General features: G+C 39.9%; 2 protein-coding genes across 2 annotated transcripts in view; both read left to right on the forward strand.

Annotated features, from left to right (window-relative positions):
* Window positions 1-1,605, forward strand: part of LOC133422275 (guanine nucleotide-binding protein G(o) subunit alpha-like) — a 10,674-nt gene extending 9,069 nt beyond the window's left edge. Inside the window, exons 9-10 of the mRNA XM_061712226.1 lie at window positions 1,127-1,214; window positions 1,412-1,605. Of these exons, the coding sequence (XP_061568210.1) occupies window positions 1,127-1,214; window positions 1,412-1,605 (282 nt within the window). The remainder of the gene's footprint in view (window positions 1-1,126; window positions 1,215-1,411) is intronic.
* Window positions 1,606-15,815: 14,210 nt separating this feature from the next.
* rnf213a (ring finger protein 213a) lies at window positions 15,816-55,141 on the forward strand. Its single transcript, XM_061711194.1, has 67 exons — window positions 15,816-16,019; window positions 16,700-16,845; window positions 17,327-18,023; window positions 18,222-18,289; window positions 18,397-18,542; window positions 18,642-18,809; window positions 20,471-20,676; window positions 20,805-21,097; window positions 21,186-21,442; window positions 21,540-21,752; window positions 21,874-22,066; window positions 22,271-22,326; window positions 22,937-23,108; window positions 23,196-23,354; window positions 23,476-23,574; window positions 23,652-23,774; window positions 23,910-24,093; window positions 24,399-24,572; window positions 24,675-24,827; window positions 24,910-25,526; window positions 25,637-25,796; window positions 25,875-26,092; window positions 27,166-27,303; window positions 27,421-27,585; window positions 28,544-29,828; window positions 32,445-32,626; window positions 32,730-32,885; window positions 32,989-36,597; window positions 36,675-36,799; window positions 37,405-37,521; window positions 37,603-37,727; window positions 37,818-37,940; window positions 38,028-38,083; window positions 38,242-38,398; window positions 38,485-38,617; window positions 39,608-39,799; window positions 39,889-40,019; window positions 40,114-40,271; window positions 40,369-40,575; window positions 41,208-41,395; window positions 41,488-41,608; window positions 41,729-41,829; window positions 42,420-42,602; window positions 43,902-44,068; window positions 44,171-44,273; window positions 44,382-44,496; window positions 44,577-44,784; window positions 45,406-45,599; window positions 45,689-45,811; window positions 45,903-46,013; window positions 49,197-49,439; window positions 49,523-49,598; window positions 49,707-49,741; window positions 49,830-49,930; window positions 50,018-50,174; window positions 50,340-50,514; window positions 50,680-50,774; window positions 50,877-51,128; window positions 52,059-52,191; window positions 52,505-52,588; window positions 52,673-52,853; window positions 53,038-53,239; window positions 53,319-53,396; window positions 53,490-53,687; window positions 53,916-54,005; window positions 54,123-54,301; window positions 54,985-55,141. Exons 1-67 carry the CDS (start codon window positions 15,920-15,922, stop codon window positions 55,139-55,141), a joined length of 15,711 nt encoding a protein of 5,236 aa, XP_061567178.1. The 5' UTR covers window positions 15,816-15,919.
* The last annotated feature ends 16,948 nt before the right edge of the window (window positions 55,142-72,089 follow it).

Raw genomic sequence — 72,089 nt, forward strand, 5'->3', positions numbered from 1 at the left:
CTTCTGTAAACGCCACGCACTACGTGACATTGTTTTCCTCTGCGCATCTGTGTCACTTCAGGGCTGCATATCGTTCAGTTAAGTGTGAAGGTCGCATTAAAATGATGTGAACAACAAAAATCAGATTTCGGTTAAAAAAAATCGGATTTGAGCGTTAAAGCCTGCAATTTGAACGTAGCCAGACCTAATTTGTGTACAGTGTAGATGGCTGCAACTGAGGATTAACAGCTGTTGAATCAATTTTGGCATCAACTCTTACTATTTTGCTGTTGGACTACAGCACAAGTTTAATTTACTTTTCTACACAACACTCGCTCCTGTTGACTTGTTTCCATCACTCAGAATACATCACCTTGTCTGTTGCTCTGATTGTGTGTAGCGCTAAATAAACTTTATACAAAGACTGTTAAATAAGCAACTGTTGGATGGGGAGGCCAGATTGGGATTGTTTTCACACCCTACATCTTTCTAGACGCCGATCTGAGCTATTGAGTGATAATTTTACCTGGTGTGGTACAAGGGAAAAAAAATCACCACTCGTACAGGTAGCATGAATGAGAACAAAATTGTTTTATTTAATTTTACCAGGATGTAATAATGTCTGTTTTCTTCAAAAAAGCTGGACAATTTATGACCAGTTAAAATTGAACTTCACGCCCCCTCCCAACCTCTCTGCTGAACTCCAGTGCCCCCTGGTGTCGGAGTGTGCTGTGCTCACCACCAGAGTGCGTGCATCTGAGCTGTAGTGTGTGTGATCATGAATAGGTTACAATACTATGGAAACTCAAGGCGTCAGATAAACGGCTACCTGAGAGTAGATCAATAATGTAACAAATGGAGGTAGATGTATATTTTTTCCTAAATAATAAACTTTGCACAGCCATTTCCATCCAGTCTTCAAGTAGTGGTTTGCAAATGTTTACTTGAAGCATGGTGCTGGAAAGAAATATCCTAATGATTTGTAGTCCAAGTAAATGCGAACTTCATATTGAGTTTTCATTTCTGCAGAAGTGCTTACATTTAAGACCCATAAGTCATTGTTTACAACCTGTACAGACTACTGATTGGGCAGCAGAAGGTTCTTGGCTTTTTAAGTCACTGTTTGTTCTTAATTGATCTCTTTCAGGTTCTGTTCATGAACAAAACAGACCTTTTCCGTCAGAAAATCCTGCACTCTGGGAGACACTTGAGGTTTTATCTTTCGTGCTACAAAGGTACAATAGAAAAACGATACTAGAACTGTCAGTCGTTCATGAATTGGAGAGTGGTGTACTTGTACTGCACTTGTTTTATTGGGGAATATACATTAAGAGTGATACTGTCTGAAATATTATATACGGTCTCATATGTAGTGTTCCGACTCCTAATATGAGAAACTGTTAATAGTGTCCTTCCTTTATCCTCCATCTAGGAGCGGATTGTGACGTGGATGCAGGAGCTCGCCACATCACTGCCATGTTTTCAGCATGTAACAGCAATCATGACAAGGCTGTGTATCACCACTTCACCACTGCCACAGACACCACATGCATACAGGTGGTCTTCCACATGGTCATTGACCAAATAATCCTAGCAGGAAACCTAGCAGCTGTCCAGCTGTTGTAGGTCTCTTCAGGGCTCGATTTGTTGTTTTAGTAATTAATGGTTTTTTATTTTATCAAATGTATTTTTATTAAACATTTTATTTTAACTTTCATAAGTGGTCCAAGATGTGCTCTTTATTTTATTTATTTCAAGTTATCACATAAAATACTTGCCGGTGCCTTTTATTCCTAAAGGGTTTCCATTTACTCTTAATGTTAAAGAATAGGTGAGATTTTAATTTGTTTCACTGCCAAAAAAATATTCATGAACATTTGTATTTTTAACTACAATTTCTGACAGTAATGTGGGTTTTTAACTTTATTATTTAATGCCTAAAGAGTTGACTTATTCAGGCTTCTCAGAAAAGAGGCAACAAGTGATGTAGATGTGAAGAATCAAACATTGCAATCATTTTGAACAGGGATGCAATATAATCCATTTAATGAAAATTCAGAACTTTTGTACAGTAATACATTTACAATTTTAAAAGTTTGACAGGTTTTTAACAGCGCTTTCTAGGAATTGGAGAATATCCACGTGCCAATCACTACTATATTTAAGCGAAGATTTACTTGTTTTTTTTTTTACTGGACATAGTATTTCATTTTTACCTAAGTTGGTAGTTTGTATGATAAATTAATTGTTATAATTGGGTATAACAGTCTATTTTACTCAAATCTAACTTAAATCTGCTCGCACTGATTATAGGGACGAGTCCTATAAATTGCAAACCTTTACGGGCGTGTAAAGGTTTCACGCGCGCACGTAAAACTCATCAAAAAATCTGTGTCCCTTTTGGGGCTACGTAGAGAGGCCCGGTGTCGTGCCAAAAAGTGATTGCCTGCCAGAATCTGATTTCTGGCCACGGGAGCGCGCACAGCAGCCCGTTGAGCGATAGCGCTGAAACGTCAGATTTTCAGATTATGAAGCTCAAGAATGAGATCAAGTCATATTTAGGCAGAAAACAACTTTTCATTAACTGTATTTGGCCTTCAATCAATTTTTGGCAGGTGAAAAAGCCCATTTTGTGTTGTAATGGTCCTTTAAAAGAGTTAAAAGCAATCCTGTGAGTTCTAGTTTTTATATTATGAAGCTCAAGAATGAGATCAAATCATATTTAGGTAGAAACAACCTTTTATTAACTTTATTTGGCCTTCAATCAATTGGCAGGTAAAAAAAGACCAATTTTCAGGGGAGAAACCAGATTCTGGCAGGCAATCACTTTTTGGCACGACACCGGCACGGCGTGTCCTGCACCGCGGCTGCAGCACCAGGGCGATCCAAGCGCATGGCGCAGCTGGAAGTGGCCGAGTCCTGACTGACGCTGTGCTTCAAACACAGAGGGACACGATCAGTGCTATTATATTAAAAGTCTGATATTTGATGACAGAAATATTTTTCCTCCAAATGTAACATTGGTCATTGTTATGTATGTTTTTGCAGTGTACTGTATGTAAACTTCTCGTTTCAAATGTAAATGTACCACAAAAGTTAGCTGCTGGCTTATTTAAACCAAAATATTTCAGAACACTAGACTTTATTAATCAATTTAAGACTAAAGGTCCATTCAAGTAGTCTTTGTGAGTTTGTGCTAGAAACTCCAATGACTGTTTTATCTCCTTCAACATGTAACACTAGAGCATCATATCTGACAGAAAAATAGCCCTGGCTGTATCAATCATGAACAAGAAGTTGGGTATACGCTGCTGGCGTCCCTTAACCCATGACTGCACAGACAGGGATGTGATCAGATGTGGGTGAAACTTGGTAGATGTTATGCAAAGTCAAATAAAATGGTTGTTGAATAACAGTGAGAACTACAAATCAAAAACTAAAATACACTTTTCAACACAAGGAATTATTTAAGATTTAGTTGTCATCGCCATTCAAAGGTGTCAAGATGGTGTGGTTGACTCTCACAATGATAAGGTAACAAGTATTGATACTGAGTGCACCTTCTTTATTCTTGATAGTCAAAAGGGTAAATGCAAATATACTGATGATTGATATTCACGATATTGAGAGAAAATCGCAACACTGATTGTAACACCTGGTTGGCACAGTGTCTGATTCTGTGAAACAAAACCTGTCGTGTGCCCGTGTTAACTGCTGTGGCTCTGCTTCGACCACAACAAAGCAGTTTCAGACTGCAGTGTGCATCTGCACAGGGCAAAGGCTTCTGCATTCAGTGTTTTAGAGGCTACGTCTCACATGCAAATGGAAACAGCTGAACATAGAGACTATGAACTTGAGCGTTGGTGTGGCAAGAGATTTTTTTTTTAATGACAGGAAATTTTGCAAACAATATTCAGATTACAAAGCAGGGAAAACAGGGCTTGTTGACGGATTCTTTTGAGCAGAAACTAATTAAGCATCAGTAATTTCATTTGATTTAAATTGAAACCTGAAAGCTTTCAGGGCTGTACAGCTTTTGTATCTTGTTTAATGTTTTAACAGAACTGTGGTATTTTACAGGCTTTGAATGGATCATCTTTTTCAGGTGTTTTTCAATAAAAGCACAGTGGGGTATTGGCATCAATATATCTGATCTTCTAATGACTCATCTGACAATAGACAGGAACTGAGGAAACATTTTCTTTTCTACACTGAAGAGAAACATTCATTGAAAATACACTATGCTGAGTTTAAGGATACTGGAGAATTCACTTTCAAGTGTACTGCAAGTTAGTACTAATCACATGCACTTGATTAACTGGTCAGCAGAAGTTGTCAGAACTCTATAAAAGCAGATGTTTTGGCCGTCTGGTTGTTTTTTAGGTATGTGCTACACAATGCCAAGAAGGAAAGACATTAACCATGGTCTCAGAGAGGCAACTATTGATGCACATCAGTCTGGAAGGGGTCATAAAACAATTACCAAAGAAACTTTGGTTCTATGTTCTATGGTGAGAAGAATGATTCACAAATAGAATGTATACAAGACGCTTCTCTTACAAGGATTGAACATTCAGGCAAGTATGGAGCAGTAATTTGCTAAATCATAGGATCTTACTTCATACACTACTGTAAATGTGGACACACTTGGTCAGACCTGCGATGAAGGGTTTCCATGAAAAAGCCCCGTCTCTCTTAAAAGAACATGATGGCACAGCTTAAACATGCAAATTTATGATCAACTTGGCAGCTGCTGACGTAGGTAAGATTCACTTAATACCCTTTTCTTTATTGTTTCTTCTCCAGTAGGGCGAAGAAACAAAATCATCAATCAAGTAATGCTTTACTTTCCTGTGTTCATGATTCTGAATATTAGCTTTGTGTGGATGTATTTATCATCAGTCAAAATGATGCAGATTAGATATCTGGTAGTGGAAAAGGTAATCTCTGGTGTGTTTGGAAGAGTATCATATCAACAATGGAGAGTTCTTTGGAGTTTAGTAAGAGTTGTTGATGCTCAATGAGATAGAAATAACTAAGTGTTCCTGAAGAGTCTGGACCCCATCAGTCAACGATACTAAAGACAGATATGAAAGATAACGTAGTCAAACCAAAAAACCGCTGAGAATAAAATTGACGTATAAGACAGGAAGATGAGAAACATTTTCACATTTAAATGACAAATATCTATGGATAAAGCTAATGTTCTAGTATACAAAGCTCACTTTATCTGTAAAAGATGGTGGTGGTAGTGTCATGGTGCCGCTTATTTATTTTTTATCTAGGTTAAGACTTTCTGCCATTATTTTTGGAAGACTGGATTCTGAATTCTATTAGTGAACTCAGCAGAGAATAATGCCAGGACCTCTGTCTGTGAACTGAGGCTCAACATAAATGGGTCATGCGATGAGTCACCACCGTAACACCGCACTCGACTTTGCTGCTATTCAGAGAACAACAGCATCTTCTCTGAAGGGCTTGGTTTCACATGCATGCTTTTCACGTTTGACTTTAGCCCTGCCATCCCAGTCTGTGATATGTGCCACCTGATTTCAGAACAATAACAGATGAAAAGAAAAAATAGAGAAGCAGAGGAAATAGTTCACTGAAGCTATTGTTTCAGCGACAAGCCTGCAAGGCTGAGCGTAAAAACTTTTATTGACTAGAAACTTTTAAAATACTTTGTAGAAAGCAGTTTCAACATGTCCACTGAACATAGAAATCGGAAATGGATACTGATGCTCCAATTTCTGGGTGGTAAGTGCAGGATTTATATCTAATATATACGGCAAAATTATGACGTTCAAAAAAGGCTTACAAAAATACATGTTTCAGGTGTCCTTTGCAGTGCCTGGAATGTGGAGTATCAACAGCAACGCATTTGTGCAGTGAGAGGCTCACCTGTTATCATTTTTTGTACGTTTAGCTATCCTGACGCAAATACCGTACAAAGTGTGAAGTGGGGTCATGAAAGAAGTCATTTATACGATGGGCCTTTCATTTATGATAGTGACTCAAAAAATGAATCATCAAGATTTCGCTACATTGGTGACAAAAGAAACAACTGTTCATTTAAAATACTCAACGTGGAGTCTAACGATACTGGGAAATACGCCTTCAGATTTGTAACATCTGGCACAGAAGAGGAAAAGTTTACTGGTGCAAATGGCCCAATACTACACATTCTTGGTGAGTTTTCTTTTTATTTCCATTGAACAAAAGACACTCTGTAAAATAGTCTGTATGATAGCAAAATAGTCTATTCATTTATAAAGTTTTTAACATGATGTACACTTTGCTCTTTTAGCTTTGAAGATTGATGTAACAAAACAAAGAAGTGACATTGTGAAGGAAGGTGATTCATTGAACCTCACCTGCATCAACAGCTGTGATGGTGCGATTTCATCAGCATTCACCTGGTTTAAAGATGGAGAACCCTTTAATGAAGAACCAGCCATTTATTTCAAAAACATTTCCTTCATAAATTCTGGAAACTACAGCTGCTCTCTGAAAGGACACAATGGGACAAATTCAGAACTTGTACATTTAGACGTTGAGCGTAAGTATTGGGCTTAAATGCCATCGTCAGCACCTGCAACAGATCGTGTGGAGAATCATCTCTCAAAAGATTTTGTTAAGAGTTGTCTGAGAAGCTAATGTTTAGTTTTCTTTCAGATGGCCCTAAGAGCACATCAGCATCTGCTACATCAGAAGAGGTAGATGCTGGAAGCAATGTCACTCTGATCTGCAGCAGCCACGCAAACCCACCAGTGGAGAATTTCACCTGGTTTAAAATGCACAATAAGACGGCGGTTGGACATCATCCTGAATATCATATTAAGGAACTTTTTAAGATTGATGAAGGCCAGTATTTCTGCACTGCCACTAACAAACATGGGAGCCAGAACTCACCTCTTGTGACGTTAAAGCTTAAAGGTACATTTTTTCCCATTTGCACAAAGATAAATGGCTTCATGGTTTAAAATTTAAAAATATATTGCATCTTTTTTGTGCATAAATTCAAATGTAATCGAGAGTTCTAGATTACATTACAATTCCTGTAATTCCCATAATGTCAGACAATATTTTGATTTACATGGGAATTACATTGCATTGTACAGATTACTTGCATTTTAAGGTTACAGTTCCTGCAGAGATCACACTTGAAGGTGCTTGCAATGTTCCTGTTAGGAATATTATGGTTGAAAAAGGCATTACATTTTGGTGCAGATCCACTTCATGTTTTTTACATTAGTTAAAATAAGGCATTTTCGGGAAGTGGAGTTAGTACAATTTTCACTTAAAGTGGTGTCATAATGGCTTACGTTGTATTCTGTTGACATACCTATAAATGAGAAGGATTAGATAGATAAAGATAGATAGATGGATACTTTATTGATCCTGAAGGAAGTTTAGGGCATCCAGCTGAAAAAAAAACACTATAAAAAACACTTAACACTAGACAACTGACTCACCACTCAGACATTCAGACACGCATACACAAATGACATACATTTATGAAGACATGTTCAGGGGGAGTGGAGACAGTGTAGCTCGGGTGAATAGTGCAAAGTACAAGAGATAAATAAATGAATAAATTACAAATAAATTACAAAAATGAGTCTGTGGGTGGGTGATGGGGTAGGCAGAGGTAAACCTATGCGGAGACGTCCAGCTCCGTCCTCCCCTTCAGTGAGATGATGTAGAGCTGAATGGCCCTGGGAACATTAGAGTTCCTCAGCCTGTTTGATGAGCATGACAGTGACAGGAGTCTGTCACTGAATATGCTTCTCTGTTTATTGAGAGCACTGTGTAGAGTGTTGGCTGACCAGTCCAGTTTATTGTCCAGGACTACACCCAGGTACTTGTAGGTGTTGACCACCTGCACAACGACCCTCTCAATGGTGACTGGTGGCAATGCAGGCTGAAGCCTACGATATACTTCTGAATATAAGACTGTTTTGACCATCATTAACTATAAATACAGTGCTAAGCACAAAACATTTTTAATTAACAGTTTAATGCCAACGGAAAAATTAACATTACAGTAGACAATATAGTGACACAAAGACTGTAATTGATAAAAATATAAAAGGTCACTTACAATCATAACATTGTCTTTAAACAAGTAGATACATTAATATATTGCTCTATGTTCATTTTCATTTAATTTTATTCTTTATTTCATTCAAAAAACAAAACAATTAAATACAAATAAATAAAAATGTTCCTAACTTGTGAATGAAAATGGAGCAGAAAGAAGAAGAATCTTATCTGATCTGCCCCTTTCACAAATAACATAAATTAAAAATAATAATACAAAAACAACAACTAAGTGTGTTTGGGGTTAGTGAAGATGTTTTTTTTCATATTGCATATTGCAATAGTTTTTGGACCCAAGGAAGAAAGATTGAAAGTTGGTTCATTACGAGTCAGCCAGAGCCCTTGGGTCGTTAGGTGCAGGTCTACTTTCTGTTCCCAGAGTCAAAACTAAACATCAAGAGGCAGCTTACAGTTTTTATGCTTCTCGTGTGTGGAATGAACCCATAAAACTGCAGCTCTGCTGAAACTCTCACCTTTCAAATCAAGTAGGTTGAGCGGGTGCCCCTGCAGGCAGCGCAGGTTTGTGTCCCTGCCTATCGCTCTTTGCTGTGCGTCTTCCCCCTCTCTCTACTAACTTCCTGTCCACGTACTTTCCCCATAAAGACCTCAAGTGCCACAAAAATCTTAAAAAAAGTTTTTTCCATTTGCCACTGATTTTCATCAAAATAATTTAAACATTTTAGTGGTTTTAGTCCTATTTTAAACCTATATTTAAATGTTTCTTTTACATCTTGCTGTTTTGTTCTGTGTAAAGCATTTGGAATTGCCTTGTACATAAAAATACTGTATGAATAAACTGCCTTGCCTTGTATTAAATGAATGATCCATTCTAATGAATGCCTCTCCTCTCAGAGAACTGGACCACAAAATACAGAAATATACTCATCGTCGCTGCTTCATTTGTGATGCTCCTCATTGTGATGCTCCTCTTTGTGACCACTGTTGTAACCATCAGAAGGTAAACAATATTTATGCAAGACCATTACTGTCAAACATTGAGTGATGATCTTAAAATGTTTGTTAATCTGTTTCAGAGGCTGCAATAAAAGAACGACGTGCTCAGAATCAAATGGTGATGTAAATCTACAGGTGACCAAAATTACTGCTTAATGCTAATTCCAATTACAGCCAACTGAAACATGTATACGAACATAAAATAAAACAAAAGTTGACTTTTCTCCCCTATTCATGATCATATCTAGAATGCATTGTACGTCAACTGGCCGACGCCTGACATGAGCCAAGCACAAAAGAGAAGTCGCTGTGAACCTGAAATAATTTATGCAGTTGTCGTCCCCAGAAGAAAGTCAGACATGTGAGATGGTTTCACATTTGTAACACGTTTTTTTTAAGACTAATTCATTGCTTCAGCGTCAGTCATCATCTGTCACCTGCAGGGCGCAGCAGACAGACACCCATGACGACGGGGAATGTGTGACTTACAGCACAGTGTGCAGGTAAAGGTCAACAAGCACACGTTTCATTAATAATTGTGAGCTTAAGGCAGCCTGACAGCAAATATGTCTCTCTCGTTTGTTTGTTCTGTTTTTCAGGGCCCAGACATTAAATCACTTATATACTGAGCCTTAAAGACATCAAACATCTTTTGGAGTAATAGGTGTATCTATCTTGAGGTGGGTTTTTTTTTAAGTCTAACACGTTTGTGAAATAGTGTTTGCACAAAGGCAGTATGCAAATTATATATATATGTATAGTTAAATGCTGAGATTGTCACACTTGCAACAACACAACTTTAAATATTCAAGCAAGTCATTGAGGAGAATCTGTTTTTGTAAATGGGTTATTAAGGTCTGTTGAAGTGCTTGTGAATGTTCCCCCATTTGTTGTATGAGAATATGAACATTTACTTGCTATTTGTAAGTTTCATTCTGAGATGCTTCGAATTTTCAGAAAAATTCATCTGACTGTAAATGTTGAAGTGATTTGAAACACAGAGCAGCAATAAAAGGTCTCAACTGTGAATTCTTCAGGTTAAAGCTGCATTTGACTGAATGTGAAATGTTTTTACTGTTGATACTGAGGTTCTGTCTGGCTTTGTTTTAATTGATGTCTTCACAATATTAGCTTTTTTGTGAAACGCATTCATCATTAAAAATGCCTCATTCTTGACTGAGGAGCTTATTTGCAGTCTAATTGGCAAAAGGTCTTTGACAGGCTTCCTTATTTCTGTTCGTGACTCAATAGAGAACTCTGGAAAGCCCCTCTGAGTAAACGCTCCTCTCGCTGTTTTCTTCTTCTGTGTGTGCTTTTAAACTTCCCTCAGACATTCACATCTTTATTCCTACAGTGTAACACATTTTCCTCAAGGAAATGTATTTTTGATATTACCATTGCAGAACATTTCATTACTACTTTATTCAACATGGTAAAAGATAGTGAAATCTATCTGAAATCTGACAGCCTGAATGTGGCAAGATTCTCAGTATAACTCCAAGTTACCATGGCAATAAACCAAGATGAAATGAAACAGAATCCAAATTGAGCTACCTTGCTGAAACACCTCAGATTGGTGTTTCAGCAAGTCAAAGCTAGTGACTCGTGTAGATGAGTACAGCAGTCCTGTGAAATCTTTTGGTTGAAATGACTCATTGTTGCAAATGCAGTCAACTTCTGGCCCAGTCTGCCCTCTGCTGACTCTCTGAGAATACACGTGTATATCCCAGGTTTTAAAATAGAGTTGACTGTTCTCAATATAAACGACAAACTCCTCAGATGTTGAGTCAGCATCATGTGAGAGCTACAGAGGCTCAGCTCATAACAAAATAAAGGTCACCTCGCAGGCATCACTATATAAAAAAACCAGCAGGGTGAATGTTTTATTTTTTTTACCCTTTAGTGAACATGTATTTCCTGTTTAGGTGAACTAGATTCAGAAAATGTTGCATCACACTTTTATTTTGACTGAAAAATTGTGTAATTAGCTGCCACACAAACCTGTTTGAGTGTGAGCGACCGGGTGGTCACCTCGTTGCAGGATGTGATCAACCTGGACTTTGTTTGGAAGAGTGGGAAAGAGGGAGTGGCAGTTTGATGTTTTTTACAAAAAGTAGTTTTATTGCAAACCAGACAGTCCATAAACAGTGCACAGAGGTCACCAAACTGAGGGTGGAAAAGTAAACCAAACCGATAACATAAACAGAATAACTGGTTTTTACTTTTAGCACGGTTGCTGCTCCCTCCAGCAGGCCAACAGACCTACCCTCATTCCACCTGAGACTGGAATGCAGACATCCTTAAATAGTGCCAACCTGAAATACCGTCAATTAGGACAAAACAAAACCAAGGGGGATTTCAAACAAACTAAATTAGCATAAATCAATTATCAGACCCTCACAAGAATATAACTGAAAAACAAAATAGAACATTTCGTACATATACGCTATCCAATAAGTTTCCCCTTTCGTTATTTCCTAAAATTAACCTTGAAGCCATTATCCCAACACTCCACCCCCCTACCCACTATGGCCTGCACCTCCTACTCTCGTTCAGGTAACCAACCACACCAGCTGCTGCACCAGGTGTGCTGCACGCTCATCTGCCTAGGAGTGATTAACCTGATCCGGAAGAGCAGGAAGTAAGTGCACACAAATATGTTAAACAAAACAAAAAACCACAAAAATGTAAATGGAAAAACAGAATGTAAATGAACAAGAAAAAGTGGGTTACCAAACACCAACCCCACCAATAATACCTTCATGCAGTGGTGAGAAGGGGAATATCACCTTCTCACAAGGACCTTTTGTTCTGATCTTTTATAACTTTAAACAATCACCATTGCATATATCAATCAAACATGCAGGTCTTTTGTAACCACTTCCCTCCAAACCAGCTACCTTTTCTTTTTCATTCCCATTTTAACTACTTTAGTTAAAATACTGTAGCCTATATTAAAAGTATGTTTTAAAACATTCTCTTTGCCTTAATTTTGTAATAAGTAAAAATTCCACATTTTACTCACCATGTGGGAAATCCAGTATTCAGTAGCCTTAGTATAGGCAGAGTAATGTAATGCCATTGGCCACTGCTGGGCTGCTGTTTTAGTTCAAAGTCAAAATGAAAGTAAATCTGTCTTCTTGCATTTGTCAGAATATGTATTTATTTATTTTTTACAAGGGACTGTGCTACATACTGGGAGTATGGATGACTTACATATTTGTAGTATGGATTTACACTGCTGGAAAGCTTTTTTTTGATGTGTAGTTGTCTTTGCGGATTATAGTAAATCAGGTAGCACTAAGAGCTAGAGCTGAGATAACTTAATATTGTACAGTATACTAATATACAGTTCCAGTCGAAAGTGATTTGACTGGTCACTTATTTGTTTCATTTACAGAAACAAATAACTGGGTGTGTCCAAACCTTCCAATGGTACTGCTTGTACAAAGCTTTCCTACCCAGCCAACATTTGTACATGGGGCCTCTCTCACATTATGTCACTACTACAGCAAGTTCTGGTTATTATTCCAATTTGAAATTGTTCAAAACAAAAACAAACATTTAAAATTATGCACAATGAAGACAACAGTTATAGAATAGAATAGAATAAAATAGAATCCTTTATTGTCACTGTAAACATTGTTTCCAACATCGCTGTGAAAATCTGTTTAGCAGCTCCACATGACAGCATAACACACAGCAAGAATCAACACACACAGAAACAACAAGAATAATAAATAAATAAAATCACTTATGCAAAATTGTAATATAAAATATAAAATTAACTGTACATGTAGTGCAGGGCGAGAGATAAATACTTTCTGGGGCAATTATTGCACTTGGTTCCACCATTTGTAATTTTAGGATGAATAACACCAGAATCCCAAAAGTCACTGGAAGGTTTAAAGGTCTGGATAGAAGTCAGATATTCTGTAACCTCTGTAATGTCAACCGTATTGGAGATGAGTTTCATATTTTGTTTGAATGTAAAAATGTAAATATAATGAATCTCAGACAAATATATTTACCAAAGTGTCATACAAACCGACCATCTATGTTTAAATTGATTTTGTTACTACAATCAAATTTTTATACTCTAAGATGTGCCACGCTGATGAAGTTCATGATCATTACACAAGGCAGGTAACCATGGGTATTTTTGTACTACCAGCTGCAAGATCATGCTCTATGCAAAAAACTGTTCTATATCGTTCTATTTCTTTATGGAATAAGTTGCCAGATTGCTTAAGACACACTACTTCTGTAATGGTTTTTAAAAAACATCTTAAAAAAAGTATGTTGGCTGAATACTATTAAAGTAACAATTAGCAGTCAGTTAGGTTTTTACTAGAGTTTTGATTTCATAACATGTAGAATTCTCGTTTTGTTTTGATCTCATGGATACCATGTTTAATTTTAATCTGTCTTGACTTCTAAACATGTTCTAGTCAATAGTCTAAACCAAGCTTTGATTGTGTGTTATCTTTAATTGTACCTAGTGATGATTTTTAGAACAGTGTTCTTGTAACATCTGACATTGTTTTATTTTGATTTTATTCTCAATGCTTTGTGCATGTACATTATTTTCATTGTTTTGTGCATGTACAGAGTAGGATGGGGTTGTGTGGTGGGAGGTGGATGGGTGGGTTGGGATTTTGGAGTGCTTAGTATAGTCCAAGCTCATTCAGTTTAGCTCTATTCACGTAGTAATGTACGAATTTTATATATGTTACATTTATATGTATTTTATGTGTAGACCCCAGGAAGACTAGCTGTTACCATGGGTGACAGCTAATGGGGATCTTAATAAACGATAAACAATAAATGAGTTAAATGTTACTTATAAATTAGGCGCCTTTTTGAAAAATGTCCTTCCTCTGTTTAAATATTTATTTTGCCAAATTGAGTATTTTAGTTGAACATGTACAGCCCGCCACTTGCTATAAATGTACTTGTACATTTATATAACATTTGTAAATGTTTGTATACTTGTGCTCCATACCATGTGATCATCTCCGTGAGTTAAAATAAATGATGATGATGATGATGATGATGATGATGATGATGATGATGATGAAACGACTGTGTGAATAAGCTTTTGTGAGATAATGGGTAATATGTATAGTGATTTCTCTGTAAGTGCTCAGATTTAATGTAAAAAAAAGAATTGTTTAGAAAAACAGAAAGTAGAATACTGAAAGAGTGATACATTTAGCTACTCGTTTTACTGAAATATTATTAATAACTCCTTAATATAACTTTTCATTTCACTTCAGACTCAGACGGAAACTCATACGATAATATTTTTTAGAGAAAACTGTACGAGTTGACGCCCATTTCTGACAAAACGAAACTTTATGATGAGCGGAACTGAAAGAGACGAGCACCTGAACGCGCCCTCATTAGCTGGACAGCAGCAGCGGCGCCGGGATCACATGGTGGCTCATGAGCGCACATAAACCAACAACGCTCACAAAACTGTGGGGGTAAGTTCATAAATGTTTGTGACAAAAGGAGTCGTAGGGGATACGTCAGCGTATACATTATTATTAATAAAATAGAAATAAGCACGTCTGTTTCCCTGAACCCGACATAAAACGTCGCGTGTTTGTTTGCAGTATAAAATGGGCATAATGTCATTTATTCCTGTGTTATGTGTCACACTCGCATGTTGTTGTTATTGTTAACAGCTGGGCTGGTTAACCGGGAGGCTAGTTAGCCGGCTTGTTGCTCAGTCTCATTAAGGGCGTTTATTCAGTGGTACAACAAATGCTGTAGATAATAAATGTGAAGCGCAACTGTGATACCGAAAAAATCAAGTGGATGTTAAGCCTTCATTCTTAGTTTTTCTTGTCAAAAAAGCAGGAAGAGGTCCCGACGTCTAATATGTGATTGGTTTAAAATGGCAAAGATTTTTTCTTTCTACTGAAAAGAGGTATCACTCGGAAGCGAAAATTGTAGCTTTTCCACTCCGGTCTCTTTTTCCTTCTTTCTTTCTATCTCGCAGAAACATGAATAAGTTGAATAAGCCTTCAATTAGTCATTTTTAATGCAGTGTTACTTAATTAATGAGCTGAGGATATCATTCCATCAATCCAGGTTATTAGGTTTTAAACTCTGCCTTATTGAGGTATGTTATGCAAATTATGCAAAAAAGGTTTTATATAATATTTTTGTCCAATAAAACTCAGGGTCACACCCTGGTCACGCTGAAGGATTCAAAGCACAGAAAGTTTCACTTTCACTTCTAGTCTAATTTAATTACATTTACATAAAACAAATATTATTATATTCTATCTATCTATCTATCTATCTATCTATCTATCTATCTATCTATCTATCTATCTATCTATCTATCTATCTATCTATCTATCTATCTATCTATCTATCTATCTATCTATCTATCTATCTATCTATCTATCTATCTATCTATATATATATATATATATATATATAATCATTATTATTATTGTTTAATTGCACCAGGACAACACATTATGTGATGATTGTTATGCATGGCTGTTATTCTGTGCTACTGGAGATTCAAGTTTTCTTTTGGTGGCTAGTAGGAGGTCTTACTTTTTTTTTCCTGTCTTTGGTCAGTGTATACAGTATGTGTGTATCCGGTGTGTTTCCCTGACATTCTAACAGAATAATATTGCTATATTGGGACATCATAAAGTGTTACAGAGCAGTTTGTGTGGCAAAGCTGTTCAAAGTCCAAATGAGGCAAACAACTTTGTTCCACTTGATCATGGCAGAGCCGATCACCCGGCCACAAGACCATGACTGGCAAAATAGAAAGTGAAAGGATTTCCGTCAGTGTGGAATATAAATTGAAAATACCTTCTTCTTTTGTAGCCATAACTGAGGCCTGAAGATGAAGTGCTCTGGCTGCAGCCATATTATTGTGGAGAAAACAGCCAAGTTTTGCAGTAACTGTGGCAAAAGTCTGTCTGCACAATTTGGAAACACACAAGGTAAGTCTATGTGGAGTTCAAACATTTGGTCTGATGTTATATAGTTGCTTGCTGGATTTTAAATAGGATGACATTCACTAAAAGTGAAACATGTTTTGTGATACTATGCTTCAAATAAGATGCACTATAAATGTAAAGAGGACAGATTTGTATAATAAAATAAATGTGATATTTTATGAAGTGCTTCAGGAAGAGCTACCTGCATGTTTGATCTGTTTTTAACATAAACGTCTTCATACATAATTAAATTACAATTTTCCCTAACAGAAAAACATTAGTAAAATAAGTAAATGTGGGTCGATAAAAGTAGATTAATGTTTTTAAAAACACTAAAGTGTTTTAACCTGAAGATGGCAGCATCTGAACACGTTACCCCAGTGAGTGTGTTGAGAGTAGTTTACATACTTTATTAAAGGACTGCCAGATAAAATGCAAACTTACTGTAACTCTTGTCACTTCATTAACAAGTTCAGATTTTTTTGTATCCAAAAAGAGAGAAAACAATTAAATAAAAAACACAGATGAATTCCCAGCAATAAAATGTCAATACCATTCATTGGGGAAAATTGCTGTTTAAAAAATGGCAATTAATATGCAAAAGGATGTTAATCCTTAACAGAAGTAATTTCAAGATAAAACCATCCTTTTTTCTTAACTGCACGTCTTCAATCTTGATACAGGAAATCAGCCTAAATCTTTGGAAACAGACGTGGAAAGTAAAACTGAGGATTCAGATTCTCAGAAAAATGTCCAACTTGCAGAGAACACAGATGGGAAAAGATCTCCCAAACGGCAAAATGAAGAAGAGCCCAACTCCAAGAAGAAGGTGAGTGTTATAGACAGGGGAGTTTATGTGTAAAAGGATTTCAGGTAACTTTATTGATATGTCACCAATTTCCAACAAAAAATATTGTAGGGCCCTTGCAGACAAACGGTAACTTATCGTGATTTATTTATTTATTTATTTTTATTTTAAACCTTATCTGTACTCTACAAATTCTCAGTTTGTTAAAATACAGCAGCACCCTTTATTTTTACAAGTTCTTTATACCCTGGTCTGTAGTCACAATTCATCAAAACTGTCTACAGCTGAGGAATTCAACATATTACACCAAATGTTCAATTTGATTTAGGGACATGCTTTAAATGTTTTCTGTCCTGAGCCGTGATACTTTTATACCACACTGTAATAACGTGTCCAAGGATACTTCCGCATGTGGGCTGCTGAGCCCCTCTGATCTCTCTTCTGGCTTTCACATTGACAACAGTTTGCGATGCAGGTTTATTTCCTTTCTTTGTTGTTACAGAAAAAAAAGAAGAAGAGAAACAAACGGAAGAAAGATGGTAACATATCAGATCAAGAGAAAAGCCTGTCTGACCAGTCCTACATTTCTGCGGGAGACAACCAGCAGCAGAGGAGACTGAGAGGAGACTCTAGTGACAGTGAAAGCTCTGACACTGCAATGAACAAAAGACGCCAAGATGAGTTCTCCTCCATGGAAACACCACCTAGTTCATTAGTTGCTGACAATACAGTGGCCTCTTTTGAAGAGACAGAAGTCACTCAGAGTGAAAACACTGGTACAGTTGAGGCTGGTGTAGCGGCTCAGTCAGAGGAAGCCGCTGACGGCCCTAAAGAGGGAGAACGCGATGCTCAGAATTCAACTCAGGATCAGACAATCAAGACGGCACCAGCTGACACTCCAGATCAACCACCCACCTCAGAGAACAAGACCTCCCAGTCAGCTCCTGGTACAGGGACAGAAGCTGCTAATCCTAAAGATCAAAAGACTGCCTGCAAAAACGCAAATAACAAAGAAGAAACTGACATTACTAAACAGCCTGCAGTGGTCCAGGATGCCAACGTGGATCCAAATGGGAAAGAGACCGGAGACCTAAAACAGAAGGGAAACCTTAAGGATAGTCACAAACAGAAGGGGAAAGGTCAGCAGGATCAGAAGGAAAAAGGTCAGCAGGACCAGGACCAGAAACAGAAGGGGAAAGGTCAGCAGAACCAGGACCAGAAACAAATGGGGAAAGGTCAGCAGGACCAGAAACAACTGGGGAAAGGTCAGCAGGACCAGAAACAAATGGGGAAAGGTCAGCAGAACCAGGACCAGAAACAAATGGGGAAAGGTCAGCAGAACCAGGACCAGAAACAAATGGGGAAAGGTCAGCAGAACCAGGAACAGAATGAAAAAGGTCAGCAGGACCAGAAACAGAAGGGGAAAGGTCAGCAGGACCAGAAACAGATCAATTCATCATCAAAGGTATTATTATAAATAAATGAAAAGTTATACTTAATAAGAGAGCTTTCATGAAACCATCTTTATGACTTAAAGTGATGCATACTTAGCATTCATATCTAATATTACAGGCTGCCAACTCAGGCTCCAGTGTGGATCCAGAAAAGACAAAAATGGATGTGCAGGAGTCGGGGAGTGTGCAGGACACAACTTCAGACGATGACAAAGAACGTAAACAGGACAGTCAGGATAACGTCCCAACTCCCCCCCCTAAAAGGTGATGCATTTCTGTCAAACAACTTTTAACATCGTCTTTCAAACAACTCATTCTTCTTGTGCCTTGTTTTCGTCTTTGTATTTGTCTTTGTCTTTGTAGACCAACCCAGAACAAGACCATTGCTGCATGTGAAAGACTCACAATTTACTTCCACGCAGTCCTCTCAAAGGATTTCAAATTTGATCCTGATAAAGATCAAATTTTCATCAGAGCTGGCACCCTCATTGGTACATGGGAGGAAAATGCAGCAGAACTCTCTGTGACCAGGTATTTATTGTGTGAGGGATGGGCCATGAAGTTGAGGGACTGCAAAGTGATATACTTATTTGATTTAGGAATAAGCCTGTCTTTGGTGGTGTAGGACCAAAGTTTTGTTTCATCTTCTTCAAGATGTTTTTTTATATGGCCAGTGTGGTTGAGGGCAGATGCCTAATGTATGTGAACAATTAATCACATGGCAAAGATATAGGTTTGACAAATCCCCTATTTGCATTGAATTGATATAACTGATGTTTTACTAAATTGCAGACATACAGTATATCCCTGGATGTGTCATGGTGATATGATGCCATGGATTTTGTTAAATTATTAATCTTTACTTTATAAACATTTTGAATCATGATATAAATCCATGGTTTATTTGTACACAATTTTGGGGAATAATTGGATGTGTATTGTATCATATAGTCTGCCATTGAACCTTAGTGACATTACTTTTTACATGTGATGAGAAATAGTGTATGTGCTGAAGTTTCTGTGTGTACAGTTAACATCATGATAACCATAACAAAATAGTTTTTGTCGTAGTAAAGGCTCAGTGCTGTTCGATGAGAGTTTGAGCTCTATGAAAGAAAGTTTCTCAATGCATGCTGTCATGAATGTCATCCATCTTTTTGTTGCTGTTCTGGTGCCTCTGTGCTTATTTTCTTTTCGTCTCATTGTGAAACTAAATCTTGACAAATTTAATAAGTGTATATTTTTACACATAAATTTATAACTGATCATTATATCCACCACAGCATCCATAGTAATGCCAGGAAAAAGATAGAAATAGGTCTCCTATGTTCAGAGCCGCCTGGGAGATTTGCGAGGCCCTGTGCGAAATGACTGGGGGGGGCCCTCGCGCGTGAGTGTAGCGAGTGCGCGCAAACTTTTTGGGTTTTTCGGGTCAGATCGGCTGTCTATATGCGCAATTTTAACTCTCCAATTAGCAAAATACTGGATACCTTCCCCTGCCTCATCATCGTCTCGCCTCGACGCGGGGCCCCGCGGCTGCTTGAGACCCGGTCGGATTGGTGATTTTTGTAACAAATTTATCAAACGAGCCTTTCAGAGAGGCATTAAACTCTTCAATTTTCTTTAGTTTTTTTCTTTTTTCATCCCCTGATGGAAATTTCCTGAATTTGTCTCGTTCTCTCGACATTGTGTGACAGTTTGTTCCAACTCCACCGTCTGGATCAGAGCAGCTTGTGTCTGCGCTTGGTCTGACGCAGTTGTATTGAACAACAGACATGCGTGTCATTGCACATATATATTTATTGATATGCACAGACAAGTACACATTTAGGTCTGTAATGGAACGTGACTGTTGATATTTATAAGGGAAAAAAAGAAGAAAAAAAAAAACGGCCCATAGCGCGAGGCCACCGTGGCGGTTCGCACACCCCTTGCGGCGGCCCTGCCTATGTTGCTGCATTTCATAAACAAGGGAGGTTTAAGTGCACATCTTCAACTTTGAAAGCTAACTGCCTTTTTGACGAAGTTATTCTCATAACAACTATGATTTCTAAATCAGGGCCAAACTACCTCACTTATTGGTAAATGGAGAATGTGTGTTTCAAGCTTCATGGACATGCGGAACTCATGCTGTATTTTTGTCTGACTGATTTAATACCAGTTACATTAGATTTTCTTTTCCTTTGATGCAGGGATTTGGGAGAACATGGGTATCTGGTGGAAGGACGTATGACGACAAGCAAAAATGAAACTGTGTCTGAGTCAATACCGTACAAATATGTTGTCTATAAGGATAAGAAGCACGAATATATATATGAATACATATATAAAATTAATAATTCACAGCATCCCACCAACAGATGTTTGTTTGTGAAATCCCACCTCATCACTAAGGATGGTAAATACAGTCTTTGCTCAGTAATTGACGTGTCACTTGACATTACTGTATTATGTAGTTTTATTACCAACTGTAACATGTGTATGTGACACCCCCCCCCCCCCCTTTCTTTTATTTTCTTTTTTAAGGGGACTGGCATCAATATGATGACATCATCTGTGCTGAGCCATCAAAAGGCGTGCTAAAACGCTTAAAGGAAGCATTTATCGGTCCTGAAGAAAAGAGAAGCCTGGTTGAAGGCAGAAAGATAGCAGGACGTATAATGCTTGGGACCATATTTGATCTTCTCAGGGGCTGGAGTGAAACCAACCTGAGCAGTTTTCAGGTTCAGTTGAACCAGTTCTTTCAGGTTTATGGAAACCCTTTTGTGTTTGAAGACAAAGTGAAGAAATGGGACACCTTAGATTTTGGGGAAGATGATGTAAGTTCATAGTCATTCTGGTCAAGGTTTCAATAAACTTTTGTTAATGACTCAACTTTCTTCACTTTACCTTGTTTTGATTCTTTAGGTGAGGTGGATGCTGAAAGAGTTCATGCTGGCAAAACTCATTCCTCAGTCGAAGGATGGAGAAAGACAGAGTTCCTTTATCCAGGACTCCTTTCGAGCAGCTGTCATAATGCTTCATGTATGGAGACAGTATCAGATCAGACTTGCTCCGGGTGAGCTCAGTTGGCTCTGTACTGTGCTGTGTTTACCCAAACTGGAGAAGGACACATTCCTTCAGTACTGGGCAGAGTTTTCTCAGGATGTGTCTGTTCTTAAAGGGTGAGTAACAGATGTTTAAAAAAACGAAAAAAAAACAATAACTGACTCTTAAACATGATTTATTTCTGCTCAAATGGTCTTATAATTTCTGTTTTAGTTTGCCAGAAACGTTGGTGTCTCTGATAAAAACTGTGAAACATGAGCGCATGCCTCGATGGATTATGGTTCTACCACTTCTGCACCTCCTCAAAGGCACCAGCAAACCCTTTGAAGTACAAACTTCTGCAAACATGAAGTATGACGTGTCTTGGGCAGGTCTACAAGGCCTTGAAATGGGCAATGTAACATACATGAGCAGTCAGTATAGGAAGTAAGATTCCCTTTACATTTACATTCACACTCTATATCATTACTTCCACATACAGTATATGAATTATCATTATTTATGCATCTATGTCACTTGTGGGTTTTTATTGTTATTTTGTTTTTAGGTCTCTTTTAAATGTGATAAAAAACTACAGTCACTTGACGGAGGTGGATACACTTTTAGTTCGATCCTGTTTGTATCTGATGCCAATCGATGAACTCATGGAGTGTACCAGAATGATGAACCCTGAACTTCTGGACCTGCTTCTTGTTTTCACTAATAAGGTTTCCCAGGAAACAACTGCCAGCAACTTTCAGGTAAATAGAAGTAAACAGAAGTCAAAGTGAACAATCTTAATGTAAGTCCCGAAGGAAGCTGCAGTGATGTGTGTAGCTAATGTTCCTTTCAGTAAGGGAAACAAGTTATTTGTAAACCCACCTCCATAAAATTGGGACTTATCTTCTTGTTTTTAATTTTTTTTTAAATAAATGTTTTTTTTTTTTCCCCCTTTGCTTTTTTAGGATGTAACTGACATTCTCGCCCACATCCAAGGTCATCTTCTTGAGGAAAAATATAGGTATGGACTTTGAAGACCTAATTTGCCAGGTTAATCTTTAGATCAGTATAATACATGTGCTCATCAAATATCCCCTGAAAGTCCAGAATGTTCCACATTTCTGCATTAATATGATTTAAAAGAAGCATAACATTTTCACAAGAATACTTTAAGAGAATTGAATTGCATGTTTATTTTATTGAGTAAAATTATCAATCATTCTAAAAATTTTTTTTAAATATTTGTCACATATCATTTAATATTTGTTTATTTTGGCTTTTAACAAAATGGGACATGTCATTAACATATATTTTTAGAGTAAAAAATGTATACAGTGAGAACCAAACAAATAAACATCAATAAGAAGACAAATTGCATATTATAGTTACCCCAACTTTCCGATTTATGGTATCCTCGGCTGTGAGGGTGAGGAGCTCCCGGACCCCCTCGTCTTGTTATCAATTAAAATTAGATGAATGGTTCTTGGTTCTCTCTATCCACTCTTTGGGACTTTTGTGTAATCTTTAATTATATAAATGTAGGACATTCTTAAAGGTTTACAGACTTTCAAATACCACTGTTGAATAAGTATTTAACATCTTTTACCTCTTTTCTTATTCTTGATTAACAGTTACTTCACAAAGGCTTACGGGAGAGAATGTCTGGCTACAGCAGTGAAACTGCTGGAGAAGATCTGCAAAGGAGTTAGAGTCTCATCATATGGTCTGAACTTCCCTGATATCCCTGTGGCGTGCATGAATCTGGTCTCGTCGGTGTCAAACTTTGTTCAATCCAACAAACAGGTATACAGAATATAGTTCTGATATAAAGCATTAGCATTACTAATGATTATTTGCAGATGTCAAAATGACCCGATTATTTAAATCTAGGAGGCTCCAGATGGAGAGAATCAACATGGAAAAGGGATGGAAATCACTCAGGCGACACGCATAATGAGAAACTGGATGAATCAATCCTTCAGACAGAGTTTGGTCAGCAAGGGGCTGACTACCTATTTATACGATACTACAACAAAAACAGAGATTGAAGTGAGTTTGTATTTTTCTTTCTTCATGCAACACAAAGCATAAAAGTGGACGCTTACAATCTATTAAAGTTGTATATTACTCAAAACATAGGGGTTTAGAATTTTAATTTTATTTTATACAGATTTGGAACAACATCATTTCCATTAACTTCAAAGACGAAGAATACACAAAAGATTGGAGGCAGACCTTCACAATGGATTTTGAGGGCAAATACAAACAGGTAGGTGATACATGTAAATAAGTAATTATTTTTGGTTAAAGTAAATTATTTTTATTCATTTGACGATGTGCTTTTAGGAATCTGCACTCAATCAAGTTGAATACTACTGCAAGAACATAGAGAAGCTCAGTGAATCCCATCCACATGTTGCTTCCATCGTTGAGAAGTGTGCTCTTGAAGCTGTCACATCTCTGTGCCAGGTAAGTGGCATTTACTTGAGACCTCAGTCCTCCTGGATAATCCTGACTTTATTTAGTAACAAGACTTATATAAGACTTAAAATACTATGAACAGTTTATTTACATGAATTTTAACAATTACCTAATTGTAAACAGTCCAGGTCTGAAGGCAAAGTGTTTGAACGGTTGGAGATAAATTGGAAGTTTGGGAAACTCATCTCTGCCATTATCCAAAAATCCTGGCCAACGGACAATCAAGGACATTATCAGGAAGATCAAGAAATCGTCTTTCAGCACCTCCTCTCCTGGACTGCGGCCAAAGAGATTTTCCACCTACATGGTATGTTAGGACCCCTGTCTTTCACCTGTAAAGAGCTGGGATAGACTCCAGCAAAGCCCTATCACCCTGTATAGGGTTAAGGGGGTATAGAAAATGGATGGTATATCAGAACCAAAAAGGTTTTGTATGATGGGATGGCAAACAAAAATGAGTAACTTATGTACATACAATGCAATATATATAAAAGAAATGCTCATGAAGAACCATGGCTTACTGTACATAAGGATCTATGAGATAAATCATTCACTGGAATCATTGCTGTCATTTTAGCAAAAAACATTGAACTTTAAATTCTCCCTTTACAGACAAAGACAAAAAGCTCACCGAGAAGCTCTCTAACGATGCCGGAGACAGAATTGCTGAAGCTATATCATCGTTCAAAGCCATCACCAATCAGCTGCTTCAAGGACACATTAAGATCAGCGTCCTTAACAACATTCTGCAGAGACAGCAGCCCTTTTTAGATCTGCTGAAGATAGGTAATCACAGGATTTCCTTAAAGAATTACTTTCCAGAAATTAAGTATCAGATCATAATAGTCTTCAAGATCCTGAGATGTTTGTGTGTTTTGATTTTACCAGAGTGCCTTTCTGAGACTGGACAATACAGGGACATGGCCAAAATAAAGAGGCTGCTGCAGTGCAGACAAGATGAAGTGAGATCTGTGTACCATGAAGTGGAGCTTGTGGATGTCATCTTAACAATGTGTCACAAACTTGAGGAACATATGACAGGTATGGTCACCATGTCAGTGGAGTCAGTCACTTTGATTTGTTGAAGCAAATTTAACACAGACTTTCTTACTTTCCATGATAGTTGATGTTGCTGACTTGGAGAACAAAAAACAGGTCAACATTGAGATGATGCCCTTGGACCATTTCATGGAGGTTCATCCATTTGACCAGCTGGCTTCTGCAAAAGCTGGTATTGTGACTTACTTCAACCTCAGTAAAGATATCAAAGATATGGCGGAAGTGTTGTACACTTTCAGAGAGAGTTATATATTCAAATTATGTTGGGATGAACATGCAAGAGACCTGGCACCTGAAGAAATGGAGGATGAGGAGTCTGTTGAGCAGCAAGAGGACATCATGGTAACACCTGAAGTGATTCATGACAATATTTTCTTGGCTTGCTTTGATGAGTACAAAGACATCTACACTCGTCTGAAGGATGGCAGTATAGCGCTTGAAGAGGTCAATCAGCTTTTTGGAGCCTACAAAGGCAAGTATGATGATCTAAAACAGGAACTGGACATCATGTGCAAAGTTGATAGATCAGTTGAGAAGCAGTGGATCCACGGCAGAGTCGAACAGATTGAACAGTATCATGAGCTTCATCTGGCTGTGGCCTCAGCTGAAGTTATCATGAAGGTCAAAGAGACGCTTGGTCTTCAAGGTGACTTCGGAGTTTTGGAAACACTCACAGAAGTTGTAAGTGGCCATGTTTTGAAGATGGGAACTGATAAAATATCAAAGTACAGATATTACTTTGAATAAAAAAGAAACAAACTATTTAACCTTAGCTTTGACTCTCTTCTCAGATCCATGCAGACTTTCAAAAAGAGCCACTCAGTCGAATAGACAATAATTTGATGCAGGCAAAGATGGTTCTGGTGGACATTACAGAATCCCGCAGACAGTGTCTGGAGGAGCTGGGATTCAGACGACACTTTGTAAAGTGGGTGAAGGACGCCCTTGAAGGTGAAGTATAGATGTCCTGAGAAACATCAGCATACTTAAATTCGTTTCTTAACAGTTTCTCCAAATGTAATTTCCTAGATATTAATGAGTTGAAGGTGTTTGTTGACCTGGCCTCCATTTCTGCGGGGGAGAATGACATGGATGTGGATCGAGTCGCTTGCTTCCATGATGCCGTCCTGGGCTACTCCTCAGTGCTTTACGAGCTGAAACCCGACTCTGGTTTTACTGCCTTTAAAGAAGTGCTCAAGAAGCTCTGGAGAGCTTTTGAGAACGACGGAAACCTACCAAAGAAACTGGTAGGAGGACAAAGATTATTATATGGATTCAGGCTTCCAATTTTTATTTATTTTTTGTTTTCTTTTACAGCATTACATTAAGTATAACTCCAGCATAGGTGGGATTTCCACTCGGGACAGGGGGGATATGTTTATGTCCAGCTTAGATATTTATTTATTTATTTATTTATTTATTTATTTATTTATTTATTTATTTATTTTCTGGGTGCATCGCACTATAGTCCCAGTGTATGTACAAATACAGGAAATGTAGTCACTTTTTTTTGTCTCCTAGAACATTCCAAATCTGTATCCCCTGTCACACCCTGACTTTTTAACCCACAGTTACACCCATGAACTGTGGTTTAGCTGGGATTTGACCGGACACTACCTAAACCACCACATTTTGAGTTTAACTTGCAACTGCTCTTGAAGTTGATTCCAGGGTCGCAGGAAGGACAGCTTCAGCTGTTTTTCTGTTGGTCTGGCTGAAAAGTCAGAGACACACAATATTGTCAGTATTTCCCCTTTGGTGTATGCACAATTTACATTTTTATGAATGTACACAAAATAAATAAATATGTACCCAGTGTGCACACACCTACCTATATACATGCATGTGCATAACAACACATGACACATGAATCCTGTTTAACACTTTATATTCATCCGGTTAATGCTAAATATTAGAGTTGTAAATTCAGATCCAGACAAATATTCACACCCACATACACAGTGCTCCCCGAGGACAGACCAATTGAGATTAAGTTAACATCCAGCTGCAGGTTACAGTGCAGCACGGTAGAGGAGCTTTGTGACTTACTTATGTCACAGGGGGGAAGGTTAAAATCAAAACATTAGCTAAGCTTGTTACAGTGCAGTTGCCCACAGAAGTTAAAAGTAATTTCCAAGGCAATATTTAGTTTTTTTTGGTTTAGTATTTTGATAAACCCAAAGTAAATCAATTTGAGGTAGACTAATTGCAAGTGATCCTATAAAAGTATTGTGGTAAAGAGCAGTTGTGTTAACCCTGTTTTGGTGGAATATTACAATTCTTTTTATGCAAAAATTAAAATAAGTATTTTCTCTTTTAGCGGGACAGTGCGCGGCATCTGGAATGGCTGAAGACTGTGAAAGACAGTCATGGCTCAGTGGAGCTATCGTCTCTCTCGTTAGCATCAACAATTAACAAAAAGGGAACCTACCTAATCAGTGCACAAAGTGCTACGAAGGTAAATAACATAAAAAAAGACTAATGCTTCAAGATGTCCGTACTACACAGAGATGATCCATGAGAACAAAAGTCTTAAAAATGATTAATACAAATGTATTTCTGTTCTTTTATCCAGTTGAGTCTTGAGATGGCTCTGAAGCTGCAGATCCTAGAGGAGCATGATGAGGGTCACCAGATGCGCTACTACTCTCTGGATGACTTGAGAGAGCTTCAAAACAAACTCATGCTCATGTCTGGAAAAGGGGATCAAGGACAGAAGGAAGTTGATCATTTTGCAGAGGTATTTTGAAATGTCGAGGTATTTTTATCTACTCTGAATTCCCTGGTAATTGACTACAATGAGAACCAGAATGTTTAAAATGTGAACGGGGAAAATGTAACATCTATGGTCATATGAAAAACATCAAGTTTATTTCTGTTGAGGAATTTATCAAAAACCAGTTCAGAAGTCCGCTCGTGGTATAGAGAGTTTTTAATCACTAAGCCGGCGGTGGGCATGACCAGCACAGATCAAGTCTGAAGTTGGTGTGCCGACCCAGATTGGTTTGGTCAAAGGGTTTTTATACAAAAGTTCAATCAACAATGAGAAGAATAAACCAGCCCAGTGAGAGCCAGTCTAAGGTGTGACACTTAAGCTTTGGGACCACCCCTGAGGGATCAGGAAGTCCATATATGGTTCTGTCTCTGTGGGGGTTGGAAGTCTCGGCAGGGATGCAAGACGCCGGACCTTGCGTGACAATGTCTAGGGACACTGAATGAGACAATGCGCTGCCGGCAAGGCGTCGCACCGGTAGGGGTCCTCAGCGGTGCCTGTCCCAGCAGGGATGCAAGACGCAGGGACTGGAATGACAATGTCTAGGGACACTGAATGAGACAATGCGCTGCCGGCAAGGCGTCGCACCGGTAGGGGTCCTCAGCAGTGCCTGTCCCAGCAGGGATGCAAGACGCAGGGATTGGAATGCCTCATCATTTCTTAGGCATTCTAGGTAGCAAGTGTTTTTTCAAATGATGCATTCAAATTGGTTGTTTTTAATGTAAAAGACTGGTTTAATATCTTTTATCTCACGCTATATTTTCAAATGAATGTATGGTTGCATTTAATATTGCTTTAAGGATCTCATTCAAGTACAGTAAATTATATATGACAAGAGCCTGAAAGCTTGTATGCTCCTAAATATACATTGATGCTGCTAATTGTGCATTCTTGCTTTGACTGTAGGATTATCTCTACTTTACAGGTTTTTGCCAGCGTTCAGAGACTAGCTGAGGCCTTCATAGCTCTTTACATTGCTGGAAACCCTCTGTTCAGAAACTGGGAAGTGCAAATAAACAGCTATGTAAATGGCGACGAACCCAGCATTATGATGGACTTCAACGTGGGAAATGCTCTCAGTGTCATTGTGGAAGGCAATGTAGAAGAGCAGCTTCCCGATCTTTGCAAAAGAATGGAGGAATGTTTGGGTTTTTGGATGAAGTTTGTCGACAAACAAAGATCCCAGCATTACTATTTGAACTACTACACAGCCGAACAGATAGTCTATCTATGCAGCAAGATGACCCAGCAAAATGTAACCAGTCTAGAGGACGAAGTTCTCATGATGCTCTCTTTCATCAAGCCAAAATGCACATCCGTAGACTTAAGGCACGTCTGGCATGCATTTCAGTATGAAATCCTCACTAAACCATGTGAACAAAATGAGGACATTGAGTTTCAGACTTTTGTTATGGAGCAGGAAACTGCGGTGGAAGATCCAGAATTTAACATCGAGCTTGATCCATTGCCAAATTTTGTGCAGCAAGCAAGGGGCCTGCAAGCATTTGATCAGATATGGAACACTTACATGAAAGACATGAAGAGTTTTCTCCCAAACATTCTTGATATCAAAAGTCTTGGAAGATTGTTGGAAATACTTGCCAACAAAGATGATGAGAATGAAGAAAGTGACAGTGAAGAAGACATATCTGATGACAAGACTGGCAGTTTCATACAAAGGCAGTTACCTAAGGGTCTAGTCACTGGAAAGCCAAATCTCATTGTTTGTCCGCATGACGATGTCTTGACATCCTGCATCTCCATCTATATGAACAATGAAGACCAGGTTCTTCCAACCTATGATGAAGTCCTCCTCTGCAATCCCTCAACTTCATATGAACAAGTGGAACTATTCCTCAGACGCAGTCTGGGCAAGGGCTACGGAGGACAGAAAATATATACTCTGCTGTACGGGGATCTCCTCACATATGATGTGAGCTCCAAAGTTGAGAAGTTTTTTCAGCGAATAAAAATGGAGAGTAGGAAGGACTACAAGCTTGTCATCGTTTGCAGCTCAGAAAGGGAGCATGCCTACCTTCCATCTGCTTTCAGCGAGTGCAGATTGCACCTGATTCCCCAGGAGCCATTGGCAAAGATCCAGATGTATCTTCAGCAACACTATGCAGTCCCTGCAGAAGAGTGCAGTGCAGCAGCTGCGTTTAAAGACAGACTCTGCGTTGGTGTCATCTCATCCAAAAGAGCTGGTGTTGGTGTGTATATGACATATTTCAACTTGATGAGCTTCACTAACCCGGCCTTCCTGGAGGCCCTGGGAGGGGTGCTGGAAAGTGCCCCAACTGGGGACTCCATCGTTCTGTTGGGAGACTTCAACGCTCACGTGGGCAGCGACAGTGTTACCTGGAGAGGTGTGATTGGGAGGAACGGCCTCCCCGATCTGAACCCGAGCGGTGTTTTGTTATTGGACTTCTGTGCTAGCCACGGTCTGTCCATAACGAACACCATGTTGGAGCATAAGGGTGTCCATCAGTGCACGTGGCACCAGGACACCCTAGGCCAGAGGTCAATGATCGACTTTGTAGTCGTGTCATCTGACCTCCGGCCGTATGTCTTGGACACTCGGGTGAAGAGAGGGGCTGAGCTGTCAACTGATCACCACCTGGTGGTGAGTTGGATCCGCTGGCAGGGGAGGAAGCTGGTCAGACCTGGAAGACCCAAGCGTATCGTGAGGGTCTGCTGGGAACGTCTGGCAGATTCCCCTGTCAGGGAGGTCTTCAACTCCCACCTCCGGGAGAGCTTTGACCGGATTCCGAGGGAGGCCGGAGACATTGAGTCCGAATGGACCATGTTCTCCACTTCCATTGTTGACGCGGCTGTCCGGAGCTGCGGCCGTAAGGTCTCCGGCGCCTGTCGCGGCGGCAATCCCCGAACTCGGTGGTGGACACCGGAAGTAAGGGATGCCGTCAAGCTGAAGGAGTCCTACCGAGCCTGGCTAGCTCGGCGGACTCCCGAGGCAGCTGACGGGTACCGGCAGGCCAAGCGGACTGCAGCCCGGGCGGTCGCGGAAGCAAAAACTCGGGTCTGGGAAAAGTTCGGGGAGGCCATGGAGGAGGACTACCGGTCAGCCTCGAGGAAATTCTGGCAAACCATCCGGCGCCTCAGGAGGGGGAAGCAGTGCTCCGCCAACACTGTTTACAGTGGAGGAGGGGAGCTGTTGACCTCGACTGGGGACATCGTCGGGCGGTGGAAGGAATACTTCGAGGATCTCCTCAATCCCACTGACACGCCTTCCGTCGAGGAAGCAGAGGCTGAGGATTCAGAGGTTGATTCATTCATCACCCAAGCTGAAGTCACTGAGGTAGTTCGGAAGCTCCTCAGTGGCAAGGCACCGGGGGTGGATGAGATCCGCCCTGAGTACCTCAAGTCTCTGGATGTTGCGGGGCTGTCGTGGCTGACATGCCTCTGCAGCATCGCGTGGCAGTCGGGGACAGTGCCTCTGGACTGGCAGACCGGGGTGGTGGTCCCTCTCTTCAAAAAGGGGGACCGGAGGGTGTGTTCCAACTACCGGGGAATCACACTCCTCAGCCTCCCGGGGAAAGTCTATTCCAGGGTGCTGGAGAGGAGAATTCGGCCGATAGTCGAACCTCGGATTCAAGAGGAACAATGCGGTTTTCGCCCTGGCCGTGGAACGCTGGACCAGCTCTACACCCTCCGCAGGGTGCTCGAGGGCGCATGGGAGTTTGCCCAACCAGTCCACATGTGTTTTGTGGACTTGGAGAAGGCTTTCGAACGTGTCCCACGTGGCATCCTGTGGGGGGTGCTCCGAGAGTATGGGGTCGGAGGCCCTCCGCTGAGGGCTGTACGGTCCCTGTATGACCGGAGCAGGAGCTTGGTTCGCATTGCCGGCAGTAAGTCAGACCTGTTCCCGGTGCGTGTTGGACTCCGGCAGGGCTGCCCTTTGTCACCGGTTCTGTTCATTATTTTTATGGACAGAATTTCTAGGCGCAGCCAAGTGCCGGAGGGGGTACGGTTGGGGAGCCACTTGATTTTATCTCTGCTTTTTGCAGATGATGTGGTCTTGTTGGCTCCCTCGAGCCAGGACCTTCAGCATGCACTGGGGCGTGCACTCTCCCCCGACCCTCCAGGTCGGGGGAGAGTTCCTGCCTCAGGTGGAGGAGTTTAAGTATCTTGGGGTCTTGTTCACGAGTGAGGGGAGGACGGAGCGCGAGATCGACAGGCGGATCGGTGCGGCGGCCGCAGTAATGCAGTCATTGTATCGGTCCGTCGTGGTCAAAAAGGAGCTGAGCCGAAAGGCAAAGCTCTCGATTTACCAGTCGATCTACGTTCCCACCCTCACCTATGGTCATGAACTCTGGGTCATGACCGAAAGAACGGGATCCCGGATACAAGCGGCCGAAATGAGTTTCCTCCGCAGGGTGGCGGGGCGCTCCCTTAGAGATAGGGTGAGGAGCTCTGTCACCCGGGAGGAGCTCGGAGTAGAGCCGCTGCTCCTCCACATCGAGAGGAGCCAGCTGAGGTGGCTCGGGCACCTGTATAGGATGCCCCCTGGACGCCTCCCTCGTGAGGTGTTCGGGGCATGTCCCACCGGTAGGAGGCCCCGAGGAAGACCCAGGACACGCTGGAGTGACTACGTCACTCGGCTGGCCTGGGAACGCCTTGGAGTCCCCCCGGAAGAGCTGGAGGAAGTGTCCGGGGAGAGGGAAGTCTGGGGATCCCTGCTCCAACTGCTGCCCCCGCGACCCGGACTCGGATAATGCGGTGGACGATGGATGGATGGATGGAGCTTCACTAACATATAATGTGTATTTCATGAAATTGCCTTCCATTGTGATATTTTTTAATTGCAGGTAAATCTCTGTACATCAAGAGGTTGTTTGAAAAACTTAAGCAATCAACTGACAAGCCATCAATGATGAAATGCATTCGGCTGATTGAACCTAACGTGGATGAGACTGCCATCCTTCAATCTTTGTTGGACACCCTTAAAGGGGAAGAGCTCACCATGTTCCATTTTGATGTCACATCATCGGTAACTATGAAGTTAGAGCTGAGTTTATTTTAATGTAGCCATTTCGATACAAATGGCTGTAATAAAAAAAAAACCACACATTTTATGTTTTGAATTTAAACAGGTACAGAAAGGTCTTCACGAGTTCCTTTTCAAATTGTTGATCTTGCGCTACCTAATGGATTCAGAGGGAAAGATGTGGAGGTGCAATGACAGACAGCTGTATGTCATGGAGATGTTAGAGCCCACTGTCAAGTCAACCAGAAGTGCCACTCCCCAGGTAAAGTTTTCACAAGCAAAGAGCACAATCAGTAATCATTTCATTTTGTCATTTTTAAAGTTTTGCTTACCTAAGGTTTCCTTTTTTATTCATGTTTTTATAGGATCAAACGATGAACAACACATTCATAGACGTGTTTCCCAATATTTTCTGCCGATCACCCAAAGAGGTTTTGATGTTAGAAACGAGGAAGTCAGAGGATCCTAACATTGTGTGCGCCCATGACCCACTGATGGATGATAAGGAGTTCAGAAGTGAAGCTTTCCAGCGGCCATACCAGTACCTGGTGCGCTTTCATAACAAGGCGAATCTAGATGTATTCAAATATCAGGGTGTCGAGGGGTCACACGTGGAATGTCTTCAGATGTTTCTCATGTTCTGTGGTATCATGGACCCATCCTGGGCAGAACTGAGGAATTTTGCATGGTTCCTTAACCTTCAGCTGAAAGACTCTGAGACATCAGTGTTTTGTGATGCTACTTTCACCGGAGACACGCTAGCTGGATTTAAAACCTTTGTGGTTAATTTCATGATTTTGATGGCAAAGGACTTTGCTACTCCATCAATCAGTATCTCTGATCAGAGTCCTGGCGTTCCAGAAGTCAATCTGACTGGTGTCCGAGATGAAGACCTGGCTCCTTTTCTCATCAGAAAAAGATGGGAAACAGAACCACATCCATACATCTTCTTCAATGACGATCATGTGTCCATGACTTTCATTGGTTTCCATCTTCAGCTCAATAATCAAAACTCTGTTGATGCCATTGAACCCATTACTAAAGCGGTGATAAAAAGCAATGTCATGACAAGGGAACTGTATGAGGGCTTAAAGCTCCAGAGAGTGCCTTTCAACATCGACTTTGATAGCCTTCCGCGATCTGAAAAAATAGAGAGAATCTGCAACGTTTTGGGTATCCAGTGGCCTCTAGACCCTGATGAAACATATGAACTTACAACTGACAATATAATGAAGATGCTGGCAATCCACATGAGGTTCAGATGTGGCATCCCCGTCATTATCATGGGAGAAACAGGTTGCGGGAAGACAAGGCTCATCAAATTCCTTTGTGAATTGCGTAGGGGTGGAGTGGGAACTGAAAACATGAAACTGGTCAAGGTACACGGAGGGACGACTTCAAAGATGATCTGCTCAAAAGTGAGAGATGCAGAAGACATTGCTTCCATCAACAAAGAAGACTATGGGTTTGGCTCTGTTCTCTTCTTTGATGAGGCCAACACCACTGAGGCCATCAGCAGTATTAAAGAGGTACTCTGTGATAAGACGGTGAAGGGAGAATGTTTGACACCCAACTCTGGATTGCAGATTATTGCTGCATGCAACCCTTACCGGAAGCACACAGATGAGATGATTCAAAGGTTGGAATCTGCAGGTCTTGGGTACAGAGTTCGAGCTGAAGAAACTGATGAAAAGCTGGGGTCTATCCCACTTCGACAGCTTGTGTATAGAGTTCAAGCCTTGCCACCAAGCATGATCCCTCTAGTGTGGGACTTTGGACAATTGAATGATCATGCGGAGAAAATGTACATTGAGCAGATCGTGCAAAGAGTGGTTAAGCGCAAAGATATTGATCAAAGGTACATCAGTTGCATCACTGATGTCCTTTCTGCTTCACAGAAGTATATGAGGACAAGAAATGACGAGTGCAGCTTTGTCAGTCTGAGGGATGTAGAACGATGCATGCAGGCCTTTGTTTGGTTCCATGACAACCACAAGATGTTCTTTTTGGAGCTCCAGAAATTTGAGAGAAATCAAAACAATGAAGGATATGAAGGGTATCAGAGACAGCTGGAGACTAGAGACCCTGTTCTTTGGTCCCTAGTTTTGGCCATAGGAGTGTGCTACCATGCCTGCCTTGAAGAAAAGGATAAGTACAGGCAGGAAATCAGCAAACGCTTACCTCTACCATACACCTCAAACAAGGTGATGCATGAAATCTCACTCATGCAGGATTTACTTTTAAGTGGTGTGCCAATGGGGGACACCATTGCAAGAAATAGTGCCCTCAAAGAGAATGTCTTCATGATGGTTCTTTGCATTGAGTTAAGAATCCCTCTTTTCTTGGTTGGAAAACCTGGAAGTTCAAAATCTCTGTCTAAAACTCTGGTGGCAGATGCAATGCAGGGCCAAGCTGCTCATTCAGAGCTTTACAGAAAGCTCAAACAGATCCACTTGGTGTCCTTCCAGTGTAGCCCTCACTCAACACCAGACGGCATCATCAATACATTCAAGCAGTGTGGTCGCTTTCAGGAAGGAAAAAACCTGAGAGAGTACATTTCGGTTGTGGTTCTTGATGAAATTGGATTGGCTGAAGACTCCCCAAAAATGCCACTGAAAACTCTTCACCCACTGCTGGAGGAGGGGTGCATTGATGATGAGCCACTCCCGCACAAAAAGGTTGGATTCATTGGCATCTCCAACTGGGCACTAGACCCTGCAAAGATGAACAGAGGCATATTTGTCTCCCGTGGTGACCCAGATTTAAAGGAGCTCATTGAAAGTGCTAAAGGCATATGCGCATCTGATGTAATGGTTTCAGAGAAGGTCAGAGATTTCTTCAAGCCCTTTGCAAGCGCCTACTTGAACATCTGTCGCAAACAAGGGAAAGGTTTCTTTGGCTTGCGTGATTATTACAGCTTGATTAAGATGATCTTTGCAGTGGCCAAAGCCTCTCCGCAGAAACCCACAGCAGAGGAGATCCTGAAAGCAGTGTTGAGAAACTTCAGTGGGAAGGATGATGTAGACACAGTTTCAGTCTTTACTAAAAGACTTCAGATTGGAGTGCACCAGGAGAACATCAGCACCATTGAGCTTGTCAAGGAAAACATTCAAGCAGGTGGACAGGAAGAGGAATGTCGTTACCTGTTGGTGCTCACAAAGAACTATGCAGCCCTACAGATCTTGCAGCAGACTTTCTTTTCCGAAAGTGGTCAACCAGAAATCATTTTTGGATCCAGCTTCCCTAAAGACCAAGAGTATACCCAAATCTGCCGCAACATCAACAGAGTCAAAATATGCATGGAAACGGGTCAAACGGTTGTACTCCTGAACCTGCAAAACCTATATGAAAGTCTCTATGATGCTCTGAACCAGTACTATGTCTACTTGGGAGGTCAGAAATATGTGGACCTTGGTTTGGGAACCCATCGTGTGAAATGCAGGGTGCACAAAGACTTCCGTCTTATCGTCATTGAAGAAAGAGAGGTGGTCTACAAACAGTTCCCAATTCCTCTGATCAACAGACTTGAGAAACACTACTTGGACCTCCACACTGTCCTGAAAACTGAGCAGAAGAGAATGGTGGAAGAACTGGAGAAATGGGTGAAACTCTTTTCATCGGTCAACAGCCAGCATGCAGGAGGGGCTCAGACGTACAAGTATCAGCCGCCAGATGTGTTCATTGGCTACCACTCGGACACCTGCGCTTCAGTGGTTCTTCAAGTAATAGATGAACACAGGGATGGTATGGAAATATCAGATTCAGAGAGAAGACTACTTGACGAAGCCAAACTCATACTCCTCAAATGTGCTACGCCTGACTCAGTGGTGCGGCTGGATTGCACTGGTCTGCCAAAAGTGGAGAGTGAAGATCTTGCTAGGGACTACTTTGAGGAGCAGAGTAATAGTTGTTTAGCTGACTACATACTTGGTCACACAAGACAGAAATCCCATGGCTGCGCCTTCTTCACAGAGGTAACTAAAATTAAAAACACAAATTTTAAGTATATCACAGAGCTGTATCCAAGTTCTAACTGATTTTAAAATTGCAGGTGACAACTTTCTCCAGACTTCTGACTGCATTTGACTTGGAACCTCTGGAAAAAATGTTCCACAGAGTGGAGCTTCTTTCACTCCAACAGTTTGACACTGAGCACTCTTTCCTGAAGAAGATCAGGTGTGTTTTTGTTTGTTTGTTTGTGCTGGTTAACATAATATTTACACTGTACGAAAGTCATGGTCAGTCAGCCTATAACATGACTGGTTCAATATCTAGCTAATAACTGTATGATGATGTCATAAATGTGGATTCACATTATTTTCACTAAATTTACAAATGAACCTGAGCATGCTTTCCATGACCACTTTTATCCTTGAAGATATGTGGATTATCCCTCCCTTAGTGATTTATATTTAAAAACATTATTTGCATTGCCACTAAATGGCCACAGCAGGGAAGGCAACACGGAGGGGATGCATCACGTTTGAACGGAAATTGAGATAATTTGTGAAGTAGAGAAAATTGTGCTAGTTTGATTTGGTGGTCTCAGTTCTACATCACACACAGGAAATACAATACTGAATGAGGGTTAAAAAGAAAATCAGAAAAACTCAGCTGCTGTTGTTTTTTTTTTGTGCGTGATTTGTTTTTAAAGTTATTCATATGTTTTGACAGCTTTATTCTTAGGATATGTCATAATGCATGTTCAGAAAGGCATGGTTGAATTGTTCAATATTGAGTATAAACTAAAATCTAAAGATTGAATCCTTTCTTTATTATAGGAACTTCCTGACTGCTGTAAATGGACGCAGCAACACTGGACCATGCAACAAGATCCTCATCATTCAGAGTGATTTTAATGAAGGCTCTGAAAGTGCCAATCTCATTGCATCTGCAAAGTAGGTTCAGTGTTTCTTTTAAGTGTTTTTTGTTTTTATGGGGGGAATTTGACTATTTTGACTTCTACTGTCTATTTCCAGGTACTCATCAATAAATGAAATCAACAAGATGTCTCAGGATGGCACAGAAAGCAAGGTATTTGTCTACTTCATCACAAGATTGCCGAGAATGGAAGGAGGGACGTCCTACATTGGGTTCCATGGAGGTAAAGTTAATGAAATCGCAAATGTTTATATTTTTTTAGCCACATTGTTTAAAGAATAGAGAATGATCAGAGACATGTTGCTGCTTATAGGTCCCTGGAGATCAGTTCACATTGATGATCTTAGACGGTCAAAAGACATTGTTTCAGACATCAAAACCTTGCAAAACATGACAATCAGCCAAATGTTTGAAGCCAAGATGATTCAGCCTGAAGGTAACTGATAAATCATTTCTAAAAAGCAATATTTTCTTCTCAATAAGTTTTGTAAAATAATCAGAGACTCTTCTTTGATCCTTGTAGCCATGGAAGTGGATGACATGTATAATGAAACTCAGACAGAGAAGCAGGATGAGACTGTGAGTACAATGAACAATATATTTTTACTGTAGGAAAATAACAAATTAGGATATACTATTTCTGTTTTTTTTTCTCATGCACACAGTTGTCTAACAACAATGTAAAGGTTTGTACCTATTAGGTCATTTGAGAAATGAGCTTGTGTGTCTTCATCCAGCACGATTCAGAAAACGTTTTGGACACCACAGCGCTGCTGCGGAGCTGTGTGCAGAGTGCAGTGGGCATGCTGAGGGACCAAGCGGAAAGTGGCTCCCGCAGTACTCGGAGAGTTGAGATCCTACTGACGCTCCTAGCTGATGATAATGAAATTACGGGTAGGAGAATCTTCTTCTTTCTTAATCACTTTGTTATTACCTTTACAGCAGGTTCTGTGCTCATCGTTGTATCTGTGTGTGGTCAGGTGAGTTTCTACAAACGGTGAAGAAGCATCTGCACTCACTGTTGGAGAGTCATGATGGAAACTCCATGAAGAGCAACTGGGTCCTCAAGGAGGCCTCAAACATCGATGCCTTACAAGAGGGAGGCACCTTCAGGTGAGTACATCAGTCTCAAAGGTTAAGTTTACTGTACATGCAGCAGCATACTGCTCTTTACACAATTAAGTCCTTACATTGAATACTGTTAGGTTCCTAAATCAACATACTGTACATAAGTTAATAACTTAGGAAAGACACAGAGACTGTTAGAAATTATTTTTCAGGCCTTCTGCGCAGAAGGGAAGCAAAGTCGGAGCCCTGCAGAGCAACATGGCTCTCTGGCTCTCGACGAAATGCTTGCCGGCTCCTCCTTTGCATCAGCTATTTATTGAGAAACTGTCAGGAACATGACCATTTAAGACAACCAATGGTAGACAGTGGATGGACAATGGGAGGAAACAAACAGATAAACAGGACATTTCAGTTGAAGAACAACGAATCTATGGTGTGCAGAGCCAACAGACATCCTTTCTGTTGAGGGTTTTCCAACAGAATTGTCCAATTGACCATGAGACAGTTGTGGACCAGCCCAAACCCCTGAGTAGTTTAGGGAGTGGCTGTTGTAACTGGTAACATGTGATAAGCATGTCTAAAACACAGTCAGCTCTCTGACTTGACTTGATTCTGATTCTAATGGTTTCATAAGCACAAAACTAATTCAAAAACGTTGATTAACCTCACAATACAACATATATCTGTTACGAACATAGCCAACTTAAATATATGTTGAATATGGCTGATTTTCATTGCATTTATAGCCAATTATGTAACACAATTGTATTATTTCCTGCTGGAGTTGGACACAACAGCTTGAAGCCCCATGTTACTGCAGCATTTGATATCTAGCATATTTGATTTCATAACTTTAAAATGGGGGAAAAATAATTTTGACAATTGACAAATAACGGCCATAGTTGAAAAAATTATTTTGCGTGTAAATGTAATTAATTAAATATTGTATAAATCTTCAGATCAGCTAATATGTGCATTCGTTTTAGATGGACTTACCTTGCATTATTATTTTGTTTTATTTTTCATTCATTACAGGCAAACATTATGGAAACGTGTTCAGGCTGTGGTTGTTCCCCTCTTGGCCCATCTAATTTCAATCATCGACCAGGACCAAAACATGAACCTCCTGCTTGATAGAAACTGCTGTGAATCTGTGAAGAGACTGTGGTTGGATATGTTTAGCAATGAAAAGTTGCTGAATATCTCACACCAAGCAATAGACCGCAAGTAAGTCTTACTAACACTGCTTTATATTTAGGAAACCTAAGTTTTACATACTACATAACATGTTAACTTTTGCACGTGATTGTTTACAGCTCTGAGACGAGAACAATCCTTGTTCAGACTCACATGATCCAAGACGGGAACATGGGCTGCAGCATGCCGTTCAGCTGGAGAATTAAGGACCATCTGGAAGAACTCTTGGTTCATGCGCTCCAACATGAAGGTAAGGCCAAATAATCATATGTTCACTGAATGCTGTTTTGCTGCTGGAGTATTTTACATGTATGTTTATACAACTTCATTTATATATCTGTAAGGACAAACTCAGCAAGAGTTTGTTGAGTTCTTCTGGAAGACACCACTGGGACGCTTCATTGAGAAAGCAGATCCAGATATGCAGACAGAGTTTTATCAACGCTACCTTCAGGATTTCATCTCTATGTCAATGAGTGTGACCTGTCAGGAAGACCTTCAGGTTGTTTTTCTAATAAAAACTGAGGCCCTCAAATTTTCTTCTGACTCTTTATGAAGGTTGTATAGATGTACATAATAACAAATGTTTGCTTTTCTAGCTCCTCCGTGGCGCCTTGAATTGTTGTGTCAGTGAGCTGCGACTGAAGTTAAATGACACCGAAACAGTGATATCTCTTCCGTGGGTCCATTCTGCATATCATGAGTTCAAAAACCGGCTGCAGAACCTCTCAAGAATGATGTGTCTGCAGCCTCAGGTGACCAAAGACCTGCTGGGAAATAAACACGCCAGTGATAGTGTCGAAATGGTGAGCCCTGAAGTTATGGATATATTTTGTTTTTTTTACCTCTTTTAAATCTTGTTCTCTATGGCATTGACGTTAAGGGAAACGCATTATGACCTTTTTTTTTTTTTAAACAGTTTCCAATTCTTAATGAGACATCTGTGACATATTTTCATCAAAATACCAAACAAATATATTCCTTTTCATGTGTGTACGCCTTTACTCCTCATCCCTGTTTTAAGGGGTTGAGTCACCATTCAACACCACATCACTCCACTATTTCAGGGTGTACACCCTTTTTGAAATTCATTTTCGAGCTTTGTGCTAAGCTAACAACAGCAAATGAAACATGATGTAAAGCTTAGTTGAGCTAAAGATGAGGAGGCTGGATAATTCTGATCTGAATCTGTGATGTTGGTGTGAATCAAAAAAGCACACTTAATGACACATTTTTAGATCTAGGTCACCTGAAGTTAGTGGGATGTTTTTATGAGTTGGTTGTTGCTTCAGACTCACAAATACCTACTCTCAAGCTCTGAAAATTTCATTTTTCTTTCCACAAAGTATTTTTTATTTGAAACTCATTCATAGTATTATTGTTATCTATGCTTCCTCTGTACTGGTTTGTAATCTCTCCGGTGATTTTCTACTTCAAGGTTCTCGATGTGTATGCTGCTTTTGCATGTTTGGAGCACCTTGAGCCCAGAGTTCTGGACACAGATGCTCAAAGACAAGCCTGGCTCAGGCAGGTGAAAAAACTCCAGGTTCCCATAGAGCTGATCTGCTCAGAGGACAGCATGAGAAACTACGGAGAGAGGAGCAAGATGATTGTCAAGAGGGTTCAGTAAGTCATGCATAATTCAAAATATTTCTATTTTCTAAGGTCTACGGGTTTTTCTTGTACTGAAATGAAAAATCATTGGTTGTGTCTCCTAGATCTGGCTGGAATCGCATATTTTCTCTCGCTCTGTTTGTGGAGCACATGCTCCTGGGAATTGAGGTGTTGGAGAGGAAACTGACACCTGTAGTTTTGGAGCATACACGGGGCCTTGGCCAGGTGAGTCTGGGTTGTTTGAATTAACTTCAGTTTTCAAATTGTAGTGAATTACCATGAAACGGTCTTCAAAATAATGTCTCCATCCAAACTAAAATATATGTATTTTGCTGTATTATCAAGATCCTTGAGAAAAATTCGGACCTCAAAACTCAGCAGTCCTTTGAGGCAGTAATTGGTTTGCTGAAAACCTGCAAAGATGGAGCCGTGGAACGAATCTTCAGGTAAAAATCACTGTCATGTCATTGATACCTAATTAGTGATCCAGCATTATGACTTTATTCCAAAATGTTCCTTTCATTGACCATAATATATTAAGTTATTGTTAATTTGACATACCAAAGTACTTAAAATAAGGCAGTATGAACAAAAACCTTAAAATATTTAATTCAGCACTAAGAAACTTCCCCAGAAGCCCCCCTGGGACCACTTGCTGAGTATGTCCTTACTCTGGATAGGTGTTGTAGATAATAATGATGGGAAACTGCAAGATTGTGACCAATTTTATTATGTACTCATTATGTACTAAAAATGATCAAATATTCTTTCAAATGAAACTGATACTGATATTTTATCATAAAAAAGTTATAATTCGGGAAATAACAGCCACAAAGACAAACCTATTAAAAGTATTAAAATAAAAATCACTTTTGACAATAATGGGAACAAATTTCAGATGTGTAGTTAAATACCTGCACTTCACAATACTCGTTTTATAGTACGACTATATCGTTTTGTACAGTTGTTTTATTGTTAAATAGGTCTTAAGATCGATGATTAATGAAAACTACTGTCCCTGTATATTTTTACCTAGGTTCGGTCTAACAATTTGTCCAGTGTGTATGGGAGACCCACAGGATCCACTTTCCCTGGGCTGTGAACACATCTACTGTCTAGCCTGTATCAAACAGTGGCTGGTCCCTGGGCAGATGTATTGTCCCCTGTGCATGCAGCCAGTGGAAGAGGACTTCCCCATGGTTCCTTCAGATGACATAAGGTTGGCAACATGTACATGCAAAATAAGCTTATTTGTATCTTCATGTATTCTGTGATCAAACATCGCATTTCCACAGAGGCTGTAAAGCTTTTATTCCAGCAAGAAATTCCATCTGCTCTTGTTCAAATTTTGTTGAACTTTATTTTATTTTTTTTAACAAACAAGGTTGCTTAGTGAAGAGGTTTTAATTGTCTTCCCTGACCAATTTAGATGTATGTAGAAAAATGTGAACAAATCTAGGGTTTGATTCCTGCATCACACTAAAGGAAGAAAAAAAAAGATGGAACAAAAGCAAAGAAAACACAAGTTTATAGAATATGCAATTTCAAATCGGAGGAAAACAAACTGACAGTATGGAAAATGCAAAAAAAACAACTTGGAAATGAGGAACAACATAATCCCACTTTGCTTTTGAGATGCATTTCACTGAAAACAATATGAGCCTAATATATTTCCTGTTTCGTGTTGTCAACTGCTCTTCGTGTCATTATACATAGTACGTCCATTATCTAGACCTGCTCAGTCCAGCTCAGGTTCACAGGTGCTGCTGGAGCCTATCCCAGCTGTCTTCAGGTGAAAGGCCAGGCAAGTTTATTTGTATAGTACATTAGGAACAAGGCAATTCAAGGTGCTTTACGTAATGAAAACATAACCACCAGTCCATCACAGGGCCACATATAGACAACCATCTACACTCACTCCTACAGGCAGTTTGCATGTTCTCTCTGTGTGCACACAGAGTCAAACCAGGAACCTTCAGATATGCAACAAATTCCAAATATATTTAGGGAGGCAGGCTATTTGAAAGGCAGCCATTGAGTAGTAAAGATGATCCGTTTGTCATAAAATTCACAAGGAAAAGCCGGACACTCATCTCCCTCAGGTGGCACAAAAAAATTATATTTGATTTCAAAGTATTCCTTTGGGAAACCCTTGCTAAGGGATACAGGATTAACAGTTCCCACTTGAAAATCGGAAAAAAAAAAGAAATAAGCATTTAAGTTATTTTTGAAAAAACTAAAGAAAACTTGAACCTCTGAGTTGTGGACCAAAGAGACTGATCAGCAACAAAACTTGGAAGAAAGTCTCTGATGGTATTGATTCTGTTGCTGCTATTTAGTTCCAGATTTGTTTAGATCTTCTAAATATACTCTGTTCAAGCTCTACACATGAACAATAAGAGATCAGAAACTTCCCAATTTTGTAGTTCCAGAAGAAGTAAGACTTGTCTTGTGCCTATAAATCTGGCTCGTACTATAATTTTAACAAACTTCTACTACTGTCTTTTGTTTTGTGTAGGATTCAAGTCACCCAACATGCTCAGTTCAGGAAGCAGTGCAACGCCTTCTTCATAGACTTGGTGTCCACCGTGTGCTTCAAGGACAACTCTCCTCCCAGTCCAGCTGTCATTCATGATCTGTTGTCCTTCCTCATGGTGGAGGCCAACGCTGCCCCCCTCATCGGAGGTAATGTGTCACTGTCTACTTACTCGGTAATGGACATGGAACTATGCTTGTGTATAAAACAAGTCTGTTTTGTATGCCATGAACATCTTCTTTCTCCCTCAGGTAATCCACAAACGCTGACAAAAGTGCTCTCTCCTTTTGATGACTCTGTGGATAGAAATCCAGTGGTCCGCTCAGTGGTCCTCAAACTCTTGCTGAAGTACAGGTGAGGTGCTGCAGTTACACCTTGCATTAGTCCTGTCTATATATGCTTCCAATATTTAATGTGGCTTTTCATATTTCCTCATATTTTTATGTATCTCTCCTTTTGAAGCTTTGATGATGTTAAAGAATATCTGCAGCAGCATCTCATGGAAGTTCAGAAAAGCATCATCTTGGAGGACAAAGACAAGACTGAACTCTACTGCTTGTACATAAACTGCCTGGAGGTACAAATGTTTCCAAAGCAGTGATTGGATGTTGTGCTGCCATGCAGCTTATTAACATTCTTACTTTGTCATTTATCCAGGACTCCATGTTTGAGAGGTTGCAGTTCAGGTCCATTGCAGATGAGCAGGCATATGTGCAGGATGAAAATGCCTTCTTGACTGACTTCCTGCAAACACATGACACATCTGCTACAAATGCAACTGTAGAGTGTTTGCAGCAGGTGGCCAGAGTTCGCATGGACCTGGATCTGACTGCAAGGATAATTGTGGAAAAACTGAGAACAGCAGGTATGTGGTTCAAAGGAACATTATGTAGTTAAAACAATCCAAGCGTACATCGATAGTTGACTCGTACAGACTTATATAAAGTTGCCAGGGACTAGATTTTAAATCATGCATTTTCTTCCTACTATGTGATGATGATCTAGTGTCTCTGTAAAGCACTTTGAATCACCTTGTTGTTTAATTGTGCTGTACAAAGAACTGGCTTTGCTTTGGATGAAGATGCCTGTGCAAATAGTCATTTTTACCTATGTGTGCAACTTTTTGTACACATACAAAGTTCAGAAATATCTGTTTGTCTGCAGAGACTCTAAACAAGCTTTGACTTAGTTGGAAATACAATTTTGCAGGGTTAAAATGGCAACTTAGTTTAACCCGGGGCTATTACCCCCAGGGCTAACATTAATTGCCATTTTTCTGCGAACAGTTTTTTATTCTAACTCAAAACTTCTATGATTTAAGTCCTTAAGGAGGGTTTACACTCTTATCATTTAATTATAGTTGTAAGATTCTGTAATGTTCATTATTGTACTACCAGTTTCTCATATACACTTGTAGTACTGGTAGGTTAATACCTTTTATATTTATTTATTTAACCATATGTATTGTTTCTACTCTTTAAACCAGGCTCACAGGAGGGTCAGACTGGAACCAGAGCTTTCCTGGAGACTGTGGTGAACCTTTGCAGGCGAAGTGGAAATGACTGGTATCGTGTTTATTTGATCCGAAAGATCTGCAGCCAACATGGAGTGGAGTTTGTCCTGAAACTCCTCAAACAGGATCAGATGCGTTGGCTCTTCCCTGAAGAACTTGTCCAACATGTTAGTAATCAAACGAAAGCAATATTGCAGTTTTTAGAGGTTGTGCTTGCAGTAGTCTAATATTCTGGTTAAATTTTCATTTCACCCAGAATGAAGAAACAACCCTGATAGACCAGTATCTTGTGTACGGAGAAGACTACAAGACTGTCAGAGAGGCTGTTGCAAAAGTAATCATGGATGGCAAAGCAGACGGACTTGAAGAAGCTTGTGAGGTAACGTGACATAACGTCTCTCTAGTAACGGAGCATCATGTCAAGACCCTTCATTTGTGTGCTTGTTGACCCGGTTATCTTTTCTTCATAGACATGCAGATGTCCACCGCAGAATAAAACAGTTTACCTTCTATTGGCGCTGTTCAGAGAAGTCACCACTCTCTATAGACAAGCTAATGCTAGCTTCCATCCAAAGCCTGAGGTAGGTGCTTCAGTTACAATCTAAGCCTGTCGATGCAGAAGACCGGGAACTTAGATCAGGTCACTCGAACTGACGCATCAGAGGTCACAGTGTCTGTTTCAAATGAAATGAGTAAATACGTTGAAGCAAATGGTCTTTAGCTTAGCATGAAGCACACTCGTCAAAGTGGAGATAAATGGGCCACATACTTTAGAAAAGTGACGTGCGGTGAGATTCATGGATGGTGAGGCACTGACTTCATCAGTCAGATTTACAAGCATATGAACCCTCCAGAGCAACTTATTCACCATTTGAATGGCAGCAGTTAACTGGTTATGTTTAAAACCTCCTATCGTCATTCACATACAAATGCTTTACACATACAAACTGTAGCGCACAAAAAGCACATTTAATTAAAAAAAAAGTTATTATGGTCTTACCTTTACTTATAAATTAAGTCCAATGAAGTTGCTAACTGTAAACTCCTGCTTGTTGTCACTTATTCTGCAGCCAAATAGTCGCAAGAAGAATCCCTGAGCTCACTAGTGCCCCCTACCGTGAGGCAGGAGAAGTGCGTGCCTCACCCCGTGGCTCTTTTCAGCCGTTTTGTGATTGCGTCGGCACAAGAAACACATTACACACATATAGTTGCTGTTCATTATATAAATCAGCTTAACTATGGAAACTTATTTCATATAGCAAATGTGTTTGAAAATGTTAATAGTGACATACAAAGAGACAGCGATCTGGTCTCACCAAGGGCGAAACTTTAGTTTCAGAGGTGGGGGGGACACAATTAGGAATGGTAAATTTGTGCATGTAGCTGTAGCGTGGATGTGCAGTGTGGCTTTGTAAGACTATGTGTGTGTGAATGCAAACAATCAGACAATTTTAATATGGATTTACTTTTTTAGACACTTTTTAACTTTTTTTTCCTGATATATGTATTTATTATTATTTTCGTTTAGGGCTATACAATGATAAAAAAGAGTCTTTAATCTTGTGACCTCTTTCTCTTTGGGCATCCTTTATTTTTGACACAACACAACATTAACATGCCACATAACAAATCAGCTCTTACCTTAAGACAGTATACAAGCTTTACAGGCTTACTTGCAGGCCTCTGGAGAAACATAGTTCTTGGCCAGGCTTGATTTTTCATTTTCAAAAGCTTGGCCACAGAAAAAACATAGAATTCCATTGACTCCTTGTTTATAAATGAGCCAAGGAAATTCACAGTAACACTACTCTTGATCTTAAGGTTTTGTTGCTGACATGCTGTTCTACAATCACTTTTGGGCTAACATGGTTGGGTTCCTGCCTGCACTTCTTCACTTGCACCTGTTTCCACATATTTCTCCTATGAAATATGAAAATAGATCATGTTCATTCCTTCCTTTCCTTATAAACAAACCAAAATCACCTAACCATTTACAACATATTAAGTTGAGTAATATTTGGCTACTCATCTCTGAACAGCCTACCTGCAACACAGCAGTGCTGCTGCTTTTTTGTCCCGCTGCAAAAATGGATTTTAAACTGAGCTGTCGTCATTTCTGCTTCTGCCGCGTCCTGGCTGTCTGTCTGTGAAGGCTGATATATGGTCCTGCGTTAAATCGACGCAGAACCTACGCCGTAGGGTTACGGCGTGCGGGGCGCGTCACTGCGTAACCTACGTCGTAAGCTCTGCGTTGGTGTAACGCAGAACCATAAATCAGCCTTGAGCAGCTCTGAGGGGAGCAGGGAGGGGAGGAGGGAGGGGCTGCGGGGCTGCCGGGCCGTCAGTACCGTCGCACAGGGTGTCTTGATGATTCGCAATTACAGGCTGAGCCCACGGTTAGTTTTTAAACTGTAAAAAGTGGGGGGGACAAAAACACGATTTTGAAAAGTGGGGGGGACATGTCCCCCCTGTCCCCAGTGGAAATTGCGCCCATGGGTCTCACTACATCGCATGGCAGCACAGTTAGCCGAGTCATTGCGCAATCCTTGGTGCGGCTCAGCGGGGTGCTGCCTCACCACCAGTATCTTTTCAGCATTTGAACGGCAAATATGAAAATTCGGCGATTTTGAAGAAAAAATAATCTAAAAATGGTGAAGTTAAATGGAAAATTACTTTATAGTACAAATCAACTGATAAATATAAAAAAATATTTTTTTTTCATTTTACATTTCTTTCTTTCCATGATGGCAGGTGAGGCACAGCCTCCCCTGCCTCCCCTGACCGCACGTCACTGCTTTAGAATGAGCTAAACTCATACTTTGTATATTTTAGCTCATTCCTGGTGCTCTAAATTCAGTGGTCCTTTGCTAATTGTTAATGTGATTAATCTTTTCCTACTGCTGAGCAGTCCCTGGCTGTAATTTTTTGATAAGTTATCATTTAAATGTGCCGACCGATATGGGGAAGTCCACTGCTCAATGGTGTCTGTATCTGTAAAGATGGCAGCTAAGAAAAGAGACTTGGACGTTAGGAACTATTTTAAAGAATAAAAAATGTCCGTCACTTGAAGAAAACAGTTTGTCAATTACTAAAGATGGGAGGCAACTTAGTTAATCTTCACTTTTCATGCATTTATCACATTTTTGGGGGAATATAAAACACCACTGAAAGAAGAAAACAAATTTGTATTTAAGATTAACAAATCTAGTGTAAGTTAAACAAGCAAAATAAATCTACCAAACTAAAGCTAGTTAAAATAGATGAGGCTAGCTGAGCTTTTACAACATCAGGCCAGGACCTCTTTGAAAAAAATGAGACAGGAAAAAATGCATATTTCAAGGAACAAAACTCATAAACATCTGACTTTATAAACTCAAAAAAATTAAAAAGAAACCCTTTTCCATTCAAGCGTAGTTGGTGAAAATGAAAGCCTTCATTTAAGTGCTTCACAGTTGGGTAATTAAATGTGCTTGTTTACAGTAACTGGTTACAAATGGAGACTGGTCATTTTATTTCTCTCAAATACTGTATACAAAGAGGCTGTTCTTGTAGTTTGGATCCTCCTATTGGCGAAGGGTCCTATGTGTCGGCATAGTCCACGCAAGAAACTGCTCTGGATAGTTTTTTCTATACTGTCAGCTATTTATTTTCAAGTGTGAACATGGTTTTATCTTTTGATGGAGTAAAGTAATGGAGCCTTTTAGATACTGCTTATTTAAAGTCACATTTGATGCATATCATTTTTCTCAAATTTGCTCCGACAGCAACTGGAAGCTCTGACGTCCTACATCCAGACATCGAGAGTCCTTGCCAGCCCAGAGGTGAAGGCCTTTGCCCGGGCTCTGGTGACCAACGAACTGGGGCCGTTGACTCTTCATTCTCGGCTCTCTGGCAGCAAGAGTGCATCAGTGGAAATAACTGTTCACTTAGCGGCTGTCCTGCTCTGTGGAGCCCAGGGGATGTTAGCACCCCTGCAGCAGCTGGCGATGGCTCCTGCAAACATGCTGGTATGTGTGATAGCTGTGGATAGTGATAACTGAGTTTATACTGTCAAATAAATGTATAAAACACTATTTATCTCTTGGTACAGGCAGCTTTCTTGCCCACCATGCCTGAGGACATGATTGCAGTAGCTCAACAAGTTCTGGGTCCAGTGCGGTGGTACCGTAAGTAATCAAATATTTAGCTCTAATATTTGATATATTTTACTTTTAAATGTTATGCTGCCATGCTGAACAGCTTTAATGTAACATTTCATTTAAAACTTATTACAGTTTGTCCAAATGGCCATCCCTGCACCATTGGCGAGGTTTGTTATGCTCAGATTGATTCATTATGAGGCTGTAGAAGTACTTTTTCAAAAATAATATTCTAAATATGGTTTTTGTTTTCTGCAGTGTGGCCAGCCCATGGAAACGAGTCATTGTGTAGATTGTGGTGCTGTGATTGGAGGAAACAACCACTTGGCTGTCCAGGGATTTCAGGGCATGGGCATGCAGTAAGTTGTTTACAAATGCAGAAAACATGTAAACCTATAGAAGATATAAGTTAATCTTTTTTATTTTGAATTTTCTGACACTAATAGAGGTGACCGCACTCAGAGCGGCCACATCCTTGGTGACGCACAACGCAGAGACAACCCAGACATGCTGGACACAAAGAGCATTTCCCCTGTTCCCTTCACTGTTATCCGCATGCTCACTCACATGGCCATGCTGCTCGGTACCTGCAGCCACTTGCAGGTAGTTTGGACAGAATACACTGTATAAAGATGCTGGTTTTCACAATCGCACATGCTTATGATTTTATTTAGATTTTCTTTGATATAAACTGCATCATTCTTATGGGGGGACTGTTGAAGAAGAGATTAACATTTGCTCAATCATCTTCTTTTCCTTTTGTATCAGTTTATTTCTGCAATCATCAAACCTCAAGTTGCTGATCCTGGAGCATTTCTTCTTGCACATCTGGGAAAAGATGTGGAACATCTGGCCAGGTCTCTGGGTAAAGGGACTGATGACACGATCAGTGCAGTTCATCTGCTCATCGGCAGCCTCCTGGGACCCCAACAGCCAAACCAGTGTAAGAAAACAACTACAAGATGTCACTGCAACACCTTAAACACTGTTCCAATAAGATGTAATAGCATGTAGTTTCAACTAATGTAGATTTTTAATCCGATTTAAAAAAAAAAAAAAAATAAATAAATAAATCAGATTTTAAATGATAAAATGGTTTTCTTTTCAGGGCCTGCTCCTCACGCCAATCTGCTCTCCACCAAAGAGGCCAGAAATGCATGGGAGATAGACATGAGCAACAGCATCATCACACCTCAACTAAAGGTCGTAAATAAAATAATATAAAGCACTTTCCTTTTACAATCAAATTTTTTTCATTTTTGACAAATCTGTTAAACATTTCTTCTGCATCCTTGTCTTCCTCAGAACTTGGAGAGACAGCTTAAGGAAGTAAATACATTCATTCGTGGAGACTCTCGCCTCTCTGCTAATCCAGTTGTGAAGCTTGTGTTTGGTGATCCTCGTCTCTTCTTAAACTCACTTCATCCAAACTCTCTGATCCATTGTTCTGCCGTGTGGAGCTGCAGAGAGAAAGTGTCTCTGCTGAGTCTCACCCACATTGTGGAGCAGAATGACGGCAGAGACGCCCTTCCTGTGCTGTGGAGATTTCTGCAGAAGGTAAGAAAAGCTGTGACCAAACATGGAAAAAAGAAGAAACGTGTACATGTTCTACTTCATAGAAAGTTTTGAAAAAGCACCTTCAAAGCAACATGTATTGGTCTGTTATTATCTGGCTTTATAATTTAATTTTAGAGAATCAAATATTAGATTTATTTTGCTTTATTACAGTAAGTCAAGTGAAACTTGGAAAAGCAATATAGTTGCATAAAAAACAAGAAAATAGAAATGAACTTATAGTAAACAGAACATTAGGGAAACTTTCCTCAATGTAAGGATTCCCTTCTTTACTTTGATTTTGTGAAAGCTCAAGATAAAGAGAGACTTTTTAGTCATTTATTGATTCAAAGTCAGACTTTTACAGATACGCATCACTTTGAATCTACCAATGTATGAGAAAGTCTTCTTTACGTATTCTATTGTTATCAGAATCTGACATACCTGCTTTTTATTGCCAGTTATGTCAGCACACACGAGGAATTTGCCTTCGGTTCACTTGGCTCTCTTAAGTGGGAAAAAAAAGAATGGAAATATAAACATAAACAAGAACAATAATACAATTAAAGTAAAATAAATGTATAAATATATTTATACATGCATAAATATCTGTGTTTGATAGTTTTTATTAAGAGTCTGTTTTTTAGCTGATTAAAAGCTAAAAAAAAGTATACGGATGAAATAATAATAATTAAGAATCATAACTGAAGTGAAACAGGAAAAATGTTCTGAGCCTTAATGTCAAACATAGAGGGATAAGAGTTATGAAAGTCGTATTGTTAACTGAATGTAAACTTTTAGTTGTGACTGGTTACATTATTTTTCTAATAAGTTATCACTTCACATGCTTTACTAATTCTGAGGGAGCCCCAGACGGGCTAATATCTCAGCACATGTATTATTCATTCATTCACTCATTTTTATTTATTTTAGGAAGCAGAAGTGAGACTGGTGAAGCACCTGCCTGACATCCTCGCGCTCCAGAAGGATCTGATCAAGAAGTTTCAAAACATCACTGAGCTTACTTACAAGACCATTGGTCAATTTCTCCAGAACCAGAAAGCAGGTACAGACACCATTTACTCCAGTGGATCTCAGCCTTTTTAATTGTGTGACTTACACACCTTCTCATTCAAACAAATGGGGAAGTGTGTCCAAACGTTTGGTCTGTACTGCACATACCTAACTACCAAAGAGCTTTCAGATAGGAAAGAGGCAATGATTACATATTCTTAAAGGAGGAATATCAGTCATTGAACATAGCAGATGTGTTAAATAGGCTGTTGTGTGTCAGTCCAGTGGACTGTAGCAGTTTCCTCTTCCTGACATCTATATGTATATATTAAAACATTTTTTTGAACTGTTTTCTTTGTGTACAGCTTCCCTTAAAGCCTGGTATAAGAAATACATAAAAATCTTCTTATCAGCCTGGAATCGGCTCAGAGGGTCTCTGGCAACAAACGGTAAACACAAACACCAGCAGTAAACTCTCTGTTACACTGAACTGTCTAATTTAAGGTTCTAACATGAATTAAAACATTGTCCAGGTGAGATTAAAATCCCAGATGAGTTCTGCCAGAAGGACCTGGACATGAACAGTGACTTCAGGGTGCTGTTACCACGGCGACAAGGTCCAGGCCTGTGCTCCACGGCCCTCATCAGCTACCTAATAACTCTGCACAACGACCTTGTTTACTCTGTAGACAGGCTCACCGGAGAGGAGACCAGGTGGGGGCGCTCATGCCACACTTTCACTTGTTTAGGTCCAGAAAGAAGGTTGATAAACCTCGTCTGCAGATGCATAGAATCTGTTTATAAGATGATGAGAAAATGATAGAACATAAAGAAAAAAAGCTTTTTCTGCATCAACGCTCCATCTTTGGGCTGAAGTTTCTGTTTCCTTATTTCACAGCTACAAAGTGAGCCCTGCAGATCTGACTGACCTGCATGTGATTCGTTATGAGATTGAGCGAGATGTGATGCCCCTGGTTCTGTCAAACGTCCAGTACAGCATCAAGAAGGGCCAGGAGACCCTTTATGAGTACGATTTACCCAGGATCCAGCAGCAGATCATCTCCCGCTTCCTCCTGGGAAAACCTCTCATTACTCTGAACGTGAGTAAAAGAAAATCCCAGAAACCTTTTTGAAGATTGATGCAAAATGATTAAAACACTTGTTCTTCTCTCATCACAGGGCATTCCGACACTAGTGAACAGACATGACCGCAACTATGAGATTATCCTCAGGGATGTAAAAGAAAAAGTGAGACAAGTAAGTTGTGATTAAACATAGTTGAGTCATTGTTGTCATCATTCACGTGAGATTCCTCCTCACCAGTGTCTATAATCTGTGTCTGAACAACAGGAGCCTCTGCAGACTCTCACCCTGGTTTCTGTGGCTGGAGAGCTGCAGTCCTACAGCGAGGTGTGTGAAGCCCTGTCCACGCTGGAAGTGGCCCTGGGCTTCCTTGCCATGACTGGGGGAGAGCCTGAGATGCAGCTGTCCAGCTACCTGGAGGAGGTGCTGCAGATGGGAAACCAGATGGCTCAGCATATCGTCAAGGTCGGCCTATCTGACACACCGGTTGTGTTCTCCTCCCCAGAACTGCAGTCTAGACCGAATGGTTACATTTCATAGAGAAAACTGTCCAAATGTGCTGCTAAGTGGAACTTTGTGTTGTTCTCTGACGTGAAGTGTTGCAATATAATAATGATGATGAATGAGCAGGGTCTTAATTTGTGATTCTTGTTTATGTGATCAAGCTCAATGTCTGTCCTGTTTTGTCCACAGGCCTTGAGCATGTGTTGTGTTAAGCATTGTGTGGCGCTGTGGCAGCTACTGGCCTCACTCAAATCAGAAAATATGCTCTGTCTCAAGAGAGTAAGTCCATCACTCAGAAAGACCAGTATCCACGTGTAAAGATGCACATGATAGTTTCAGTATTATTTGTTGTAGTTGATCATTTTTTACTAATCCATGCATTTTTGTGTTCATCAGGATCCATTTGTGGGAGTTTCAGAGAAGTACAAAGAGCCTCTCAGTGATGAAGATCAGCAGCTGCTGATTGATTTCTTCTCTAAAAACAGTGCTGACAGTTTCCTGCTGGAGATGCACGAGTTCCTGGTGCTGGTCCTCAAAACGCCAAACGCTTCTGATACCTACAAACCCAACTGGGGGTAAAAATAACATTCTCTTTATTATTTTTCTTAAGGTGTACAGCCACTCTGCTCGATTGAAAGGTACTATTTTTGACCACATGGGGGCAACATACCACAGCATTTTATTATAGTATATTAAAACTCAATGAATGGATCTTAAGTAGGGAAATGTAGTATTACTGGATGTGCCACATGGTCCCCATTCATCAGCATATTATTATCAGAGGCTTTTTGGCCCCATTGCAGAGCTGTGGGCCCCCATGTGGGCAGAAGTGGTATTGCTACATATAATTACCAAGTGACTGAAGTCTGACAAAGGAGATAAATTATTTGCAACCTAAAGTGTTTAACGTATCATGACTCCTGCCAAGAAATAACAACAACAACAACAGAGTTGCATATGTGTGATTTATTTTGTTGCACTGAAGAAACCTTGATATGACAATCTGTCAGTGTTGCTCACAATTAACAAATCTCCCAAAATGAGCCACTCTTGACTGGATCTAACTGCTTTGTCAGTATTGGTGGGTTCTAAGAGAATGCCCTCTTGTGTAAATATGTTTTTTAATTTGGCTTATGGACAAAGTTTTTGTACCTGTGAACCTACTTTACATTTGAAACAACATTTATGATGCACTTTTTTTTAAGTCACCAAAGAAAATATGACATGAGATTTAAAATGACTGATCTGTTTCCTAAAGCTTAAAAGAAACGCTGATGCCTTACATGGACCAGAAAGACGTGGACGTCCCCCCAGACGTGGAGGAGCTCTTCCCAGAGAAGATCTGCCTGTCCCACTACGTAGAAGCCTGGAAGTTCATCGTCACCTTCAAGAAGGAACGTGGGCAGAGGCAATGAAGACCAAACACAAAAATAGCTCTTTTGTCTGCCTTCGTTATTTCCTGTGATTCAAACCCTCGGATACAGTTTGTCTTGAACTGCACGACTGACGTATCATGTATTTGCACGTATTTATGCTGAAGACATGTGCCTTTAAAAGGTCTGAGTGCCACAGAATAAGCGTGTAGTTAATCGGAAAAAAAATGTGAATGTTTGATGTTTGGTCTTATTGTTTTCTATAAGAATCAACACGTACAAAGGTTATGTGATGTTGATTTATATTTGGCTTGCACTTCTTTACTCACAATGTGAATTGAAAAACAAACAAAAAAAAATCTGTTTTTGCTCAGGTACGAAATGTGAATTAGATGTGGTGTTGACAAATGAGACTGCTCTATTAAGCTCTCAAGAATAATGTTTCTCAATCATTTTTGTCATTTGCATCTTAAATCAGTGTTTACTGAGCATTTCTCCTTCTGCTGTTCTGTCAGATCTCATTTGTTTTTGTGCCTTTATTCCATTTTTATATTCGCTGTTCTGCATTCCAGGTTTTTGACTTTGTTTATTTTTTTTGTAACTATTCTTAAGATTATGTCATAGTAAAACATACTTTCATTTATACATTTATTCTTTTTTTTCAGTGGATGGTAATGTATGCAGATATCAATAAATCATGTTTGCTTTTTCCAGCTTCCTACAATACATCCAGAGCTGATTCCTCTCACAAATCCCTCTATTTTCTGTTCATTTGTTGCCACTTACAACTCTTACTATATTGTTATTATAAATTATGATTATATTATATGATCATATATTATATATAGTATTATTATATATTATATCTAGTATATATTACTATTGTTAAATTGTTATATGATCATATATCAAATATATTATATCTATTATATATTATTACTATATTATGATTATCACATTAGTATTACTACAATCATGATTATGATTGTGATAATTGTTGCTCTCATTTTGATGAAGGAAATTATTAGTATATAAATGTTGGTTCTGATTATGATCATGATTGTGAACATTACATTATTATCGCTGATAGCAACATGCCTTTGCTTATGTTGTCTTGCCATTTTTGATTAAACAAAGATTTCTGTGTTAGACTAATGAGTGCTAATGGATAAGTGGCAGTGGATAGGTGAAAGAAATGGATGGATGCAGACGGTGCATGAATGGGTCGACATAAGGGACAGATCACATCTTAGTTTCTACCAAGAGATTGTTGCTATTGTAATATATGTTTCTTCTTTCACAATTCATCTATACAGATCAGTAAAACGTCTCTGCTTAGTTTAATCAAGATTTGGGATTGTTCTTTTGGGATTGTTCAGGTAACCTACAAAGGATTTCATTAAAGATAAGATCTAGGGGTAGCAGCAGGCTTTTCCACCATCTAAACAAAACGATGTAAATGAAGCACAGAATTACTCACAAGCTTTTGACTTGTCAATATGATTGATCAAATGTACACCCCTCCAATTGCACCAGAACAAGATGTTATTTGTCACTCATGATTGAATATATATTATTTTGTGCCACGAGTTTTACTGTAAAACTTTATTTCCACCTTGATACAAAGTGTTTGCGTGACAGTTTGTCATAATACTGTTCAAAGTCTAACCAAGACCAATCACAAGTGCTGCTGGGAAACCCATCTCGTTCAGGGTGTGACATGAATTGAAAGTCATTTCTCTTTTTGTCCAAAGCGCTTCAAGATGAAGTGTTCAAACTGTGGATATATTGTGTTAGAAGGAACCAAGTTCTGCAGCGAATGTGGCAAGAAACTTTCTGCCCAAACTGAAAATATAAAAGGTAAGTCGATTTGGACTTTTAACACTTAGGCCCCGTTTACACGTAGCAAAAACGGTTGCGTTTTCATGCGTTTTGGCCGTTCGTTTACACGAAAACGAAGCTCAAAGTTAACAAAAACGATAATTTCTGAAAACTCCGGCCAAAGTGGAGATTTTCAAAAACTCTGTTTTCACGTTTGCTTGTAAACGGAGATATATGCCGCGTTCCATTTACCTCGGAAATCGGAAGTGGGAATGGCAGCCATCTTGGAATGGTAACTCGGGGGTGGTGAACATGGATCTATTCATGTGATCTATTATATAACGGTGGTGAAGCTTCTCCCACTTTCCCAGTAGGAAATCCCACTTCGAGGGGCGTTCCAGTTGAAAATTCCGACTAGGAACTGGGAAATTCCGAGTTCCGTGGACAAATGGAACGCGGCATTATGCTGCGTTTCATTTACCTCGGAACTCGGAACTGGGAATGACGTCACAGCCGAGTTATCAGCGTTCCAGTTACAAAGTAGGTAAACAAGTTTGTAGTTCGCATATACCACATGAAAAATGTAAATTACACTATAGCAGCATATATATGCCGAACAATACTTGTATACGACTGATTTAGTGTGACCAAAACTAGAATGAAGTGCTACGAATTTTTACAGAGCTCTCTTCTACTGTTTACAACCATCTTGGAATGGTAACTCGGGGGTGGTGAAGACTCTCCCACTTTCCCAGTGGGAAATCCCACTTCGAGGGGCGTTCCAGTTGAAAATTCCGACTCGGGAACTGGGAAATCCCCACTTCCGAGGACAAATGGAACGCGGCATTAGGCTTCATTACGTCACATTATGCAACAGAAACGTCGACCGCAGTCATTTGTGCGACCTGTGTTTACAATTTGTTTGGCCACCGTCAATATTTTCTTGTATTTTACCTGTTTTATATTCTAAAGTCACACTTAAAAGTAACTCCACTTCTCTGTCACTCCAAACGAAAGACTCGTTCAGTCTTGGAAGTAACTGGCAGTCAAGTATGGGCAGAAATATGTGCCACTAGAAACTGAATTTGAATCATTTATATTTGAATTTGAATTGCTCAACTTGAATAATTGCATTAAAAAACTGAATCTGAATCACATAATTTGAATTTGTATTGTTTAATTTGAATCATTGCATTGAAAAACTGAATCTACATTCCGAAAAACTGAATCTACATTCAGCTCTCACAATTCAAATTCAGTTCTTGAAATTCAATTTCAATTCTACTGTGCCAGACATCCGGGTCTTCTGGAGGAACAGCAATCGAGTGCAGATCATGGATGTATTATAGAAACTGGATTGGAGACTAAAAATGGCCGCCCATTCATTTCAATGCATTCTGCTCAGCCAGCGCATAAGCCGAAAAAATCTCTGACTTCCGGGTTTACTTCCGCATACAGCGGCCCATAGAGCATGCGCAGTTGAGTCACCTCCCATGATGCTCTGGGGCCTCCCATCATGCCCCGGGGCAATGACGCGAGTATTAATATAATATGTATTAATATAATATCTTAATTAATGTATATTATTACATGTATAGCATTACATATATTATTAATGTATTAATATAATATAATTATATAATATATATTAATATAAAACATCCGTGGAATGCACGGACACGGCTGTGACGTCAGCCGTGACTTCAAGCCCAGAAAGAGACTTTTCTTTTACTTTTCTGGCCGTTATAAAACATTTTTGACGGATATAAAGTCCATGACTTAAAAATATAGAATACAAAGATTAGTAATTGCCGGGGATTACAGCTGGAGGTGTCCTGTGAACAGTTTTAGAGGCTTCTCTTTTACTATTGCGGTCTATGGGAAAAAAGCTTTCTGGGCCGCATGGGATTTTTGGTTGCAGTACCGCGGTTGGCCACTGGAAAAAATCGGCGCGCCTTCTGAGTGCCAGACCCGGGGGCTGGTGCAGATACAAAGAACTCTGGTAACAGTCACGTGACGTTTTTTGTTGTCAGCGCCATCTTGTGGACCGACCGGGGATATTCCAGCCCCCCGGTCTCCACTCCGCAGCACGCCGATTCTTCCCAGTGGCCAGCCGCGGTACTGCAACAGAAAATCCCATGGGGCCCAGAAAGCTTTTTTCCCATAGACCGCAATAGTAAAAAAGAAGCCTCTAAAACTGTTCACAGGACACCTCCAGCTGTAATCACCGGCAATTACTAATCTTTGTATTCTATATTTTTAAGTCATGGACTTTATACATATCCATACCTGCTAACATTGGGCTGTGAAAAAGAGGGAGATTTTCTGGGGTAGTGGTTGGAATGCTCCACTCACAACATCCCCGCCCTGATAGAAACAAGACGACTTTTAATGAGCTTTAAATCCATAGCTACAATGAAATGTGCTAAAATGTACCTCCCAAAATGACTCTACAGCCTTCTTGGAGCCAAATATGTTTAATATTAATAACAATAAAATACAATATACAATTGTACATACAATCATAACAAAAAACAATGCTGTCAATAATGTCATCTTCTAAACCACATACATACTGAATCACGCACTGAGGTGGTGGTGATGTGTGTGTGTGTGTGTGTGTGTGTGTGTGTGTGTGTGTGTGTGTGTGTGTGTGTGTGTGTGTGTGTGTGTGTGTGTGTGTGTGTGTGTGTGTGTGTGTGTGTGTGTGTGTGTGTGTGTGTGTGTGTGTGTGTGTGTGTGAGATTCAAATCTCCCTCTTTTTCACAGCCCAATGTTGGCAGGTATGGGTATGTATAAAGTCCATGACTTAAAAATATAGAATACAAAGATTAGTAATTGACGGTGATTACAGCTGGAGGTGTCCTGTGAACAGTTTTAGAGGCTTCTCTTTTACTATTGCGGTCTATGGGAAAAAAGCTTTCTGGGCCCCATGGGATTTTTTGTTGCAGTACCGCGGCTGGCCACTGGGAAGAATCGGCGTGCTGCGGAGTGGAGACCGGGGGGCTGGAATGTCCCCGGTCGGTCCACAAGATGGCGCTGACAACAAAAAAACGTCACGTGACTGATACCCGAGTTCTTTGTATCTGCACTCGATTGCTGTTCCTCCAGAAGACCCGGATGTCTGGCACAGTAGAATTGAAATTGAATTTCAAGAACTGAATTTGAATTGTGAGAGCTGAATGTAAATTCAGTTTTTCGGAATGTAGATTCAGTTTTTCAATGCAATGATTCAAATTAAACAATACAAATTCAAATTATGTGATTCAGATTCAGTTTTTTTAATGCAATTATTCAAGTTGAGCAATTCAAATTCAAATATAAATTATTCAAATTCAGTTTCTAGTGGCACATATTTCTGCCCATAGTCAAGGCTGATTTATGGTTCCGCGTTACACCAGAGCTACGGCGTAGAGTACGCGGCGACGCGCACCGTATGTAGGCTACGCTGACGGTTTAACGCGGAACCATATTATTCAGGCTTCACACCATAGACATATATCATATATACGTAGACGCCCCATCGAGCGTTGAGCCCATGGATGGATTAAACTCTTTAAGCCGCCACCTGAGGTCCTAAATGTCACGGTGTAAAAACAGAGACGTTAATGAGCTGAGTGAAATCAGCTGGTTCGGTTCGCACTCCAGTGATGCACCCACCCGAACTACTGTCGCACAGCTTTCCCTACAGCTGAGCCGAAACCACAATAAACCATAGCATTATACCATACATAGGGAGATACTGGATTTATATTTGAAACTGTCCGATCAGGCTGTGTGTTGAGCGCGGACTGTACTTCACAGAATGATTGAAGCCACATTTGAGAATGCCGTCACGATCCATTAAAATTACGGACAGAAAAAATACAAATTTAAGCCAATTGTGTTTTCATTAAGAAGCTCAGATGAGTTGTTATTAATGTTTTCGATTAAAATTAGTAATATTTTAATTTATCTTTTCAAATAGTAGCCTACATATTATTCTTACTTTGGCTAGTAGTAAGAAAAAAAATGACAGAAAAGATTAATCAGATTCTCATAAAAAATGTCCAACTTGCAGAGAACAAAGAGAGCAAAAGATCTAAAAATGAAGAAGAGGACAGCCCAAAGGAAAGGTGAGTGATACTGACAGCCTGTTCTGTTTACTCTGAATGTCTTGTGTGGTGGAAATAAATGCAAATAAATTGCAATCAGTTGAGAGCCATGGACAACAAAGTTGGTGAGAAAAGTAAAGGATCTAAAGGAATTTCTGGCAGGTTCCGGTCTCTTCTTGCATGTGACTACCATCACTTTTCTGCACACATCTGGGATGTGAAGTAGTGTACCATAGTGTACCAAGAAATAAGCTTTAGCAAGAAAAAACATGAAAGCTGTCTTCACTTCTGCCATAATTTTAATTCAGCCACCCCAAACCATGTGGACTTTTCCATGTGTTATGGTCTGATGAGACATATCCAAGGAAGCATGGATGCTTTGGCACAGCTTCTCTTCAATGGGACCAGGGGCATTTTTCAAGATAGATGGAAAACTTTTTTTTTTTATTTAAACAGGAAGTGGGTAGAGAGAGAGAATTGGGTGACATGCAGCAAAGATGAGCAAACCAGGATTCAAACCTGCGACCAATGCAGGAGGACTGTAGCCTCAGTATATGAGCCGCTTGCTTAACCCACTGCACCACTAATAGGCTAGTGACAATGCCCCAAAAAAATTGACATACCCCTACCGGGGGTAGAACAAAACCTAACAATGTTTTTCCTCATCTCTAAGGTGTCCCATATATGAAATGGATTCTTAGGTTAAAATATTTTACTGCAAACATTGTTAAATTGATACATATTGTTATGCATCCCAAACCTAAAAAAGAACCAAAATACAGTCTGGCCGTATGGGAGTTAAGATATATAAACTCATGTAGATTAATAACAGAAGCTCTGACAGCTTTGAAACTTGACATAATTGTGGTCAGGAAGTTGCTTTACCTATTAGAAAAACCTGGATGTGAATATCTTGATGTGTGTTACATATAAAGACCTTTGAACACTTTTCCAAAATAAGCAGACATGCAAAAAAAGAATATCTATGCAGAATGTTCTCATTTACTTTTTAGTTGCCTGGCCAGGAATTGTCATAGAAACACATATCATGGCTTGTTGGAAAGATGGGGTTGTGCTGAATCCAGTGATACCAAATATGTAAAGATACCATGCATAGGCAATGTGGTACATCAATAAATGTATGAGGTGTCCCAAATTAAAGAAAGTGAAAGATTGAAATAATCAAGCCTCCACAGCTGACCAATTCAATATTGCTGCAAACTAAGCAGGTAACTTGCAGATATATATATGATGCATTAAATTAATTATACACTCATATGACACCTTTTATCCATACTTGAGATAACACTTTAATTACGGATATATGTACTGTCATATATGATGGCTTGTTGGAATATGTGGTTATGCTGAACCCAGCAATACCAAATATGTAAATAGCATGCATAATCATCAATCACTAAATATAAAGCTGTCCCAAATAAAGGAATATGTTGCATTAAATAGCAATGCAACATATTCTGTACTGTACTGTTCTACACTGTACTGTACTGTGTGACATCACCGGGGGATGAGTCTAGCTAAGGCTTACGGCTCAGCAATAACACACACAGGAGACAAGGTGACAGGATTGTAGTTTGGCCTTGATGATCATTTTAATAAAACTAACTAAACTTCACACAGTACAAATAAAATTACCGTCTCAAATTAAACAAATGTTCATCAAACAAAACACTCTGAGGAGGAATGAGCCCTCTCCTCACGCTGAACTCCCCAGCTCTTTGGCTGGTGTTTTTCATTGGCTGCTTTTGGTAGCCATCACTGTCACTCATCCACATTATCATCAGTGACAAAGTGGGTCATATTTGGGCAGTCTTGGAAAGAGCAAGAGCAAAACTCAGTGCAAGTCAAGCCCATATTGTGCCAACTTCCTGACCACAATTATGTCAAGTTTCAAAGCTACCCCTAAAAAAGAAGGGACAGATTTTAGGGCACTTGAAATCTTCCCAGGGGCCTGTCCCAATACACCCACTACTCCTACTTTCAGCACCACCACTAATCAGGAAGCTGAGAGCCAGAAGCTGTTTTAATTTCAGCTGTAGCCATGGGCGTCAGTTTGATTTCAGAAGTGCTGGGGACATTTACCATAAGCCTGAGTAAGGTTTGAAAAGTGCTGGGTACGAGCTAGGCCCATTACTTCCGAATTGAGGTTTCATGATAAATAATAGGCATTGCATTAGATGATGCGTATTGACGCGATATTGTCCCCATATTAAAAGCCATCTGCGCGGTCTTATTTAGGTCGTCGGAAACATCATATACATATTGCAAGCCTTTTATTATTTTAATATTGCTGATCATGGCTTACAGCTTAAGAAAACTCAAATATCCTATCTCAAAAAATTAGAATATTCTGGGAATCTTAATCTTAAACTGTAAGCCATAATCAGCAATATTAAAATAATAAAAGGCTTGAAATATTTCAGTTGATTTGTAATGAATCCAGAATGTATGACATTTTTAGACTCCAGAAAAATAAAGGACTTTATCACAATATTCAAATTTTCTGAGACAGTCCTGTAAACTTGTTTATGTCGTTGTGCTGAACCACTTGCGAATATCCACGGTTACTTTGTGTTAACGGAGCAGCGGAGAGCAGTGTCTTGCTGGTGCAGGAAACTGCGCGCTGGAAGCAGATGAGTGACGGACCTGGCTGGTTTATGGTTCCGCGTTGCACCAACGCAAAGCGTACGGCGTAGGATACGCAGGGATGCGAACGTACGTTACGCGACGCTGCGTAACCTACGCCGTAGGCTATGACTTTTCGTCTTTTCAACTGAGCATGAAGACACATAAAATGAGGGTGCAATGCATGCTTATGCACCCTCGTAGAACCGGGCCTGCAGAACGCAACTTTTAATTCCCAATTTCCCAAGCCCTACCTGGAGGTTCAGCTCGAGTCCTCCCCGCTGTCTGTCACACACATAGAAAGATCTGGGCACAGATGCAGCAGGTCCTGTTGGCCCGCCACTAAGATTTTGCTGGCCTTAATGTTTCCTGTGTTTTATTTTGTTCATTATTGATAAATTTAGTGTTGATGTGTGTGTGACAGACGTGTGTATGGGGCGTCAAATCGCGTCTTACTTAATTTTTTTTTTTTTTAAGTGGTGGGGACAAATCTGCTCGTCAGACAAAGTGGTGGGGACGCGTCCCCACCGTCCCCGGCGTAAATGACGCGCCTGGCTGTAGCGCTGTTAATTTGCCACTTTATTAAGTTTTAATATTTTTTCAGGCGTAAAAGTAACCGTTAAGATCCCCAACCTGGGCGCAGTTTATCCAAATAATGCCTGTTAAGAAATTTGACCCGATGTTTTAGGAGATGATAAGAGCCGCCGGTCCGGGGCTGTAAATCGCTCCCGTTGTTACGTAACGAAGGGAGCAGAATCTGAATGGCTCGTAGAAGCCACATCACACTGGATGGCTCATCTGGGCGGCTGTACAGACACTGCAGAATTTGTTTGCTTTCCTCCTTCTCGGAGTTGGCAGGCTGAGGGGAGATCACTTTATATATGTTAAAGCAAGAGAAAATGTGTTTTTCATAATAGGTCTATTTTAAAATGATAGAAATTACCTAAAAATAGGGGTGCAAAGGAAATCCCCTTCAATCTGGTAAAACTTATACTTGTTTTTTTTTTTTTCAGAAATAGTGGGATAAACATCCAAAGTCTATGTGTATGAAATTAATAGAGCCTATTTCATAAAGACACAGTCACAGTTCAGTCATCCAGCCATCAGTAATTAGGGCCCGAGCACTTACAGTACCAAGGGCCTATTGTATCTGTAGGAATTTTCCTTTTTCTTATTTTTCTGCTTCCGACAAAATGAGGGCCTTTTTGCCTCCCTAAACGTGCCCCAAAGTCACCAAATTTTGCACGCAAGCCAGGCTTGGTGAACAATTTTATATTTAATGGTTTGCATTAATGGGCGTTGCCTAATAGCTCAACAGCGCCCCCTAGAAAACTTTGTGCCTCAAGCCCCACAATACGGTTTGACGAACATCCACGAAAATCGGTACACACCTGTATCATGTCGCAACTTAAAGAAAAGTCTCTTGGCGCCATGGCCGAAACCGAACAGGAAGTCGGCCATTTTCAATGAATCGTGTAATTTTGGCGCAAATTATGCCATTCCTTCGGCAGTTAATACGGCCCGAACCGTAAAGTGCACCCAGGTGTGTTATACATCAAAATGTTCGTCTCCATCCTGCGACAACGTGCATTACTTTTCTCAGTCAAAAGCGTTACCGTGGCGACGATAGATGCCAAAAAGCGCGCCCACCCTTCATCTGATTGGTCCATATTTGATGGTTCTTACTTTCTGCCATAACTTTTGAATGGTTTGACATAAAGACTCGTGGGTGGTGTCATCAGACTCAGTTTTGACTGATTCACCTTAATTAGTGCAAATTAGCCCCGCCCATTCTTCTGATTGGTCGATATGTGATAGTTCCTACTTTCTGCCATAACTTTTGAATGGTTTGATATAGAGCAGGGGTCACCAATCCTGGTCCTCGAGGGCCGGTGTCCTGCATGTTTTACATGTTTCGCTGCTTCATTGCACGGTGGTAAAAGTGACTGTGTCGTTAAGAGAATTGTGCAGACCTCAATGACAAGCTGATGACGATGATTAAAGGAGCTTGAGGCAGGATTTATGAAAAAAATTTGTATACGTTTTAAGGTTTCTAGTAATAATGTCAGATGAAGCGTTCCAAACCAAAATGAATGAGCCCTCTAGTGTATCTCTCTGTTGCCTTGAACAGGCTGTGTGCTGCAAAATGTGCTGCAATTCGGGGGCCGAATTTCCTGCGCTGACCTGCGGATGTTACGTCACATGACGCTGCATGCACGTTCTCCCCGTTCTCCAGTGCCGGCTTCGCTGTTGGCTGCAGTACCCCCAACAGCCGTCGTGGTGAAGGGTGGCGCTAGAGAGTCTCATTTCTTACAATTAGAATTAATTAGAATCAGGTTTGTTAAAGCAGAGAAAACATGCAGGACACTGGCCCTTGAGGACCAGGATTGGTGACCCCTGATATAGAGAGTCGTGGCTGGTGTCATCCGCTAAATGTCCAGGCCTGAAGAATCTACATGCAAGTCATACAAGCGCTTCCACTGCAGCACGCCTGAACATGCACAAGGGTGCGAGGGCCCGTTCATCGCTGCTTGCAGCTTTAATTTTCCATTAATCCTGCCTCTGCCCCACTCAGCCTGTCAACCACACCCACCTCGTCATTTCACTCTACTCACCTGTGCACACAGCTGCCTCTCATCACATGCAATCAGTCCAGCATATGGTCACCAGCTCTATACTTACTCCTTTGCCAGATTGTTCTTTGCTATGCAAGTCTTTCCAGCGTTTTCCTGCCTGTCTTCCCAGTAACGACCGCGCCGTTCTCTGATTCCCTGCTTCGTCTGCCTCCTGGTAATTCGACCTAGTTTTTTAAACTGTTTGCCTGTCCAAGTAAAATGTCTCCTGAGTCCTTTGTACTGCAATTGGGTCCATACACCACCCGTTACAACTTGTTTCTATAATCACAAGAAAAGATGCTTAGAAAGGACTTTGGGAGTGTGTTCAGATTCAAGCAATAAAGTTATGATAGATTTTTATTTGCTGAAAATTACCACAATAAATAAATAAATACCCATCTCTTTCTGTCTTTATATTTAAAAAAACCTTGGAATTTCAGGAAGGTGTTTAAGGGGTGTACTTTATGTATGCACTGTATCCTATTAAGCACTTTATTTGCTTTTGATTTTCAGGATGGCCCAGAACAAGACGATTGCTGCACGTGACAGACTCATAATTTACTTCCATGCAGTCCTCTCAAAGGATTTCAGATTTGATCCTGATAAAGATCGACTCTTCGTCAGGACTGGGCTTCCCATCAGTACATGGGATGAAAATGCAGCTGAAATTATTGTGACTAGGTATTTATTCTGTAATGGGGAGGCTAGTGGTTCCCAAATGTTCTCTGCTGCTTCCCCTTTGGCTTATTTTTTTTAATTTATTTATTTATTTATTTATTTATTTTTAACCGTTTTTTTTTTGGCCCCTTTGGCTTATAAGAATTGTATTTCCCCACAATATTCAACATTGCTATCAATACATTTTTCAAAAGCTGCCTCTCTGTGCAAAATGTGTTAAACACATAAACCTGACCACTATGCTAGCAGAGTCCAATCATTCATTGTATAATTCCCCCCCCACAACACCCCCCATTTAAAAAAAAAAAAAAGGGGGGGCTAAGGAGCACTTTTTATTCATTTGAGTCCCACCCTGGAAAGGATGATGTTTACATATATATTGTGACTTTTGATGCAGGGATTTGGGAGAACATGGATATCTTGTGGAAGGAAGTCTGACGACAAGCAAAGACAAAGCTGTGTCGAAGCCAATACCGTACAGATATGTTGTCTATAAGGCTAACAAGTCAAAGTATGAGTATGAATACATATATATGATGGATTATTCACAACATCCCACCAACAGATGTTTGTTTGTGAAATCCCACCTCATTACTGTGGATGGTAAATACAATCTTTGCACAGTAATTTTGTCACTTGACATTACTGTATTATGCTGCGTTCTTGCAAACTGTTACATTTGTGTTTTATTTATTTTTAAGGGGACTGGCATCAATATGATGACATCATCTGTCCTGAGCCATCAAAAGGCGTGCTAAAACGCTTAAAGGAAGCTATCTCGCCTGATGAAAATAAAAGCCTGATTGAAGGCAGAAAGATAGCAGGACATATAATGCTTGAGACCATATTTGATCTTCTCAGCAGCTGGAATGAAACCAACCTGAGCAGTTTTCAGGTTCAGCTGAACCAGTTCTTTCAGGTTTATGGAAACCCTTTTGTGTTTGAAGACAAAGAGAAGAAATGGGACACCTTAGATTTTGGAGAAGATGATGTAAGTTCATAGTCATTCTGGTCAAGGTTTCAATAAACTTTTGTTAATGACTCAACTTTCTTCATTTTACCTTGTGTAATTCTTTAGGTGAGGGGGATGCTGAAAGAGTTCATGCTGACAAAAGTGATTCCTCAGTTGAAGGATGGAGAAAGACAGAGTTCCTATATCCAGGACCCCTTTCGAGCAGCTGTCATAATGCTTCATACAGTGGGACAGTATAAAATGAAACTTGATAATGCTGAGCTCACTCGGCTCTGTACTGCGCTGTGTTTACCAAAACTGGAGAAGGACACATTCCTTCAGTACTGGACAGAGTTTTCTCAGGATGTGTCTGTTCTTAAAAGGTGAGTAACAGATGTTTTCAAAAAAACAATAACTGACTCATAAACATGATTTATTTCTGTTCAAATGCTCTTATGATTTCTGTTTTAGTTTGCCAGAAACGTTGGCGTCTCTGATAAAAACTGTGAAACTGCAGAACCTGCCTCGATGGATTATGGTTCTACCACTTCTGCACCTCCTCAAAGGCACCAGCAAACCCTTTGAAGTACAAACTTCTGCAAACATGAAGTATGACGTGTCTTGGGCAGGTCTGCAAGGCCTTGAAATGGGCAATGTAACATACATGAGCAGTCAGTATAGGAAGTAAGATTCCCTTTACATTTACATTCACACTCTATATCATTACTTCCACATACAGTATATGAATTATCATTATTTATGCATCTATGTCACTTGTGGGTTTTTATTATTTTGTTTTTAGGTCTCTTTTAAATGTGATAAAAAACTACAGTCACTTGACGGAGGTGGATACACTTTTAGTTCGATCCTGTTTGTATCTGATGCCAATCGATGAACTCATGGAGTGTACCAGAATGATGAACCCTGAACTTCTGGACCTGCTTCTTGTTTTCACTAATAAGGTTCCTCAGGAAACAACTGCCAGATACTTTCAGGTAAATAGAAGTCAAAGTTATAAATCTTAATGTAAGTCCCAAAGGAAGCTGCAGTGATGTTTGTAGCTAATGTTCATTTCTGTAAGGGAAACAAGTTATTTGTAAACCCACCTCCATAAAATTGGGACTTTTCCATGACAATCTTATGATATATATCTATATGATATCAAATTATCTTCTTGTTTTTGATTTTTTTAAATAAATGTTTTGTTTTTTTCCTCTTTTCTTTTTAGGATGTAACTGACATTCTCGCCCACATCCAAGGTCATCTTCTTGAGGAAAAATATAGGTATGGACTTTGAAGACCTAATTTGCTGTGTTAATCTTTAGATCAGTATAGTAAATGTACTCATCAAATGATGATTTAAAAGAAGCATCACATTTTCACAAGAATACATTAAGATAATTGATTTACATGTTTATTTTATTGAGTAAAATTATCAATAATTAAAAAAAAAATGTTTATATGTTTATTTTGGCTTTTAACAAAATGGGACATGTCATTAACATACTTTTAGAATAAAAAATGTATACAGTGAGAAACAAACAAACACATAAAAATACAAATTGCATACTATGGTAACCCCAACTTTCAGATTTATGGTATGGGCTGTGAGGGTGAGGAACTCCCGGACCTCCTAGTCTTTATATATATATATATATATATATATATATATATATATACACACACACACACAGTGGGGAGAACAAGTATTTGATACACTGCCGATTTCGCAGGTTTTCCCACTTGAAAAGCATGTAGAAGTCTGTAATTTTTATCATAGGTACTCTTCAACTGTGAGTGATGGAATCTAAAAAAAAAATCCAGAACATCACATTGTATGATTTTTAAGTAATTAATTTGCATTTTAATGCATGACATAAGTATTTGATACATCAGAAAAACAGAACTTAATATTTGGTACAGAAACCTTTGTTTGCAATTACAGAGATCAGACGTTTCCTGTAGTTCTTAAACCAGGTTTGCACACACTGCAGCAGGGATTTTGGCCCACTCATCCATACAGATCTTCTCCAGATCCTTCAGGTTTCGGGGCTGTCGCTGGGCAATACGGACTTTCAGCTCCCTCCAAAGATTTTCTATTGGGTTCAGGTCTGGAGACTGGCTAGGCCACTCCAGGACCTTGAAATGCTTCTTACTTCTTACTTGCTTCTTACGGAGCCACTCCTTAGTTGCCCTGGCTGTGTGTTTGGGGTCGTTGTCATGTTGGAAGACCCAGCCACGACCCATCTTCAATGCTCTTACTGAGGGAAGCAGGTTGTTGGCCAAGATCTCGCGATACATGGCCCCATCCATCCTCCCCTCAATACGGTGCAGTCGTCCTGTCCCCTTTGCAGAAAAGCATCCCCAAAGAATGATGTTTCCACCTCCATGCTTCACGGTTGGGATGGTGTTCTTGGGGTTGTACTCATCCTTCTTCTTCCTCCAAACACGGCGAATGGAATTTAGACCAAAAAGCTCTATTTTAGTCTCATCAGACCACATGACCTTCTCCCATTCCTCCTCTGGATCATCCAGATGGTCATTGGCAAACTTCAGATGGGCCTTGACATGCACTGGCTTGAGCAGGGGGACCTTGCGTGCGCTGCAGGATTTTAATCCATGACGGCGTAGTGTGTTACTAATGGTTTTCTTTGAGACTGTGGTCCCAGCTCTCTTCAGGTCATTGACCAGGTCCTGCCGTGTAGTTCTGGGCTGATCCCTCACCTTCCTCATGATCATTGATGCCCCACGAGGTGAGATTTTGCATGGAGCCCCAGACCGAGGGAGATTGACCGTCATCTTGAACTTCTTCCATTTTCTAATAATTGCGCCAACAGTTGTTGCCTTCTCACCAAGCTGCTTGCCTATTGTCCTGTAGCCCATCCCAGCCTTGTGCAGGTCTACAATTTTATCCCTGATGTCCTTACACAGCTCTCTGGTCTTGGCCATTGTGGAGAGGTTGGAGTTTGTTTGATTGAGTGTGTGGACAGGTGTCTTTTATACAGGTAACTAGTTCAAACAGCTGCAGTTAATACAGGTAATGAGTGGAGAACAGGAGGGCTTCTTAAAGAAGAACTAACAGGTCTGTGAGAGCCGGAAGTCTTACTGGTTGACAGGTGATCAAATACTTATGTCATGCAATAAAATGCAAATTAATTACTTAAAAATCATACAATGTGATTTTCTGGATTTTTTTTTTAGATTCCATCACTCACAGTTGAAGAGTACCTATGATAAAAATTACAGACTTCTACATGCTTTTCAAGTGGGAAAACCTGCAAAATCGGCAGTGTATCAAATACTTGTTCTCCCCACTGTATATATATATATATGCTTTAGGTTCTTGCCAACATGGTATTAACCATTAATATACATGCAGACAAAAAAAAAAAAATAATTACCTTGGTTCTCTCTATCCACTCTTTGGGACTTTTGTGTAATCTTTAATTATATACATGTAGAACATTTTTAAAGGTTTACAGACTTTCAAATAGTGCTAGTATTTAAAATCTTTTTACTTATTTTCTTATTCTTGATTAACAGTTACTTCACAAAGGCTTACGGGAGAGAATGTCTGGCTACAGCAGTGAAACTGCTGGAGAAGATCTGCAAAGGAGTCGGAGTCGGATCATATGGTCAAAACTTCCCTGATATCCCTGTGGCGTGCATGAATCTGGTCTCATCGGTGTCAAACTTTATTCAATCCAACAAACAACAGGTATAAAGAATATACTTTTGATATAAAGCATTAGCATTACTAATGATTATTTGCAGATGTCAAAATGACCCGATTATTGAAATCTAGGAGGCTCCAGATGGAGAGAATCAACATGGAAAAGGGATGGAAATCAATCAGGCAACACGCATAATGAGAAACTGGATGAGTCAATCCTTCAGACATAGTTTGGTCAACAAGGGGCTGATTTCATATTTATTTGATACTACAACAAAAACAGAGATTGAAGTGAGTTTGTATTTTTCTTTCTTCATACAACACAAAGCATAAAAGTGGACGCTTACAATCTATTAAAGTTGTATATTACTTAAAACATAGGGTTTTAGAATTGTAATTTTATTTTATACAGATTTGGAACAACATCATTTCCATTAACTTCAAAGACGAAGAATACACAAAAGATTGGAGGCAAACCTTCACAATGGATTTTGAGGGCAAATACAAGCAG

Source organism: Cololabis saira, chromosome 21, assembly GCF_033807715.1.
Source record: "Cololabis saira isolate AMF1-May2022 chromosome 21, fColSai1.1, whole genome shotgun sequence".
NCBI classification, from domain to species: Eukaryota; Metazoa; Chordata; class Actinopteri; order Beloniformes; family Belonidae; genus Cololabis; species Cololabis saira.

Coding starts and splice junctions, on each gene's coding strand:
- rnf213a (XM_061711194.1), top strand. CDS start 15,920: ATGAAGTGCTCTGGCTGCAGCCATATTATTGTGGAGAAAACAGCCAAG. Junction 27,586..28,543: donor AAGTTGATCATTTTGCAGAG/GTATTTTGAAAT, acceptor TCTACTTTACAG/GTTTTTGCCAGCGTTCAGAG. Junction 41,609..41,728: donor ATACACGGGGCCTTGGCCAG/GTGAGTCTGGGT, acceptor TGTATTATCAAG/ATCCTTGAGAAAAATTCGGA.